The following is a 72,089-nucleotide window of genomic DNA, read 5'->3' on the forward strand; positions in this document are numbered from 1 at the left end:
TTCTTGTTGAGAAAAAGTGTAGGGTTTGAAGTGGATAGTAAACCTTAAAAGAAAATCTCTGTGAGAAATTCCTTGAAGCAAGCTGTTTGTTTGGGTTCTCATGACTAGATTACTAGAGAATTACAAATAGAAAGCTACAATGTGATAGGCCAATCTTATCTCGTGTGTATTCTCACAAGCACAAGAAGAGGGCTAGACTTGGCAAGCAGCAGTTAGGGAAAGAAATCACATCTGGACTGAGAAAGGAGGTTGCTGAATAAAGAATGATTTGGAGAATATTTACTACTGAATAAGAGAGATTTGGGGAAAGACTAGTCAATGGATTAATTTAGGGAACTATCTACCAAAAGTATCAGGGAGGGTGGTAGGTTGGGGATCGTTTTGTCACAAGGGAATTTTGGGGTGAGGGCTATTGCTCTCAGGTAGCTGTAGGAATGCCAACTGCTGTGTTATTCTGAGTTCTAGAGTTTATCAGTTAATAAAGTATACTTTCCCACTATCTCCATTATTACTGTCATGCTGTTTTGCTGAATCTGGAATCCTAACACAACTTGGTATCAAAGCAGTACGATTCTTGGATGATGCCAAAGAGTCGAATGGAGAATAGAATGGAGGAATTAAAGGTTAGCTTGAGAGAGATGCAAGAGAAGATGGGGGCGATTGCTTTGCAAGTGGAAAGGGGAGAAAGAGCTAATGAGGAGTTCAGGGAGGAATTGAGAACCTTGCTGCAAAAGGGGAAGTCCATGGAGGTAACTTCTCAGTCGCCAGGGTAACAAAGGTAGGTCAAACTCTAAATCAAGAAGGTGAGACAGAGAGGTGACGGGAACTTCTTCCACGCAACTTGAAATGCTAACATTTGTAAGAGAGGACCCAATTGGGTGGATTGCCAGAGCAGATCGTTTTTCTATACCTGTACGAACTAGAAGAAGAGAAGAAACTCAGAGCTACAACGATATGTTTTGAAGGGGCTGCTCTAGGATGGATGCAGTTTAGGGAGTTGCAACAGCCTCTGCGATCTTGGAAGGGGTTGAAAGAGGCTTTAAATGCAGCGCTTCTTTTAGGCACAGATGCAAACTCCCCAAGAGCCGCTGACTATACACCGTCAAATAGGAACCATCACAGAGTAAAGGGAAGGGTTCGAAGTCCTCACAGCAGCAGCCAGAATCATGGAAGAAGGCTGGCTTCAGGGGGTGTTTCTTGCTGGGCTAAACAATGAAATCAGGGCAGAAGTGAAGCTGTTTAGGCCCACATCATTAGCCAAATAATGGACCTGGCCCAAGCCGTTGAAGCACGTAATTGGGCTGCTAAATACCCCAGAAAGACAAATTGGGCCCAAACAACCCAATCAGTCGAAAGCCCATCTCAGCAGTATTTCAATTTAGGCCCAACTAATTCTGCTGGACCACATAGCAACCCAGGAAATAATTTGAACCAGGCTGTAGCGGTTTGACCGAACGAAAAGGGAAGTGAACCATCATCTTCCTCTTCACAAGTTCCGACTGCAACTACCGCTTTGACAGCAAACTCCAGCAGGTCATGATGGCTTTCTCAAGAAGAAATCAAAGACAAAATGGACAAAGGCTTGTGTTTCAGATGTGATGGACCAAATACCAGGGGTCATCAATGCCCCAACAAGCAACTCTGAATGCTTGTGCTTCAAGAGGAGGATGAGGCAAAACTAGCGGTGGCTATTGCAGAGATCAAAAGCGAAAATGGAGGAGCCGAGTTTGAGCCAATGTTAGAGGTGGAGCTTTCAAAAACATCTCTAGTAGGAATCAACTCACCAAAGACCATGAAATTGAGAGGGCTGATCAGCAGTCATGAAGTTCTGATTTTGGTGGATTGTGGTGCAACTCATAACTTTGTGTCGACACAGCTTGTGAAAACTTGGGGTTTGAATGTGCAAGAGAAGACCTTTCAGGTGACATTGGGCAATGGTATGCAAAATAAAGGGAGGGTATATGCTGGGAAGGAAGTTACGATAACCATTGGGGGAGAGGTTTTTGCACTAGATCTACTTCCATTTGATCTGGGCAGTATAGACATTATTTTAGGAGTAGAGTGGCTAGCAGCACTTGGCGAAATCAGAAGCAACTGGCGCCACCCCACCATGAGTTTCAAATGGCAAGGAAAGAGTATGACGCTTTATAAAGATCCCACCCTACTGCGAAAGGAGAAAACTATAAAAAAAAAAAATTTGGAAAGACGTAGAAGCAGGGGGAGAAGGTTATTGGCTGAAACCGCAGCACACAAGTATGGAAGTTGGGAAGCAACAGCCAAGACCCTAGCGTATTAGGATTATTGAGCGAGTTTGCACATTTGTTTACAGAACCTACGGGACTGCCACCTCGTAGACCTCATGACCATACCATTAGGCTGCTGGAGGGAAGTACACCCCCCTAATATCCGACCTTATCAGTACCCACATGCCCAGAAAGATGAGATTGAAAGATTAGTGCAAGAAATGCTGACGGCAGGACTAATATGACCAAGTGTGAGTCCCTACTTCAGCCCTGTCTTGCTAGTTCGGAAGGACAGCGGTTGGAGGTTTTGTGTGGATTATAGGGCCTTGAACAAACTTAGCATCCCCAATAAGTTCCCTATTATGGCAATAGATGAATTATTGGACGAGTTGAGAGGAGCTACAGTGTTCACCAAGCTTAATTTGACATTAGGTTACCACTAAACACGAATGGCAGAAGGAGACAAAGAAAAGACCGCATTTTGCACTCACAACGGACACTATGAGTTCTGTGATGCCCTTTGGGCTTTCCAACGCACCTGCCACATTCCAATCACTGATGAATGAGGTATTTCATGAGCACTTAAGGAAATTTATTCTGGTGATTTTTTACGACATTTTGGTGTCACATCCCTTTATTTGATATATTGGGACTGCTTCATAAAAGATTTGTGGGGCCCAAGATGAGATTTAGGACCTTAGTTTAGTTTCTAAACTTCTATAAAAAATTTATAGCCTTTAGTTTCCATTTTGGTATTTTCTAATTTTAATTAGTATTTATGTTTATAAGATTCCAATGTCACTAGTTACTAGGATATTAGTTTCTATTTTTAGCCTACAAAGTTTTTATTTCTTGTAAAGCTATAGCCAAAAACAGATGAGTTGTGGAAGAGGGGGGGGGGATGAAGGAAAGCCTAAGCATTGGGTGTTTGCAGCTTACTTTCTCTCCCCTCTTCTTCTTCCTTCTTCTTCTTCTTCTTCTTCTTCTTCTTCTTCTTCTTAGCCTACAAAGTTTTTATTTCTTATAAAGCTTTAGCCAAACTATAAATAGGCCCTTATATTGCAATAAAACAGATGAGTTGTGGAAGGGGGGGGGATGAAGGAAAGCCTAAGCATTGGGTGTTTGCAACTTCCTTTCTCTCCTCTCGTCTCTTCTTCTTCTTGTGAGTGTTCTTCTTCTTCTTCCACTTCTTCAAGATTGATTCATCTACGATTTCCCCTTCTTCCCCTATCTTCTTTATCCTTCTTTCTTCTCTATTTTGTCCCCCCCCCCATTAATCTGGTATCAGAGAACAAACCCAAGTAAATTTCTGTCTATTGGATTCTTCACTCTATCGAGCTTGCACGACTTTTCTTCCTTGCTAATTTCCTTCTTCTTATGATCTGGCTTCTCTATTTTTTCTTCTTTTTGTGGTCTTCCTCATTATTTTCTCTACTCATTCACTACCATTGTGATTGATATCTCTCCCAAATCTGGGTAAATTTCTTCTCTATCTTGCAATCTGTTCAACCTTCTTGGCTCTGTTCTCTAATTTTCTTCTCCTCCCTGAGATCGTTCTATTCCTTATATCTTTTCCTCCCTACTTTTTCTTTCCTCTAATTTCTTTTCTTAGTTATCGCGCCAAAACATGATGTGACCATCTGTCAAATCCTTTTTTGTGGTGCCAATCATGAGGCAAACTTTTTTATGGAACTCAAGGATGAGTTTTTTAAGAGAGGGAGAATTTATGCAGGACAACCAGCTAGGACCAATTCAAACTAGCATTGGTGCCGTACAAACCAGCCAACTAGTCAAAATAGAAGGTCCACTTGCTCCACTATTTTGACCAGTAAATCGGGACTACCCCAATAGGGGAAAAACATGAAGAAAGAAGGCAAAAAACACTGTTCACGTTACTGTTCATGTGAACAGGGTTACAGCCCTTTATTTGGTATATTCGGACTGCTTCATAGAAGATTTATGGGGCCCAAGATGAGATTTAGGACCTTAATCTAGTTTCTATTTTACTAATTTCTAATTTTAATTAGTTTCCACTTCCATAAGATTTTATTGCCTTTCATTTCTAATTTTAATTAGTTTATATATTTATAAGATTCTATTGTCACTAGTTACTAGGATATTAGTTACTCTTTTTAGTCTACAAAGTTTTTGTTTCTTGTAAAGTTTTAGCCAAGCTATAATAAGCCCTTACATTGCAATAAAACAGATAAGGTATGGACTTAAAAAAGGAAAAAGAAAAAAAAGATGAATTAAAGCTGGAGCTTTGGGCGTTTGTAGACCCCCTCTCTCTCCCCTCTTCTCTTTTCTTCTCATGAGTGTTCTTCTTCTTCTTCCCCTTCTTCAAGACCGATTCATTTGAGATTTCCCCTGTCTTCTTTATCCTTCTTTCTCCTCTTTTTTGTTCCCCATCAGGTTGCATCTAAAACAAGGACACAGTGCACTTCAGACGGCTTAAAAGAATGACCAGAAGACTTAACAACAAGCATACCAATACGTGATACAAGCATAGCACTGCCTTCCCAACAGCCACATTTTGTGACCCAGTGTAAGACTCTTGAATTGTAAGATGGGCTAGGTCTGCCACCACATGACAATGAGATCCTAAATCTAATATCCAACAAGAACTTCCCAAAGACTCATCAGAACAAACACAAGATTGTAGAAAACACAAGCTTACCGATATAAGCATGTTAAATCTCTGAGGACCCAGTGCACCGAGATGTCCCTCAGTCCTACAGAGTTTACAAACAACTCTTTGCTCATTCATAAGTGAAGAGGAAAAATTACTACCAGAATTTGAATTAGCATCATTCTGAACAGAGTTCCCAACTCTACATTGAGAGAAATTTCCAGAAAAATGATGACAGTTGTATCCATTCCTACCAAAATACCCGCAGTTCCAACATCTACTATCTCCAGTCCTACCTTGCTGAGTCAATTCTTGACCATCTCTTGAACCACTGGAAGCATTTGCAGGCAAAAGCACTTCGATTGGGGGCACTCTGAACTGCAACATTTGCAAACAAAATAGAATTTACAGCTTCAGATGAAGAAGCACGCATGTGGCCTTCTTGATTCAACAGTACGCCTTGAAGATCATCAAACGAGACAGGACCAGCACGAATCAAGTTGAAGTGCTGAAATCTTTATATTCTTCTCCAAGCCCTCTCAGAGTAGCTAGTACCAGATCTTCATTGGGTACAAGAGTATTAGCAGCAGCAAGCATGTCAGAGATCAAAAGAATTTCCAAAAGATACAGATACAGATATCGATCCCTTTTGAATTCTAAACAATTCATTCTTCAATTCAAGAATCTTCACTTGGGAACCAGAAGCAAAGACCTAATTAAAGCTTTTCCCAAGCTTCAAACAAGGATTCCGCAACAAAGATATGAGGAAAGACACACTCAGATACAGAGGCCACAAGCCAGCTCAAGATGAGCTGGTCTCGGTGATCCCAAAGAACCGCAAGAGAAGTTGAAGAAATAGAACCAGAAGTTCCTTCAGACAGACAAACCAGAACTCTCAGTCAGAGACAAAGTCGATGAAGGTCTGGGGAAAGAACCATCTAAGAACCTAATAGATCATATCCTTTGAGCAGAGGAATGAGTTGGGTTCCCAAAGAAGAAAATTCGGAGCATTCAGCTTGATCAGGAGAGCCACAGCTACGTTAAGGAGATGAGAGGAGACGCCGAGGTGGACGGTGCCACTGAAGGCTCCATAGAGGGCAATGTGGTAGCCATCGCCAGGAATCGAAGAGGCAAAGCCCCGAATCAGAAAGCAGATACGATGTAGAATACTAGGTTTAATGATATTCTTGTAATGAAGTGCAGTCAGTCTTTATAAAATTAATGAGAGCAGTAGCATAGAGAAATGCTAAGCTACTGCTGGTGTAGATGCTGGTGTAGGATCCTTATCAGGGACTCCTTGTAAAATGGGCTGTGAGTCTGTGACCGGCTGGCTTTTATGAGCACTGATGAACATGGTCAATTTAGAATGGCTTAGTAATTACAAATGGGATTGTTAGATTTCATTTCAAGGAAAAACTGTAAGCTTTCAAACTGTATCAAGGATACATGGCCCATGAGAGATACGGGCTAAATTCCTTGAGATGGAGAACTGAGGTCTATAAGTGTTAGAATGGGCTGAATGTTGGAGGGCATGTAGGGAATAGCATAGAGATATAATCCTCCATGATTGATCAGGTTTGGATGGCTAAATTGGAAGAGATGGAGTTTCTTGTTTTGGGGATCTTAGGGAACGCAAAAATTCGAGTAAAACATTTATGCGCTGAAATTGAATGGTCAGAATGGAGTCAAACTAGGATCAAAGGTCATTAGGATTAGAGGGATGATATGCCTAAAGTTTAGGACAGATCTGATGATTAGACTAGTGTGTCAATCTTACCATGAATTTCGGGTGTCTTAGGGCCTGTTTGGTTACATGAAGCTAGAGATTTCAAATCTCTGAATTCACAAATGGGAGATTTATACCCGTTTGGTTGTGTGAATCCCTGGAGTCATGAAATCTAGAGATTCACCTTTTTACACTAAAAACGTGAATCTCTAGATTCATGGGTATGAGGTGAAATCCAGAGATTTCAATTCTACTATAAAAGCGTTAAACATTTGAACAATGACTCCATAAATGTTTCTTCAAGATAAATCTACAAAATTAATTTCAAAGATACAGGCTAACCAAACAGTTAATTTTATGAACCATGACTCCATAGATTTGAAATCTCCAGATTTTTGAAATTTTCAGACTCAAGTAACCAAACAGGTCCTTAGGAAGTCTGAAAATTCAAAAAAAAAAAGGGTGTAGGAAAGAGGAATATAGTGTAGGCTGCCAGATACCTAGATGGGGAGTTCTATAGAGCTTGTAATTAATGAAATGGATCCTAGAAGGCTGTCTATTCAGGCATAGCATGGATTTGGTTTGACCTCACTAAGAATCTCAGCATTTCTTCAATCTTGGACCTAAGAATTTGAACAAAACATTGTTGCAGCAGCAACACTCGTAAAGGAGGACTCGAACTGAGAATACTTTATTGATAATCTGAATTGGTGCCATCTCCACCAAGTGGAGGGGCTTACTTGTACATAATAAGCTGGAGTTGTAATATGCATAGAACTCCAAACCGAACTCAAACTGAAAACAGAAATTAATTGACTTAGACTAGGAAGTGTTAATACTAACTCAAATAGGTCTCTATAACTCAACATTTACATAGACAGGGACCCCAAATCATAGCCCTTTAATGATTTAATAATTAATTAAAGAATTACTTCAATACCCTCTGATTGAGTAGATTTACAAAACTACCGTTGAAATTACTAACACTGAAAAATAAAATATGGATAAGCATTAATGATTTGAAGTGCTGCTGGGCAGCAAGCCTAGGGGCTCCGAAGCTCTAGTGCCATCGAGTAATACCAGGATCATGAAAACCAGGATGAGAGCTGAGCTGGGTAATAGAATTGAGTATATTTATCATCCAACCTCAAAACTTCACCTACAAACCGTTAAAACAGAGTTACAATCATGGTTGGAGACAAAAAAACCAACAGCTATGAACATAACTAGAATAAACAAGAACCTTTAGTAACTTTGTAGTCTAAAATTTAAATTATTTGATAAATAATTATAAAACTAGGGTATGGACATCCATGAACACCCAAGACCCCCCCCCCAACCCGACCAATACGTTCTAACAATTTCAAATTGCACTAACAGCAAGCATTTGCAGTTTTAGCTAGTGAAGTGAAGATAGCCTGTCATTACCTGACACCAACAACAGACCAACGACAATGTAGGAAACTAACACACAAAACCTTATTATCAATTAATGAAGCATCCTTATTATCAATTAATGAAGCATACTCAAAACTAACCTGAGAAATAAAGTTCCCAAACATCAATATTTTCTTAAAGGAAAGAAAAGGGAAAGAAGAAAAAAAAAAACCATTTGAAGTATAGCACTAGTTCTCACATTACAACAATGACTTAGAAGTCAAGAGTTACCTTGATGCCCCTTGCCCTCCCTTTTGGATTTTGACTTGAAACAGCCTTTCTACTCTGAAAAGCTTATTCAAAACTAACAGATGTGAATACGAGGAATGTGACATATCTTCACCCAATCCTCACCTCCTTCTTGACACCGTTTCTCCAGTTTTTCACATTCTCTGATCACTAAAGAACAGAGGCTGATTGGCAGCCCCTCCTCTGGCAAAGATATTATTTGATGACAACCTTCTAATATCAAAGATTCAAGGGCAGTTATGTCTTGTAAACCCACAGGTAAGGATTTCAGACTTGAACATTTGGATATCCTTAAATTTTTAAGCATTGTTGGTAACCTATCTGACTGGAAGGATGCCAGTTGTGGACACTTGTAAATGTCCAATTCCTGAAGAGATGACAGGTTTTGTAGCCCCTTCGGTAAGGACTTGAGATTGCTACATACATGGACAGAGAGATGTTGAAGCATTGTAGGTAGCGTTTCTGACAAATCCACTAGCTGAGGACAGCACGAAATTTCCAAGTGGCAAAGAGATTTAAGATCTTCCAAACCCACCTGCAATGCCAAAAGCTGATAACAATGATGGATTCTCAGTTCTTTTAGTGCACTTAGATTATGAAAAAATCCTTCAGGTAGTAATCTTAGCTTCCTAAAATTCGACATCTTCAAGCAGCACAAAGACGTTATGTGAGGCAATGAGCTCAATATGTTCTCATGGCACTCATCCAAAACTAAGTCCTGGAGAGATGTAAATATTGGAAGATTAGTCAGCCTGGGACATTTCATAATAATAAGCTCATGAAGGTAAGGAAACTCTCCATTCTCTGCTCCTCTCCATTCCTTCAAATCTTTCATGTCTTCAAGTTTTAGTGTCTCTAATGAGGGAAAACCTCGTACATTCCCATCACCACAAAATTCATAACCCACATTTTCCAATCCATACATTGCATCAATAATGAGATGTTTAAGGAATGGTAGCTGCCCAAGAGGTGGAAGGATTTTGCAGTGGCCACAACGAAAGAACTCAATCTTCACCAGATGCGAGAGAGACGAATCTCCAATCCAACTTGGAAATTTAGATCCATGGTAATTGTCTATCTTTATTTCTTCGATGTTGGGATGAGGTCGTAAGCCATCAAGTACATCCTCATCAATTCCATCAGGTAGATACCTTCTGCAGCTCCATTCTAAAACCAACTTATGGAGGTAATGCTTATTCTTCAAATTTGCCTCCATGGCATCAGTAACACTAGATACATCCTCAAGCCTATCAATACATAATGATCCTCGAAGTTGCATTAACTTCTTCAACTCTTTTATCCCACAGCCAGATTCTTTACTTGCCACAAACCTATCCAATGTTTGCAGACATGTCAGTCTCCCAATTTCAGGAGGCATGGATGCAAGATCCCAGCATCCAGCTAAACTGATATGTCTTAGGTTAATTAGGTTTGACATGGCTTTAGGCAATTGATAGAGCCCACTGCAATGTCCCAGTATCAAGGTCTGTAAATTGTACAGACTGCACATTGACTCAGGTAAAGCCTTAATTTTAGTGGCAGAGAGATTTAGATACCTAAGATGTTTCAAGTCTCCAATTGAATCTGGTAGCTCCTTGATAGGAACATTACTCAAATACAACGAACGTAAGCATCTCAAGCTTAAAATCAGATCATGATTGAGTTTCACATCAGGAATTTCATGCATATATTGCCTACTTAATATCAAAAATGTTCGCAGACATTTTGACGCATTAAGTACCTCCAATGAAATTGATTTGGATGTGTTAACAGTCAAGGAAACATAGCGAGCTTTTCCTGAGATGTTGGGTGAGTCATCACACTCCACTGCAAAGCATATCTCCTTTGATATAAATTGAGCCAAATCATGGATGAGATCATGCATGACAAACTGCACCTTATGGGTTTTAGAACGCTGAAAGAAAGACCTCAATACCAAATCATCAAAACATTCAAAACCTACATCTTCTACTCGTTTCTTTCCCTTGGAATGAACTAAACCTTCAGCTATCCACAATAAAACCAGCTCCTCCTTGTTAAATTCATAATCCTTGGGAAATATGGAGCAATAAGAAAAACACTGCTTCAAATGTGAAGGAAGATAATTATAACTGAGTCTAAGGGCTGGCAAAATCTCATTCTCATCTTCTCTTAGGTCCCATATATCACTTTTCAAGATCATATCCCACTCATACTCGTCTTCTTTACCATGTAAAAGGCTTCCAAGTGTCTTTGCTGCCAAAGGCAAACCTTGGCATTTCTTCAAAATCTCCTTCCCAATTGCTACCAAGTTTGGGAAGGCATCTAAATTCCCATCCAGAAATGCTCTTTGTTTAAACAATGACCAACAATCAACATCTGATAAGGCCTCCAACCTATGTGCTGCCATTGTCCCCATGATTGATGATACTTTTTCGCTATGTGTAGTAACAATAATCTTACTTCCACAATCTCCAGATTGAAAGGGAAGGCAGAGGACATCCCAGTCACTCTTTCTTTCACTCCACACATCGTCCAACACAAGCAGAAACCTCTTTCCTTTCAGCCTGTCTCTGAGATAATTTTGGAGCACATCCAAGTCAAACAGAGCAGAAGCCTTCCTGGTTGCAGATTCTAGGATTGATTTTGTGAGCTTTCTAAGATCAAAATCATCAGAAACACAGACCCAAATTCTTAAGTCAAAGTGTTTTTGCACTTTCTCATCATTATAAACAAGCTGAGCAAGGGTTGTCTTCCCCATTCCGCCCATGCCGACTATAGAAATAATAGAAACATCATTTCCACCAGATTCAAGTGACGTCAACAACTCTACCATCTTCTCTTTATCAGCTTCCCTACCGAAAACACAAGATTCGTCTACAAGTGAACTCGTTTGTGGCCTAATAATCCCCATTTGAGTTGACCTTGTTCCAACTCCCTCTTTCAAACCAAGTTCATTCCTTTCTTGTGCAATTTCAGCTAATCTTTCATTGATTTCTCTAACTTTAGATACTAACCCTTGCTTAAACAGGAAATCTTTGGACAAGGAGAGAAAGCTTTGTACCTGATTCTTCTGGTTACTAAGTTTCAGAGCTTCGGTTGCAACCTCATCTAGGACGTCTTCTGCATCATAAGAAAGGTCTTTAAGATCACTTAACCACATCCTCACCCCCAGATCACTGATTTGTTTCTCCTCTGCATCGCTGAGCACAGATTGAATTTTTGAAAGGGTTCTTGCCAGTTTTTTCAGATCTTTATCAACACCCAACCGTAAACCAAATTCAAGTATGACTGGGGAGGCTAAGATTTGTAGTGCGACTTGAAAAGCAGCTGATAGAAAAGCATCTCCCATCGCCATAGCTCTTGTTTCTTCAGTGAAATTTGCAGAACGGAATTCAGAGATGATTTTGGTTGACAGTGCTTGATACTGAAACAATTACACCTCTTTTTACACCCAACTATTCAAAGTTCAAACTTCCTTTTACCCCCAAAAAAATAAAAAGAATTCAAAATAACTACACTCAATTATTCAAACATCAAAACTGTAGTACTACCTAACCTGCTAGTGACTGGTCTGCTGCCCAATCAATGCGACGACTTGCAATTCCATAAATTCATAGGAGATTTCAAGGAATGATTGAATGAATGAAACCTAAATATGTATTTGTCAATCTACAGGGAAAAAATCCCAATTCCACAAAATTCCATAAATCCATAGGAGATTTCAACAAATGAATAAAACCTAAAAATGTATTTGTCCTCCCAATTCCATGAAATTCCATAAATCCATAGAAGATCTAAAGAAATGAATAAAGCTTAAAAATGTATTTGCCTTTTTTTGATAATAAGTAAATGATCTTATTGAAAGGATAAACCGCTATTACAACCTATTACTAACTAGTCAACAGTAAAAGCCAGTAAATAAAAAGTAGGATAGAATTAACAAAAAAAAAATTATTTGTCAATGTACAGGGAAAAGATCCCAATTCGCAAGTGCATTTCTCTCTCCATTTATCAAAGAAGAAATTGTTAGTGATTGAGTCAATCTTTCTAGTGTGGCTTTTGTTTTCATGGTTAGACTATAACGACGGTCAACTCGATTAATCAATGGCAATGCTATTTGAGTGGGATTCAACCCCACGGCACTTACATTGCTTAATATATATGTATCAGTTCATGTTCTATTACACTTGGTAAGCCTATTTCCCGACAAGGACAGGGTGCTTCTCGACAGCTATTGACCACAAATTATAGGGAGCTAAGGGTGAGGGTGATGGAGTTTATTTTTTAAAATGTTTTATTATTTTTTACTTGTATGCTCCACCTAATTTGTGGTTGTAAGGCCGTCAAGAGAGCACAAATAGCGCTCCCCGTCATAAGAGATGATCCACACTCAATAACAACTGACCATCAAAACGTAGTTCAATTGATAATACTAGCACCTCTTATGAAAGAGGACAGGCTCAAGTTCTCTGTAGCATATGCAATAGCCTCCATCTCCTATAAAACTTCAGAAAAGAAAAATTTTATCACCTTGGCATAGCACTCAATTTTTTTGGGGATCCCTATCATTAGATGGGTATCATTTCATTGTTATACATGCACCAATAGGCGTGCAAAGTGTTTAATAAAGTGACTGAAAGCAAACTTAGCCTTGATTTGTCAATGCAAGGTTGGTTGAGTGGTAAAGATCCATACTTCTAGTGGGGAGGTCTTGGATTCGGCTCTTGCAGATGGTATTACATTTCCAGTATTAAAAAAGCACAAAAACAAAAACAAAAAACTTAGCCTTGATTTTTGGTCCGAAGGTGGGATAGGGTTTCCAAATGTTCTAACCTTGGTTTGGGGATCATTCCTTTGATCGATCCTAGCCTAGCCTTGCACAACACGACTCTCTTTCATTCCATAAAATAGATCCTTCTTCTTCTTCTTCTTCTTCTTCTTCTTCTTTTTTTATTTATTTTTATTTTTATTTTTATTTTTATTTTTTTTTTTTATCTGAGGTTCATCCGAGCCAGCTTTTTGCGCACTTCGATTACATCCTCAAAGGGTGTTTTGTCATCCGCAAGGATCATACCCATGACCTCTCCACTGAGAAGTATGGATCTTACCACTCTACCAACCCTGCATTGACCTAGATCCCTTAATGAACACTTTTCTAAACTCTAGGTTGTACTACTCGGATCTAAATTTGATGTTAAAGGTCAATCAAGATAGACCATGCCCGGTCCAACCCGGCCCATTGTCGATTGTGCTGGTTGTTCAAAGTTAGCAAATTCCTGAAACCGAGTCCGCCCGACCGTTAGGACCGGCCACGATAACCAGGGCCCGGCCAATATATGACCATTTTACACATGACCGTTGAGAATCAGTTTTAGGAAGATTTCAAACTTTAAAGAGCTGGCTCTCCCCTGATGTCTCTCTACTCTTCTACTGTCTCATTGGAAAATTGATTGATCAATCGGGAAGTTGAAATTCGCTGCGGAAGATTGGTTTAGGATTTGATCTTCGGAAATCTGAAAGCATACTTGTGAGACCCCTTTCAGTTTTGTTTCGAGTTTCGATTATAGGCATTAGTGTTTTAACCGAGATTTCCATCCTTTCTTTTTGTGTCTTAGTCTCCGTATTGAGTTTATGTGGATTTCTTGGTTGAGTGTTCACAATTGGGATTCTGTTCTCTCCTGGAACGTTGGTGGATCTAATTCTAATCGATTTTTTTGTTAATTTTTACTCTAATCTATGTAAAAGTTGACTCGTGTTTCTCCCCTTCGAATTTGTATTAAGATTTTCATGTTGTTTGGCGGTTGCTCTGCAATCTTGGTATGTTTAAGATGTCGTGAACCCTCTTGGGGTCGTGGACTACCATTTTTACTTGCGTATGCATTTCTTTTTTCTCCTATAGTAACCCTATCTCTTAATATGATTATTATAAAAGGATGGATTCATGGAAAAGATGCAGAACGAACTTTTTGTATTTCTACATGTCTGAATTGCTATTTTTGCAAATCTTTTCTTCTGTTGGTGTTATCAATTGAGTGTATGATGTTCTGTATTTACACTCCGGTTCAAAGGTCAATGTGTCCTAGCCTTAGGTTTTAGATTTTCAGAAGTTTAATTTATAAAGAACCCCTTTTTCACTCTTCTTGGTTCGAAGCACAGAGGTATGGCATACTCAGATTGGAAGGACTCAAAGAATCATTTTCTCGTTTTGTTAATTTGAATAATATCCAGTGAACACATTGCCAAGAAAATAAATATGAGATACCCTTTTTCTCAGGACTCTTTGAGCATGCCGATATTGGTTTGGAACTTATACAATTTTCTTGAATTTTGAGATATGTTCTCAGAGTTCTTAATTTGCCTCTAAAAGTTGAGTACTTCCCATATGGTTGTTTTCCATCACTGACATCAAACATTTATGAGCATTTGATCCCTGCTTGCATTTAAAACCAGCCAAAAGCATAAGGGGTAGCTCTCATGGTTTCTATATCTCCTTCTAGAAAGAAAAAAATATTTCCTAGAACACATCTGGTACTTGATGTCTTCTTATTGATAATTCTTCACCCAAATGATGGACTAACACCAATGAGAAAAACATAAGCTGAACTGTGAATTCCACAAGATTAAATTTGGATATTATGATATTCATAAGAAAGTATTCTAGTTTAATCCAAAATATCAAGGCTTTGTCCTGGGGAGATGGAGGACAATTCTGTTATTAAGAGGACGTGTAATGTAAGTGAGTGATAAATTTGATGCAATGATGGTTTTTGACAACTAAATCCATAAGGTGCTTCTGGCTATTGAAGGTTTATACTCTTTTTTTTGTTAAGAAGTATTGAAGGTTTATACTCAAGTCCATGGTAATATTGAACTTTAACATCAAAATGATGGTCATTAGTGGAAACCATTTCTCTCTAAGCCGCAACTCTGTTGTATATCATAACTTCTATCATTTTGTTTGTTAAAATCTTAGTCTCTGCCTTGGTTTGATTATAATGGATTTGTTGTGATTATGCTCTGCCTTCATAGCTTTCCAATTTATTTATGCCCATTTACTTTCTCTATGCCACACTGTTGTGTACTATAACTACTAGTAGTTTTCTTGTCAAAATCCTAGTATCTGCCTTGATTTGATTATAAAGGATTTCTTCTGACTATGTTATGTCTTCATAGCTTCCTAATTTATTTCTATCCGTATCCAGTTTCATTTTATTTTGTAATTTTTTTTCTAGGATCTCCTATTAATATCTATTAATATTCTAGTTGAAATGAAATATTTCTTTAAGTCCCATTTTGTTTGCTATACAATTCTTGTAGATTCCAGCAAGGTTTGCCTTAGATTTCTGTACTGTGATCTTAGCATGTCTTTGTCTACCTTAGATTCCTTGTGTTTAAGCTATTTAAACTTTAACAATTATAGATGAATTAGGTGTAACAGCATATACAACACCATAGTCTTGAAAACTATACTGGAGCACCTAACTGATGAACGCCTTGTTCCAGGACTAGGTTTAGAGAGACAATGGTAGGCTGAACTTAGACAGGATGTGAGAATCCAAAGCATTTCTAACAGATGCTCTGGTTGACACTGTTTTTCTGTCAAGGCAATTGTTGCAGACTGAAGTGGAGTTGGGTTTAGCAAAAATCAATCTTGTAATGCTAGTTCTGGTCATTTTGTTTACTTCCACAAGTGGTTGTGTTATTTTTTTTTATTAATTTTTTTTTTGGTTATTACTTTTTTTTTAATTGCCTAACACAGAAATCAATCTTGAACTTCTCTAGTAGAGGGAAACTACAATCTTTTGCCTAATTTGCATCCTTGTGTTGATTTTTTCTCTTCTTTTTGGTTAGTATACCGGTAGTGATGATGCTTTGCATTTCCACAGGACAGTAGAAATTTCTTGTTCCACAATAAAAGAAACAAGCAATGGCAAACAAGTTAGCTCGAGGACAGCTGATTCTTCAAGATGAGAATTTGGGTATTCTAAATAAAGGTGATGAAATGTCTCTTTTTTATAAACAGGAGACTAGGAGAGAGAACCATAAGAATTGTTAATTTATGTTGCCAGCTAAAAATTTTCATTTTATTAGGGGCTTCTACAAATGGGAAAATGAAGATATTGAAAGAACCCAACAAGAAAGGAGCAAGGGAACCCGGTCGTCGAAAAGCCCTAAATAATATTACAAACTCATCTCATCTTTGGCAAGAAGCCTCGTCAAAGAAGAAAGTTAATTTGAAGGAGTTCAATATTGCTGAAGAAATGTGTTTGCATGATCATAGGAAGTGCATAGATGCACAAATAACAGCAAGGGATCGGTATATGGACAGTGCTTTTTTAGACAATGGTACAAGTTGATTTCACATCTCTACACATTAATTTCATTTTCACATGTTTTTTGACCATCAAAGATTGTTTCTATGTGCAGCAGCATCAACACTATCTCCAGTGGCATCTGTGAAGTTCAAAACGTCGAAGGTTCGTCCATTTTCGGTGTTTTGATGTTCTTTAAACATGTGGATTGTTATCCCAATAAACTACTTTCATTTGTATGTTGCAGGCTGGTCTTGGTAGCCCTCCCATGTCTCTGGAGTTGATGCCAACACCTCAACTAACAAAGCCTACAGCATGTTTGAACAGAGGCAAGCCTTCAATTTTGTGGGACTGTCCTTCCCCATTCCAATTTGAGATACACAGTGTTGAGTTTGATCTCAAGCCAAATCCTTATGATTAACTCCCAATTCTGGAGTTGGGTTCAGCAAGGTTGATGGGGATTATTCTCATTCCCCAATGTAATTTGACAGAGTCAGCTTTTCATTTTTTGGATAAAGAGTACCAGATTGTTGCATTTGGTAACTTTCAAATAGTTTTGTTGTCTGAAATACTATAAAATCCTGTCTTTCTGAGATTCTTTTGTGTTGTAGATGAAGCTTTTTCTTTAGCTTTTTCTAAGGATGCCAATTCCTTAGAAAAAACTGAATGTTTCTTCTGGTCATATTTACCACAGAGAAGATATAAAACTGAATGTTTCTCCCACGCAATGAATATAGTAAATAGGACAAAGTGACTTAGTAATTTAGGAGTTAATGCAACTACTAGCTGTCATGTGAGTTCATCTTTGAAAATAAATATGCATAGGAAACATACTTGGTTCCACAAGCGATACTTACCAGTATCAGAAAACACAACGGTAAGTGACATTATCTCCAGTAATTTCACCACTGTATGAGATTTTCACCACCTGCCCCTTCTCCAGTCCATAATATTTTGCTATAGGATCATCTACCAACATCCAAGGCATCTGAAGGAAAACAACAATTTTAGAAACTCTGTAAATGACACCACAAATGTATAGATACAAAGGACAGAACACACTTTTATTGGTATATCTATCTCACAATTGATCACACACAGATGGGTTTCTGAGCAGAACCTAGGAACAGATTTGGTCTGCAGTTGATGATTCCTCATATATATAATGTTGTATTCAATTAATATGGATATATCAGCCAGATCTAAATGATCGAGGAGGCTGTATCAAATTCTGGACGGGGGCTCAGCAAGCAAGAAAGATACATGTTAAGAACCGAGATGCATTAGCTATGGGGGTATCCAACCAAGAAAATATTATGGAGCCAGAGAACACCACCACGGCGTGTGCCATGACATTGAGAATTCTGAAGATGTAGCAGAAGTCCATAATAATAAAGAATAAGTTCACATGACTTGGTCAGGCATGAGAAGCATTCAGGATTTTGTTGTGCCACATTGTCTGACCAGTTCATAACTTATGCTGGATATGTGCCTAAATAACAATTACATATCCAATTAATGAAACATAGAATCAAATATATCCAAAATTGGCCCTAATGATTGATCACCCCCCCCCCCCAAAAAAAAAAAAAGACATACCACCCCTAGAGCTAGCCCGAAAGTCGCGTAATCACACTTTACCTAGCCTATTTCTACTAGCTACCAAATAATCCACTCCATTAGTTTATCCTCATTAGGTGATGATATCAATTGGCTAGAATTTAAGAGATGGCCATACTAGCCTTAAAGAAAGGCAAACTTACTATTTTTTCCTTCTTTGAATCCCCCAACCAAACGTTTCCAATGCTCTCACCATTAATAGGAAATCTGGAGATCACCGCCTCAAGTGTCAAGCACCAACTTATATTCTTACCACCCCATTTCACCTGAAAATTTTCATTCCTTACAAGAGAAAAAAGAGAATCTCGTTACTTGATTAAATTCTTGCCATTGGTGAACCAGTGAGACAAACTGAAAAGCCTAAATTGTTCATTGGATCTGAAACCCTGCCATGCCTGGGAGAGAATGGAAAGGTTTTTCCACCAGCAGAAGCTGCCATAGATAAGATGTATGGCTAGTAATCAGTTTTTTAGGATTTCAGAACCTGTAATCAGCCTATAGACTGAGAGGAAATTTAGAAAGAGGAAGAAGAATAGACAAAGACTAAGGAAAAAGAAAAGAAGAAGAGAAGGGCATGTTGGCTCTCCCCTAGTATTTTATTTATAATTTAAGATGATATCTCAGTCAGGAAAACTTTCCTAAATTGAGTTACAGCAAAAATGAATATTATGTATTACATAGAATCTCCCAGAATCTACTAAAAATGAAACTATCCTAGGGAATTAGCTGTCAACCAAACAATAAAAAATTTAATAAGTAACCAAGATAGAAAGTAACAAAAATATAAACCTAATCTAAAATAGAAAGTGATATTTTAACACTCTCCCTCAAGCTGGAGTACACATATCAAAGGCTCCAGCTTGGAATAAAAAGAACATGTCAAGAAACTTTACACTTGAGCATATGTAGCAATAACAAACGCCGGTAGACACCAGAAGTACTTCATCCAGGAGATAATCAACAGCAACTTAAGTAGACAATCCTTCATGTCAACGAACCATCCAACAACGAGAATAATAGACAACGGTGAAGATGAACCGCATCCATAAGTATAACAACAACAACAATTATACCAAGGGCACATCCAAATAATGCTAGTCATAGGGAGGAATCTCCACACGAGAAGATAATATGTGTGGCCCAAAGTTGCATATAAGCTCTTCACAAGAAGGCAAGTAGTAGGTAAAAGGCAATATGAGTTACTAGGAACCATGTAGGTAGACACAAGGCAATATGGGTTACTGCAAACCAAGTAGGTAGATAAAAGGGTTATTGCAGACCAAGTAGGTACGTAAAAGGCAGTATGGGTTGCTACTAACCAACTAAGTAAAATGTAGTATGGATTACTACAAACCAAGTAGGTAGAAAAAAGATAGTATCGATTACTGTAAATCAAGTAGGTAAATAAGAGGTAATATGTGTTACTACTCACCCAGTTGGTGGATAAAACACAACCAAGTAGTTAGGTGCTGTTATAAAATGCCATCTTGAGAAAAAATCGTGAACTCTTGAGCAGATAAAGAATAAAACTTAAATCTCCCCCTCACATGTAACATTACATGTGGACAACTAATAACAACCAACTGCTAGAATCTCAAATTCAGTACTACTTAATTGTTTGGATACTTAAAGGAACCATGTTACTTGATGAAAGCAGGCACAAGAGCTTCCAGTCATTATTGATGCCAAACAGTTACCCAAAAAGTGCAAAAAAATAGTGGCAAGTCAATAGAAGTGCAACATTCAATCAGTAATTGGAACACATCTATCAGATGAATGAAAAACAGAATTGTAATTGATTCTGATAAATAAGACAACAGTAGCATCGGTAGCCATTAGGGTATACTGCAGAACCCAATAATGTAAGTTACCAGTAATAGGATAGAATCGATAAGGCACACGCCGCACACCAGCAGAACAACTTATCATTTAACCAAAATCTTGAACTAGGCAACAGTATCTCCTGAAACAATGTCTTTGTAACTAGTAAAACTTATACAAGCAGCAACAATGGACACAGGGCAGCACTGATGCATCAGAAAACAAACCAGGGAGGAGGAAAACAAAGAACAGTGTGGTAGTCTATTTACCAGAAGAAAGGAAAGCTGAGGTCGATTCTGGTAAATAATATGGCAACAAACTATCGAAGAGATATCCTAGTTATCAGAAGTGAAAGAAATAGATGTTGTTGTCAATTCTGATAATTGGGACAGAAGTACCATTCACAAAGAATTTCCAAACACTTGTCGTACTATAAACCAGTAATAGACGCAATGGGAAGGCAATATGGCATCCACAATTTCAGTGCAAAAAAATTCAACAAAACAGGAGCAGCAGTAGTATAACTTACAGCAGTATCCATTGCAACATCTATGAGTTTTTCTAGAGCAGGAAAATTCCATAAAACAGGGATAGCAGTAGCATATCTTGCAGCAGAAGTCACTATGGCATCAACAGAATTTTCCAGAGCAGGAAAATTGCATAAAACAGGGACAGCTGTAGTATATCTCAGCCGAAGGCTGTAACAATTTCAGAATATTGCATAGACATTTACCAGGAAAAAAAATGCAAGGTCTTCGATCCATCAATAAATATCCTAGAGGCTATTGATAGAGCAGATGTAGCATCAGAATAGCTTGTGAATCTATTTAGCCAGAAAAAAAACTAGCGCTCATCCTAGAATCCTCTTAGATCACTAACTCAGACAAAATACAAATCCATTCCTCTGGGTCCTTGCAGTAATGTTAGGAATGCAAAGGGATCACCTGATTAATTATTAAAGCGGGATCTTAATATATGGGTAAAGGCAGTGAAGAGTGGATGCACAACAGGAAAGAAAATGAGGAAAAAATGAGCAGTCAAGAAACTGAAGCAACAATCCTTTGGCTGATTAAACCTGCTCTAATACTAGGTTAGGATTTCAGAACCTATAATCAGTCTAGGGACTGAAAGGAAATTCAGAAAGAGGAAGAAGAATAGAAGAAGACTGAAGAAAAAGAAAAAGAAAAAGAAGAAAAGAGAGGGGGGGGGGGGGAGCTTGCATGTATATGTTGGCTCTCCCCTAGTACTTTATTTAAAATGTAAGATCAAATCTCAGTAATGAAATCCCCAAAAATCTACTAAAAAGGGAACTATCCTAGGGAATTACTTGTCAACCAAGCAATAAGAAAACTAAGTAACTAAAATAGAAAGTAACAAAAATAGAAACCAAATCTAAAATAGAAAGTGATATTTTAACATAGTTTAATGCATACATCTACAACATATACTATTTTATTAGAACACTCAAAGAGAGAATTATTTTTTCCATTTTCCTCTTTTCTTAGTGGTTGTTAAATTTGACCCCAAGTTGGCGAGCAATTCAGGTCCAAGCACAAACCCCCTCCCACTCAAAAATAAAAAATAAAAAAAATAAAAAAACAGTTTCTGATAGAGCCCTGGGATCACAGTATTATGCTATATTGGGAGAGGAATGATTTGCTGAATATCGGGCGAACAACAGTTAGGGAAAGAAATCAGATCTGGTCCTAAAAAGGAGGTTGCTGAATAAAGAATGAAAAATGATTTGCAGAATATTTACTATTGAATAAGAGAGATTTGGGGACAGGCAGAATATTGCAAAATATGTACTACTGAATAAGAGAGATTTGGGGACAGGCAGAATATCGCAGAATATTTACTATTGAATGAGAGAGATCTGGGGAGATTAAGGTTGATTAGGGGTTATAAATAGGGGTAAGATGTGAGTAGTAGTTAAGGATTATTAATGTGAGTGTTTGGGCAGCCGTAGGATGAGGGCAGCAATGTGTTGTGGGGGGTGACTGGCACCATTGTAACCAGTTTATCACTATTCTTCGTTATTCTATAAATTAAATAATATCAATTTTGCATTTGATTCGTGGGTTCTTATCAGTTTCCTACACTCTGTACTTCCCCTACAAAGGAAGTAAAGCTACACGACCAGGTTGTGGCTGTTCACGCTGCCATGGGTTGTCGGCAAATGGATCTGGGCATCTTTTCCATTGCTTGCATTTTGCAGGCGTGCAGAGTATGCTGTTTTGCTTGAAAACTGCATACAAAGGAGCAACTTCAGTGTATCGATTTGATACAGATCAAGAACTCACCATGATCTCGGTAATATCTTCCCCCCCCCCCCCAAGAATCTGAAACTAGAGTTAATATCTCTGATGCCTCAGTATCACGATGAGATATGAACGAATTTTATTGTAATAACACGCAGCCCACCCAAGCATGGCTTCAAGTCAACCAAAAGCAAGCACCCAAGCCAGTGAGATCTTAGTAAGATCTCTGTCCAACCATGTTTTTTGGCTGACTGGGTTGAGATCCCAAACCAAATTTTCGAACTATAGTGTGTTGGTCCAAATTACTGTTACCACCTTATATCATTCCTAAACAAAATGTTTCAGTTTGTATCCTCATGCAATCATAGGTTTTGAGTCTGGAAACTGTCACTTCGAGAAGAAAGGGTAAGGCTGCATACATTACAACCCTCCCAAACCTCGTAGTGATGAGAGCCTCATGCACTAAGTGAAGCATTGATAAAAACCAAAAGTAATGTTTGATCAGCACTCTGAAGACAACTCTAAACAAAATGTCCATGAATAATTAAATCCCATGGGCCAAAACTACTGAACATAGCAACATAACTTCTTCTTATTATTATTTTTTCATTTAAAAGACTAATTTTATTACTCACTCACCATGTAATGGAAGGTCTCTAATTCCTCTATTTATTTCAATAAGTTATCAAATGGGTCCTAAGTTATACAATGGAGGTTCAACAATTAATTATCAAACTACTATATACAAACTAAATTTTTGGTATACTTTTCATTGGGCTAAAATGGGTTTTGCTTTGGTCCTGTGGCCATTGGATGGTTGCTACATGGTCAGGTTTAAATATCTTTGTTTGCTTACAATAAAAAAGACTTTTTTTTGGTAGAATTAAATTTTTTTTTTTTAAATTGATAAATGTTACCATATTGCACCCATTTCGTTCCATTATAATCTTTTATATGTTCTTATTAAAAAGTCATCAATCTTTTCTTTTTTGAGTGGATGTTTTATTTAAAATAAAAGATTTCTATCAGATGATAGGTCACTAATAAGTTATAGATGGAAAGATAAAGGTACACACCTTAACCTTACACCTTTAGGAAACCTAAATCGTTTATATCTCTAATATTTAATGTTAAATCTTCTCAACTTCTAATGCATAATTTATGTACATCAAATGATATTGTATTATTTAAAGTCATTTTTCTTTATCATACCTTAATGCATTTGGAACGCATGATGGATGCGGGTTTAGATCTTTTCTATGAAAGGACTCTCCCAATGAATGGACAAAGAATTACAGGATTTAGTCACGTAACGTATTCTAAGCTAAGATGATAAATCTAAATTACGGGATTTAGTCACGTGACGTATTCTAATCAAAGATGATAAATCCAAGGAATGTCCTTAGATTAAAATATTCCATGTGATTTGGGGTGTAAACGGATCGGATAGTGGTAATACCATATCCACATCCTATTTTATTCGGATGGATTTGGATAATATCCTATCGGTTTTCGGATGGATTCAGTCAGATTCGGATGATAATCAGATAGTTATTGTCTTAAGTAGATTCTTATAAACGAACATGAATACAGATATATTACGAGTTTTTGACTATCTGTTGACAACTTTACCACTTTATTTGTAAGGATTAGGTTTGGAATTTAAGAATTTAACAACTTTGGTAGTTATCTTAGTAGAAAATCTAGAAGAATAGTCACCTATCTCAAGTAAAAAATTATAAAAATAAGAAAAATAAATCCAAATAAGTAACTTAATCGGATAATTTAATTGGACAAATAATAGTCGGTAGAAAAGGGGCATACCATATCCGCATTCTATTAGTAATCGAACAGATTCAGATACTGCTAAATGGATGAGAATTCGAAAGCGGATTTCAGTTATCTATTTACACCCCTACATGTAACTAAATCTTATAATTCGTTGGAAAACTTTTTTTTACATCAAACAGTTTTTGTATATTGAGGACGAAAGTACTATATTATATACCACAAAATTAAACTATGACCACTTCACTATTTGGGTAAATTTGATGATACCTTTTAAAACAGGTCCATCATATATTTATATATAAAGTGTAGTTCAGACTATGATAGCTCCATGGCTATTTACAGAAACAAATTCTATTCCTTAATACCCTCCCTCAAAGTCAAGGGCCCTTCAAGGACCTTGAGTTTGGAATGAAGTAAAGAGAACCGAGGAGATGAAAGACTCTTTGTCAAGATATCGGCTAGCTGGTCAGTTGTAGAAATATATCGAACCAATAACTCCTTCTTGGCCACACGATCACGTACAAAATGAAAATCAATCTCAATATGCTTCGTTCTGGCAAGAAAAACCGGATTTGCAGAGAGGTAGGTCGCCCCAATATTATCACACTAGAGAACAGGGGAAGAAGGTAACAAGATGCCCAACTCAGATAGAAGGGATTGAACCCAAGTTAACTCAGTGGTGGCACTGGCAAGAGCACGGTATTCACTCTTAGTACTAGAACGAGCAACAGTAGTCTGCTTGCGAGATTGCCAAGATACCAAACAAGAGCCCAAAAAGATAAGATAACCACCATGAGACTTACGATCATCAGGACAACCTGCTCAATCTGCATCAGAGTAAGCCTCTAGAGACAAGGTGGAAGAGGGTGTAATATGCAAGCCAAACAGAATAGTACCCTTGAGATACCGAAGTAACCTCTTTAAAGCAACCCAATGATCCTTAGTGGGAGAGGAGAGGAGCTGACATAATTTGTTAACAGAAAAACTAATATCAGGCCTTGTAAGGGTAACATACTGGAGCCCACCAACAAGACTTCGATAAAGTGTGGCATCCATTAAGGGTTTGCCACTCAAACTTGACAAATGGTGAGCAAGTGTCATTGGCGTGGAGATCAGTTTTACATCAGTCAATCCGGCTTTAGTCAAAAGACTACAGATATACTTCTGCTGAGATAAAAGAATACCAGTGGGCATAGGAATCATCTCATCAACACCCAAGAAAAATCGTGCAGGGCCCAAATCTTTGAAAGCAAACTCCGAAGAGAGTGAGCTTAATAAGGACTCAATGGCTGATGAAGAGGGTCCAGTGACCAAAATATCATCAACATATATCAACACATAAAGAGGCTTAGATGAGTGATGACGAATGAAAAGAGACGAGTCAGTCTTAGATCCCGTAAACCCAAGAGTAACAAGATATGAGCCCATAGAGAGATCTTTGTAGTTTGCATACATAGGAGGGATACCGAGTATCCACATAACCGGGTGGTTGATGCATTTAAACATTCTCTTCGAGAGCACCATAAAGAAAGGCATTATTTACATCAAATTGTCTAACAAGCCAGTGTTTGGAGACAGCTAAGGTGAGGATGATACGGATAGTTGTGGGTTTGATAACGGGACTAAAAGTCTCTTCATAATCTAGCCCATATTCCTGTGTGTAGCCTTTGGCAACTAAACGAGTTTTGTGACGTTCAATGGTCCCATCTGATTTCCTCTTGATGCGAAATAACCACTTGCAACCAATAACCCTTCTATCCAAGGGTGAGGGTGTGAGAATCCAAGTCTTGTTTGCAAGGAGAGCATTAAACTCATTGTCCATTGCAAGTCGCCATACGGAAAATTTGGAAGCTTGACTATAGCAAGTATGCTCCAAATCGGAAGATCCAACAACTAATAAAGCCAAAGGAAGTGGGTATCTAGTGGCATAGAAGCTCTTAGGAATTTTAGGGATACGAGTCCCAACTTAAGATCGAGTCACCATTGGATGAGATCTGGGCAAAAATGTATGTTTTCCAACATGTTATTTGTCAAACCATTTATGTCTGCAAGGCCGTTTGCTCAATTCAATCAATGAAGAAGATGGGTGAAGGGGGAATCTCTTCATCCATCTGGTTAAAATTATACTTAAATAAAAATAAAAAGGGCAAATTAGTCATTAAAGTATTAATTTGTCCTTATATTGACTTTTTCTATAGTATAGGGGAGGCAGATGCAAAGTCTCGATTTTTTTGGACTAAAAATGACATAGATCAAACCTCAGGGGGTCCATATGAAAATTACCCATAATTTAAATATATATAAAATACACACTATCTTACAAAGCTCCACAACATGCTCCAAAAATTGTATACATGCTTCCACTAATGCTCTCCTATTTTTAAATTTAAAATAGAAATTAATTAGTTTTTTTAATATTTAGATATTTTTTAATTATTTAAATATATATTAAATACAGTAAAACTACATAATTTACAGAAAAAAATTGATTCAACACCATCTCAGCAATATGGTGTCTCAAACTCTCACATACATTAATTTGAAGCTCATACATCTATTATACATATACATTTTTAGCAACTAGTAAATACGCACGTGCAGTTGCACGTGAGCTTTTTGCTTATATTTTGATTAGGTTGAAGATTATCGAATATTAATTTTTAATGGTAATGCATGGTTCCGGTCAAATAATCTTTAATTCTACTATATTTTCTTTTCTGATAGAAATTCTGGGTTGCAAGAAATTCTACTCTATTTTCTCATTGCTTGTTGGGTATCATAATAAACAAGTAAAATATAATGTTCCAAACCCCCCTAAAAAAAAATGTGTTCCAAATTTAAATAAATATAAGAAAATATGTTCCAAAGATGTGTTATTATATATCTTATTGTATTTGTTGTCTAAGGTTTAATATCGTACTGTTTCACATTTCTTGTCTGCACATACAAGATTACTATTTGCTACCCAAAAAAAAATAAACCAATCAACAATCAGCCATTTTCTAATATCATATGATAGGATTGAGGAAGATTAAACAAAACGCAAAACATAACATTCCCAGTGTAGTGGTAACCACATTAGTAACCAATATAAGTCTATGGTTATAACATAAGTAGTTGGTAAAGGAGTAGAAGTGCGAACCATAATACGATGAATACACAACGAACCCATACGAGTCAAAGAACAAGCCTCTAATAGGCCACAAACAAGAACCGAAGCAAATACCTTACCAATAATAATAATAATAATAAATATAAATATATATATATATATATATAAAATAAATAATAAGATGCCAATACCAAATGAGGCTGCACCCTACATTGCTTGAGATGTCAATTCGTTGCCTGAACTCTGAAGGGGGTACGAGAGAGATCAACTTCAATCAGGTTCTCTTCATCGACTTGAAAAAGAAAAGTAGAGTTTCTTTTGCTGTCTAATGGTATCCTGATCAATCCCTCCCTATCCTCTTCTTCCCATTGGAAACACATTTTCTGCCACAAATCCCACCTCTTAAAGGCTGAGAAATCAACATCCAGCAAAAGCTACTTGAATCAGATTGGGGTAGCAAAGTGGAAGAAGGCATTCTGTTCATACCCATTTGACTGCTTTCCTCTTAGTTGTCAATATTCGCTTCTTGATCTTCTCCTTCATACTTTTCAGAGAATAACAGAATAGCAATTATCAAGCGTGGTGAGAGAACAAGGTGAACAAAAGAATGAACAAAGAACGTTGATAGTAAATTCGGGAAAACCCACAATTAACGGATCAAAACAGGGACATACGTAAATAAAACCATTAATATGGATGGAAATGAAGTTGAATTTTTAGAGGAGACTGTGTAGCAGAATTGAGGATATTGTAAAAAGAGAAGCCAATAAAGCGATTTGATATAGACCTGTATTGGCCTATAATGGATTTGATGCATAACCCTACAAGGAAGAGTAGTCTTGTGGCAGTAAAACTTCGTTGCTTGTGATTATGATTGTGAAGGAAGTTGCATCGTCGCAGCGCCATGTCGTCAGAAATACGAAATTATTGTAGTCATCCATTATGCGCGAGAACTCAATCCATTCATTCTGAGTAACACATCGAGGCATGTATCGATAACTAAAACTTAATAAGAATTACCATATAAAGCATATGGCAAAGATTTCCAAAAATGAGAACACTACCATCACTATGTCGTCGTCTCGCTATGATTCTGATTTCCACGAAGTATCAAAACTTGCATCGGTATATAACTGATGGCAAAATTTAGCTTCAGTTGAAGTACATGATAAGACAACCGATGAAGAAAGAACAGACCTGGAACACCAGAGAGCAGTGTGAGTGTCAACTTAACCGAGTTTAATTTAAATTATTGACCTGATGAACAAAATCTGGCATTTGTTTGAGGACTTGATCAGACTGCCCCCACGAAGTAAGAACAAACCTGAAACAACAGAGAAGCGTGAGAGTCAATTGGCAACTGAGAAACTAACACATAAAGTTGAAAAGTTTAGTTTAATTTAATGGATTGACCTAAGCAGCACTGACTGTGATTTGGTGTAAAGTCGTCATACCCACTCTCTATGGAACATCCAGCGGAGAAAATAAATCTTGAAACTCTTAACAGTCCCGAGAAAATTTAATAGATCATTGTACACTGAGGTGAGAAGAAGCACAAGACGAACACCAGATTGGTGGTCAGACAACAGAGAAGTGTGAGTATCATAGATCGTTGCATACTTGCATGGTCGTTTTTAAATTTTTAAGGGAGATGGCGTTTCGGCTGTTGCATAGGGTCTGGTGGCTGTTGGGTTTTGAGGAGGGGTAAATGCCAATTCAATGGGGTTATTTTGGTCAAGTAAAGAACATACCACAACTGTTGCGGGAGTGTGGATGGTTGTGTATGCTGGGGCAGCTGTCCATTGACCAGGTGTGTTGGTTTGTAGTGTTGGGGTGTGTAGCTTGTCACTTTTGTCCAGTTTTTAAGGGGTGCGGTGGGTAGTGTTAGGTTCTTTGTGAAGGTACATGTCTATTAAGAATGGGTATTTTGGTCAATTAATTTACGTGCCACAAGTGTTGGAGGTTTGCCTTTTATATAGTAGTATGATATACTTTACAAAATAATTTTTAATAACAGAAAATAAAAAATTAATTTTGACATTACAAATTCATGGTTCAACACTCTAAAGTAGACATACTTAAATTTGGAAGCAATCCAAGAAGATTTAAGTCTCAAACAAAACAAAAATCAAAAAATTAGGAAGTTGGTTACTCACCTTGCAAGATTTGAGAGAATCCACAAATGGAGGAGCAAATCTAGTGTTTGAATGAAATGGAGTTGTAGAAATTAAGTGAAAAGAGGGTGAAAGCAAGAGAAATATATAAAAAAAAAAAATCAAAATAGGGTCGAAACTGTAAGGGCAATATCGCTCGAAATGGCCGAAAATGACGCTAAGTCGAAAAACAGCTCGAAAATGGACATTTTAAAACTTAACATTGTGTCATTTCAGCTCGATACAGTATCGGTCAAAATATCATATCGTATTGACACGATATGGGACACTTTATGTTCCTATCCTGTATTTCGTTTCAATTTGGAAAAGTGCAGACATTTCGACTGAAATTTTGTTCCATGTGTATAATGGTGTGGTAACTAAGGTAAGAACTGTGGAGGGTCAGAGTAGTGAAATCCAAACCTCTCAATACTCCAATGTCTTCAATAGAAAGTGAAGGATCTCAATATTCATCAACTTCCCACTGATCCAGAAGGTTTGAAGTATTGGTAGTGAGTATTGTACTGGTTGGGTGATAAGAGGCATATTGTATCATACCATTTTTGTATCGTATCAGATATTCATATTGAACTGTGCAAACACACATGAGAATGGTCAAAATCAAAATAAAATGAAAATGCACTTTTTGACCAATGAACAATAAAAATAAGTAATTGTAAGTTTTTAACACGTAAAATGCATAGACACTAAAATGGAGACCAACGTACAACAAGAAAAGAGGCTTTTAGTGATTTGCATTCGAATCCTATCCAGTTTATTTTACATCCTGAGGGAGAGGGATGTTGTTTCGCCTAGGGTCTTCTCCTTGTCTACCTCCAAATCTCTGCCTCCTCTGTTTGAGGCTTAGCCTTTTCGCGTCCCCACCCCCCCATTCCCCACAAAAAAAAAAAGGGAGGCATCTGTCGTCCTCTTTCTCTTTGGAAATGAATTCTTTTATCACCCCCCGAAAAAAGGTATAAGGGCATTTTATCCTAGAATATTCTAGTTTGTCTTCTTCCATTACAAATAAAGCAGGCTTTGGTCATAAGGAACACAATCTGTAGTTCTTCCCAGCAATTTCTATCAAATAAAGGAACTAAACTGATTACTAGGGCAAACTGTGAACAGCACAACCAATTGAATCTGCAATTTATATTGAGTCTGTTTCACGAGTCTCTACCTAAAATCTGGCATCCAACGAACTTGGCCAAATTGTCAGTTACTGAAATTCGACAATTGAAATAAAATTCCATGGCAAGAGATTCTAACAGGAACTTTGAAACAACCCCATTATACTTCATAATTTCGATGGAAGCTTTGTAAAACTTCATAACTGCAATTCTACGTTAGTATATTGGATTTGGAAGAGCCTAAATCAAGAAAGGGTAGGAATGAAGGTTACCGTCCATCTCTCTATTGTTCCCTCTTGGGCATTTATTCTTATGTCCCAGAAATGCTGGTTGCTGACTCTGATTGTATCCCCAAGAAGTTCACTTTGCAGTGAAGTATCAACCAACTTCATAACCTGGAAAGCACGTTCATTTGAAAATTCAATGAAAAATCCCTGACTATTCAAAGAAACTGTCAGGGTTAAACTGCTGAAGCAAGAGGAAAACATACATGAGTAAGAGATGTTCTTTTGGAGGGCAACTGGATTTGTGTGGAAGCAAGGACATGGCCAGCTTCGACCCAGCGAGTGGATTTTAAAAGTTTAGTAGTAATTGTCAAAAATAATTCAGCTGCAGATGATGAGGCCCATATAGAAGACCATGGAGCTGAATCCCATTCAATATGATAACTGCTCTGAGGTTCCATTGTTGAAAGAGAGAGTATTCCTGTTCCGATGACTGATCCATCACCATGGACAACCCAACTAAACTCCAAATCTCGTGCTGTTTCAAAAAAGTAAGTGTTTGTTATCTGCAGCGTTTCACTCCAACATTCAGTACATAAGCAATCATGAAATCAGAAAAGCATTAATTAGGAGATCTCTTATACAACTGAGTCATAATTAGAGTACCTGAAGTATTTTTTCTCCGAATGAAATCTTTATTGGCTGATAGACATACTTCACTTCTGAATACCAGGATGAAAGTCAATGACTAATTAATTTAGAAAGTGTAAGCTTTGACATCAGACAGCCTTTGCAAACATATGTAGATCACATGGGTTGCAACTTGATTTAGTTCCCCAACAGTGTCTGAACCAACCAGCATTTTAGCTCAGATTTGGCTGGTTTTCTGAATATTTAAATTGAGTACTGGTTCTATGGAATGTCACAAGTAGATAAAATGGGCCTCAGCTTTATTTGGGCTTCACTGAGGCCTTGCGAAAACACACATAAAATGGACACAAACACAAGGAAAGGGCTTTTCAGGTTGATAAATTAGATTATTTCTCCAAGTGAGCTCTCTGATTTCATAATGTTAACCATGAGAAGGATGCTGAACTATCCAATCCAAAAGCTTAGACTATCAGGTGGAGAGGCTCAACTGGTGTACGAGGCATGGTCCAAGAGTTCTTTGATGTGGGATTGTTTCTGACGCTTCCCCTCACCATAGTCATCACTGCATCTAGGTGAACCATGGCATTTAAGGGGGGTAAAAAGCAAGGCATCACCTAGGCCAAACCAGTGAACACAGTGGGAGAGTAGAGACTTGACACCTTGACAGCAATGCCCTTCACCTGCCATATGTGGCCCTGTTCAGACGCCATTATTTGAGGGGGGGGGTCTGGGCACTTAGGGGACAGGATCAACTAAAAAAAATGCAGCAAGAGACAAAGGGTAAAGAGGCACTGGGGAGCAGCCATACACTCCAGCAGACCTGAGACTACACAAAAGGTGGTCCATGTAGGAGAGTGAGTGAGGGTTATGATTGCTAATATAGGGAGGGGAGCAAAGAAGAGAACGTAGGAAAGTAGTGAGAAAAGGGAGGGGCAAGCTGAGCTTGCAGTGGAAGAGCTGTGCTCTGGGGTAGAAGATAAGTAAGGGCACAAAGTGAGGAGATGAATACCGTGACTATGTACTCTGCTGCTGGAGAATGCAATACATCCATTTCCACTGTTTTAATCTCTATTTCTTACTGTATCTTCTATGGTGCTGTGATTGTGTGGTTGTTTTGCTGTTCACGTTTGTGTGAGGAGGTTAGGTTAAGCAGGGTCTTAACAAGGTGACATCAGACCGTTTACAATCCCAGGGAGGTGATATGCTACTGGTCTGTCTCTGTTTTCCAGTAAAGGGAGAGTGCATGATGACTTACAGAGGTCATGCTCTTCTGTTGGGAACACTAGATCGTGTATGCACATCGGTTGGGAGTGGCTCTCCAACATTTGGAAGGGAATGCCTTGGAGTGGTTCTACTGGAGAAGCTGGTCAGAGCTTGACTGGAAGAGCTTCAAGGAAAACCTGGAACTCAACTTTGGTGGTGGGAAAGGCGCAAAATAGATTTAGGATTTCAACATCCACTAGGTTGATGTTGGGAATAATAATCGCGAAGTTGGGACATACAGTGGGTGGAAAGATGGATCGAAAAAAAGCATGGAATAGAGGGCGTGCGAGAGCAACTGTCTGCGAGGGTTGTACCTCACCGGATTCAGAGAAGAAAACAGAGGAGTGGTTCGATTACTCAAACCAGCCCTCTTAAGTCAGTTCATAAGGTTGGTTCAAACCCTAGAGGCTGGCGGCTTAGTTACACGGGCCTAGTTTGTCTTAGACCCAATGCCCAGGTGCAGGCAAGACCTAATGGTTCATGCAATGTAACCATCAAGAGAAACCTCCCTCTACTCCTTCCAACCAAAAGAAAATAAAATAAAAAAAAAAATCATCCATTCATGCTTCAAGCTTATAAGATACAGAAAAATCAAATGTTGACAAAGTAAAACTCAAATGAATTTGATAAGAAGCTTACATTCCTCAGGGAGCTGAGGTTGTCCTCTCTGACGTCATGAACCATTTGCAACAATTCAATGGATGATTTTCTAGTAATTCAAATAGAAAATTCCAAATGCAAAAATGTAACCTAGGAAGGAGAGGCATCCAATGGAATTCCAAACCCCTGCTTGCACATTAATCCTAATAATCTCTCTAACTTAAGTCTATGGTCATACTTTGAGTAGGCCTTGTACATGATGAGGAAAGTTTTCTTTGTAGGTTTCATGTTTAAGTTTTCCATCTCATCAAGCACATCTTCCATATCCTCTAGCCGATTCTGTGATGAATACATGACCATCTTACAATGATACGAGGGAACGACAAATCCTCCAGCAAGCGGACTCTGCTGTTTCACAAACTCTGCCAACTGATCCACTGCATTCCTTCGGAAATAACTTGTTATGATACAACGCATCAGTTTCACCGTCATAACTGGAGTGTTATTCTGTAATGCTTTATTTATGGAATTCTCCATCCGTTCCAGCAAATCCTCTTCTGCATAAACCCTAATCAAAAGCACATTCAACCAATGGCTATACTCGTTCTCTGGAACTAACTTCAGTAGCGCCTCAATCTTTCTAATTCTATTAGTATCTGAGCTCTTACAATATGCAGATACCATGGCTCTAATCAAACGAATTTCCTTTGCATTCACATGATCCTTCACCAACTCATAAATCTTCTCCATCTTCTCCAGGTTGCCTGAATTTGCATATCCACGAAGCATTAGCAAGTGGGTGTTAATATTGGGTTTGACAACACCTGCCTCCATAGTCTTGAAAGTCTTCTCCATTTCATCCCACATCCAAGCTGTAACATATCCAGCAATCAGGTTATTGTATGTACTCAAATTAGGGGAGAGATTCAATTGTTGCATCTCCCGGAAAATTGCATCCATGTGATCTACCATCGTCAGCCGACCAAAAATTGAGATGAGAATGTTAAATGTTACAACTGTAGGTTTACAATTTGATTCTCTTTTTAATTCCCGATAAAGTGTTTGTGATTTCTCAACCAAACCATTATACATATACACAGCCAGGAGTGCATTATAAACAGAAGCTGTCTTGATTCCCTTATTGGCAGCCTCAGTAAACAATTCAACAGCAAGATCAACATGCTTAGCTCTGCCTGCAATTCTGATTCCTCTAGCGAACTCTTCAGATACCATTGCCATAGAAGCATCATTAGCTTTTTTCCTTCTCCACTTAATTACCTGATAATTGAACCTGACTATTAAAGTTGATGATAAACTAAACAAATGAACAAAGTAAAATTATCCCATTTATCACTCTGTTTCATCTCCTCCCATTTCTTGAAATGAAAACCTCTATGACAAAAGCTATATTATTATTATTAATATTTTGTAATTGAAGTTATGGGTGTTATAGAGACACCTGTTTCGAATATATAATTGAAAATATTCAAAAGCTCAAATAAACCCTAGAATGAGGAGAATGGTACCTCTAGGGATAACTGAGGCCAGGAACCCAACAGCTTCAACAGCTCAATCAACGCATATCCGTTGCTGGAGTGCTGAATTAAGGAAGAAGCTCCGGATTCCAAGATTGAGGAGATCTTGTTGGAATCTCCAATATGAGCAACCAATTGATCCGCCAATTCTGAAACTTTTTGGGTCACATTCTCTTCAGCGATGTGTTGCGAAGAGAGCTTCTTTTTTGTGAGTAAAGTGAACGACTTCGGTATGCCATCGTAGCAGTAACCAGGCGTCTGAACAATAATCCCTCTGATGAAATTGCGACTTGAGCTCCCCCAAATGTTAGATAATGGAGGAAATAAAGATGGAGATTTGGCTTCAACAGAGCATTCCCGCAAAAGTAGTTCCCTTGCGGCCCAGGAAACTCTACAGGCTCGTTTCATCGTCCCCTAAATAAATTGAACATCTTGAGGGGATTTCCGGATAAAGAGTTAGGTTTTAGAGATCTAGAACAAGTCTGAGTTTCCACAACTGATTTGGGGGACGAAGTTGAGTCTTCTTCTAATCTGCAGTAGCTTTGACTTGCGATCGATGGTGAACGGTGAATATATGTTGTCCTTGCTCGTTTGATTTGAGGGTTTTCGTTGACAGAGAGAGCAGAGAAGAAGACCGATCGAGGGTGCGATTTTTATTAGCGGCAGCCCTGCTGCCAGCACCCAAGGGTCACGATTTTGCCTCCTACACAATATGAGATCCAACGGTTGTAAATAACTTAAGTGTAAAATAATTTTTGTCCAACCGTTGTAAATAACTTAAGGCTGCGGTCTTGGATAAAGGGGGGGGAAGGGAAGCCCAAGAGGGGCGGGGTGGGAGCGACGGCCTTCCCCCCCTGGGGGGGCACCCCACCCCCCAGGGGCCCATGTTTTCCCCCCCCCCGACAACGCAGCTAAGTGTAGAAAAAAAAATTGTTTTACTTCTTTAAACCTGATGTTTATCAAATTTACAAGATTAAGTCCCTAACTTGGGCTGAACCGAAGTTGAGATCTGAAGAAAGCAACCAAGCCTCTCTGGAATTTATCTACACCGGAACACTAGCTTCTACAAGTCACACTTTCTCCGGTTCCACATGTTCCGCTACCAACTAACAGTCCCACCATCTGAATTTTTGGTTTCTGCATGACGGACTTCGACCTGGAGATTTTACCCATGGTAGCCACATTGGTGATTCGAGAGACTAGATATGAAAACAGAGATTCAAGCAATGAAAGACAGAAATCCAAAAAACCCAAATGGGGAGAGACAAGAAGCGATGAGATTGGGGCTTCTTTCGCTTTGTTGAATCACCTCTTCCTTTTTTCTTTGCTTTGGGCAGATGGGTGTGGGGCTATGAAGATGGGGTTTTGCTTAAAGTGAATGTTTTCGTGGGATGAGAGCAGTGGAGCTGCAATCTGCAAAAGAAGGTAGAAGTTGCAGGTTTTGAGATTATCGACGGTGAAGGTCCGGCAGATGGAGAGAAAGGGATGAGGATCTGGTTTTGTAAATTTCTAAATAGAAAACTTTTGAGGATTAAAAAGAAGAAAATTATTTACACTTATACCCCCATAGTTTTAATCCAAACCGTTCGTTTCTTTCCTGTAATCGGGGTAAAATCCAGATTGTTGGCGGCTGCCGCAAATAAAAATCCTATTCGAGCATGAACGAGAGAGAGGAAAGACTTGGTTTAAGGGCATTTGTGTTTAAAGGTATGTTTGCATCGATACCCCATTTAGCGTTTTGGCAACCCTTTTGGGTTTTGGCCCATGTGTGCGTCGCATTTTTGCCCCAAAGGGAATAATAATCGTGAAGTTGGGACATACAGTGGGTGGAAAGATGGATCGAAAAAAAGCATGGAATAGAGGGTGTGCGAGAGCAACTGTCTGCGAGGGTTGTACCTCACCGGATTCGGAGAAGAAAACAGAGGAGAGGTTCAATTATTCAAACCAGCCCTCTTAAGTCGGTTCATAAGGTTGGTTCAAACCCTAGAGGCTGGCGGCTTAGTTACACGGGCCCAGTTTGTCTTAGACCCAATGCCCAGGTGCAGGCATGACCTAATGGTTCACATCATGACCTAATGGTTCACATCAGATGGGTCAATCAAATGAGGAGACTGGTCCATCTAATAAAGTCCTATAGTAGGGCTATAAATAGGAATGCTAGGCCCAACCCGGTGGGTGGGCTAAGAAATACACGGGCCCAAAAAACCTATGGCCTATTCATGAAACACTATACCTAAGGGTATTATCAGAGAGACACTATCCCTACATCTTCTACCTTCAACTTGATAATTAGGGCCACATGTCAGAACCACAAGGAATAGATGGCGGTGGCAAGGGAGGATGCCTCGCTTCTGATGGTGGTGGCATTACATCTCATCGTCAAAGATGATCCCAGAGGGTTGGCAGTGGGAATTTGGTTGCGGGAGGTTGACGAAGCGCGTGGCAAATCAGAATAGGGGCATGATTTTAGGAAGGAGTACAGGCAGTTGGGCAAATTATGTGATGTTCTTTTGGGTGTTCTTATTTCTCCTTTGACTCTTGACTGCAGCCGAGAAGAAAGGGATTGAAACCTCCTACATCATGAGTCTTTTAGGATTGGAACTCGATTCACACCTTATCTCAATTCGCCAGAAAAGCTTCTTATAAGCAAAAGTCATAGGCGAGAGGACTATTCTGCAATTTCCTTCCGCCTCCAGAACCTTCTAATAGGTTGTAGTATGCTATGCCAAATTTGGGACTCTTCCATCCCTAGTGGGGGGGGGGGGGGTGGTTGTTGTTTTGCCTAAATTATTTTTTTTTTTTTTTGGGTTGCGTATAGAACTTCTTCGAGAGTCGGATATTGAGATGACCACCTTAAGTGCTCTCCAACCAAGTTGGAATAACTGAGATGCCTGCACACACAAAGAAAGCAAGAACGGTCCGGCCTAGTTTTGGCCGGGGAACCGCCTCCGACGCTCAAATCAGCCTAGGTAACAATAATGGTTCTTGAGAGAGTTCTCAAGAACGTAATGAGTAAGTACTCAGATGAAAGTTCTCGTTACCTTTCTCCATGTTGGAGGTAGGTTTATATAGAAGTTACCTGGAGGCGGCGATTCCTTAGATTCCGGATCGATAGTTGAGGAGTGAGTGTAGTGGAATAACGGCTCCTTCTTTGTCGCACCTGATATCGCCGTTATGCTGACTCACCTCCCCAATTCTCGGAATAGATATGCTGAGTGTTTATGCGTAACTAACCTCTCTTGACTTAGTCAAGAGAGTCTTCTGGGAAATGCTAGAGTTGGATATTTTTCCCAAGTGTGGCACTTCTTCAACGAATAAATGAACCTGCCCAAGAAGGAGGTGTCTCTCCCGAATGAGGCCCTCGGGACCTTCTTTAGGGAAGAGGTGAGCCATCCCACATGGGAGGTGTCTCTCCCGAATGAGGCCCTCGGGACCTTCTTCAAGGAATAAACCAGATTACAAAAGAGGGAGGCTTATGTCCCGAGTGAGGCACTCGGGACCCTTCAAGAGGGAAGAGAAGCACCAGCCCGAGGGAGGTGCATCTCTCCCGAGGGGGGGGGCCTCTCTCCCGAGTGGGGTCCATCGGGACCTTTTCCCCACAACAGAGCCCCCCATTCCGTGCGATTGACTTCTCGAACGTATGGAATGTTACTCCCAAGCTTCTTAGAAAATTTTCTTTCTTCTTGGAGAAACTTTAAGACGTCGTCTTGAATGAGAGCCATTATTTCTCCAAGGCCTTCGCAATTCCCAACCGTCGTACTAATTCACATTTATTGCTGCTCCTGATATGCGAATGGTCGTGTTATCTCGGCCGTTGATCTATTCGATCAAGGGCCGTTTGATTGAGATCTTGAGTCCCTTAATCTTGACCGTTGTGTCTGTTCATTGTTGGTCGTTGGATCGCGACCTTTCATGTGCCAGATCTCAACCGTCGCTTTGCTTGATTCATAGCCGTTGGATGTGTCTCTTCATCTTCCTACTCCTCACTATAAATAGAGGTTCAATCCTCATTTTCAATTTTTTGCTTGCAAACTCCCTCTGAAGTCCCCTGACTGCGTTGCTTGCTTTCTCCAACTCGCTATTCCAATCTTCAAACCAGTAAGTTTCTCTAACTTTTCTTCATTTCTTTCCTTTGTCATTTCCGTATTATGGATAACTTAAGAAAAGGCAAGGAAATAGCCCGAGCCCCTTCCCGACTGGAGGTCCCGACTGCCACGATCTCCAGTCCCGAGACGTCTTCCCGAACCCAATCCATGCATTATTCTAGTGAAGATGCTTTCTCTGGCTCTTCTGACTCTCGTATTGTGAGAGCGACTGCCGACTTAGCTAGGGACGACCCTCTTGACCAAGAACCTCTTTGCTCCGACTTAGGAACGGACTTAGTCAACCTTGGTCTTTCTATGGATTCTTCGGATGAGCGGGAAGTTGATAGTATTAATCAATCTCCTAGTAAATTCCGAGTGAGTCAGAGACATTATTCGCCTCGCCCACCCCTTTCTCGTCCCCAGGATTGCCACAATCGTTGGCCTACTTTTATTTTCTCCGAATCGCTTTCCGAAGAAGCAATTCTCGAAGAAAGGAACAAACCCAAGACGCCCTCTCACATTGATTATAACCTCAAGTCTTCGGGTCCCGAGTTCTATCCCGGAGATCTCGACTCCAAACATCTCCAGCGTCTAAGGGATTTCTGTGAAATTCCAAAAGACTATCTCTTCCAGCTCCCGTCTCCTTCTAGTCGGGTTGGAGAGCCCCCGAACGGGGCCTTCTCCATTTATTACGATGCTTTCTTAGGAGGTCTTCGCTTTCCTTTTCAAAAAATCTTTGAAGACCTTCTCGTCCATTATGGAATTTCTCCCTCCAACCTTATTCCAAATAGTTGGAGAAGTGTTTCTTGCTTCGTTGGTTTTTGTCACAATGTTGGAGTCGAACCAACATTCCCCCTTCTTCTGCGTTTCTTCGAAGTTAAGAGTCAATCAAAAAGGGGGTTGGCTCTCTCTTCTTCGTCGGGCAACCGACGCTGTGGAATGGTCAGGCAACATCATTTTGCCGAAGTCTATGCCTACCTCCACCAAAGGGTGGAGACATCACTTTTTCTTTTGTCAGCCCCCAGTTTCGCCGCCATTCCCAACTTCTTTTGTGAAGAAATCCAAATCTGATCTTAAAGGACTCAATAATCCCATTGAGTTATCCGCCGCCGAAGAAGCGGCTTTAGAAAAGATCATCCAAGTCGGCGGAGATTCAGCCGCAGTTCACGGATATTTACCTGAGTATCCGGCTGCTCTTCAGTTGTGGGGCTTTTCTCCGGGTGAGCCCCTTCTTCATTGACATTCTTCAATTTTGTATATTTTTCTTATCTTCGCACTTTCTGACTTTCTTCGTTTGTTGTCGCAGTGTCTAGCAAATTGGATATCGATGCTCTTCGTGCATTGACAACTGGGAATGTCAAAGAGGCTTTCGCCCGAAAGCCAGCGAAGAAAGGTGGTGCCACGGACACGGGTCCCGTTGTCCAAGCTCTCGGCGCTCCGGGGTCGTCCAAGCCTTCGGGCAAGAAGACCGCAAGGAAGAGCATCTCCTTGGGAGGGGGCCTCCTGAGATAGGTATTCCCCAGGCCTCTCCCTCAAGCCGCTCGGGAAGGCCCTTGAAGAGGGCTCGGGAGAGCGAGAAGGCTGTTGAGGAGGACTCCCCAAAGTCCCCTGTCTTCGTTCCCGGCTGGGATCTGACTTCTTCGGACACCGTCTTTGGGGGACTCCAACACCGCCGGATCTTGGCTTCTTGAGGGGATGATCCCTTCGGACCGAAAGTATCTGAAGGATCTTTCGGACGACAAATTCTATGCCAACGCCTACAGGTAATTCTCCATCCTTAGTCCCTCATAGTTCTCCAAGTGATTTCTTTAACGTGGTATTCCGTATTTTCTCTAGGTTCTTCTCTGGAGTGGCGCATTACATGGGCGAGTGCCTAATTCGTTCCGAGCACTTGAGAGATCAGCTTCGAGAGCTGAAGGAAGATCAGGAACGCACCGCCGCAGACCTTTCTGAGTCTATTAAGACTGTCAGGTCATTGAAGAAACGTGACGAAGAAAGGGGCTTGAAGCTGAAGGAGATATCCCAAAGCAAGGCGGCTCTCCAGGGGGAACTCTCCGAGGCCAAGGAAAATTTGGAAGAGGCCCTTCAAGAAATGGAGAAGTTAAGGCGTGAGAAAGCTGAGATGGAGTCCATTGCCGGGCAACTTCGCGAAGAAGTCCGAGCCGGTAAACTTCCCGTCAGTGCCGATGAGGTGCCCGAGGTGGTCCAGAAAGAGATCATCACTTCTTACCTCGGCACTTCTCAGTTCAAGAATCTCCAGGTGGCTCTCTCTGCTTCTACCTACCGCCTCGGGCTTAATGATGCTTTCACTGCTGTTCTCCGACGGGTCGATATTCCTAACCCGAAGGAATTAGGCGGAATGCTAGACGGTAGAGTTTATGAGACTCTTCAAAGAGCCGTACCCGAAGGGGTTAACTGCCAAGAACCCTTCAGCCCTCCCGACCCTTTTCTCTATGTTGATGAAGATCAAGCGGGGGGCTCTGGAGAGAGTCTTGAGAAGGAAGCTCCTGGTGGCGACGGGCTTGGTGAAGGCAATCCTCCCGAACTTGAGAATTCTCTTAAGAATTGAAAGACTTCAACCTTTTCTTCCTTCCGTTTCTGAGAAAGGAATTTAGAATTTTCTTCAACCTTTTTTTTTTATAACCAATGTTGAATTTTGCGCAACTTTGCGCTTTCTCTGTAATATTGGTCCCTGTGGCCAAATGTTTTGAATAGTAGCTTAACTTGTTGTTTTATTCAAACTGAGGCATTAAGCTTCTCTGTTGACTGGTCCCGTGTGTCTTCTCCCTTAACGTAATGCCTTAGGGTTGATGATATTTTGATTTCTCCCAAGCCTTTATTACAAATGGTCCCGAATATGGTCCCGAATGAAGGACTTGGGGAGAAATGTATCTCATGGATAAAATTCCATCTCATGAGAGTCTCACTTAGACTTTCATGAGAGGTGGGGAAAACTCCCGAGTGGCTACCCGAGCGAGGTCCCGAGTGTTACGCCATTGAATAATTCCATCTCATGAGAGTCTCACTTGGACTTTCATGAGAGGTGGGGAAAACTCCCGAGTGGCTACCCGAGCGAGGTCCCGAGTGTAACGCCATTGAATAATTCCATCTCATGAGTCTCATTTGGACTTTCATGAGAGGTGGGGAAAACTCCCGTGTGGCTACCCGAGCGAGGTCCCGAGTGTAACGCCATCGAATAATTCCATCTCATGAGAGTCTCACTTGGACTTTCATGAGAGGTGGGGAAAACTCCCGAGTGGCTACCCGAGCGAGGTCCCGAGTGTAACGCCATTGAATAATTCCATCTCATGAGTCTCACTTGGACTTTCATGAGAGGTGGGGAAAACTCCCGTGTGGCTACCCGAGCGAGGTCCCGAGTGTAACGCCATTGAATAATTCCATCTCATGAGAGTCTCACTTGGACTTTCATGAGAGGTGGGGAAAACTCCCGTGTGGCTACCCGAGCGAGGTCCCGAGTGTAACGCCATTGAATAATTCCATCTCATGAGAGTCTCACTTGGACTTTCATGAGAGGTGGGGAAAACTCCCGAGTGGCTACCCGAGCGAGGTCCCGAGTGTAACGCCATTGAATAATTCCATCTCATGAGTCTCACTTGGACTTTCATGAGAGGTGGGGAAAACTCCCGTGTGGCTACCCGAGCGAGGTCCCGAGTGTAACGCCATCGAATAATTCCATCTCATGAGAGTCTCACTTGGACTTTCATGAGAGGTGGGGAAAACTCCCGTGTGGCTACCCGAGCGAGGTCCCGAGTGTAACGCCATCGAATAATTCCATCTCATGAGAGTCTCACTTGGACTTTCATGAGAGGTGGGGAAAACTCCCGAGTGGCTACCCGAGCGAGGTCCCGAGTGTAACGCCATTGAATAATTCCATCTCATGAGTCTCACTTGGACTTTCATGAGAGGTGGGGAAAACTCCCGTGTGGCTACCCGAGCGAGGTCCCGAGTGTAACGCCATTGAATAATTCCATCTCATGAGAGTCTCAGTTGGAATTTCATGAGAGGTGGGGAAAACTCCCGAGTGGCTACCCGAGCGAGGTCCCGAGTGTAACGCCATTGAATAACTCGAAGAGATAGATGTCGACAATGAAGACGTGGATTTATTGAAAATCAAATGGTCTTTCGACTTTACCTGCAAATGTTACATATTTGGATTAATTCTATTGATAGAATTTCCGAAGGTTCATGGAATTCCAAGTTCGATCAATTGTCTCGCCCGTGGCCAAGCTTTTTAGCTTGTAGGTTCCTGGTTTCGTCTCTTGTTCGACGAGATAAGGTCCTTCCCATGTGGGTGAGAGCTTGCCTTGCCTTCTTGGGTCTGAAGCCGCAACTTTGCGGAGCACTAAGTCACCCGTACGATGTCTTCTATTTTTTACCCGAGTATTGAAGTATCCAGCTACTCGGTTTTGATATCTTTGATTCCGGTATTCTGACATGCTCCGTATTTCGTCTATTAGATCAAGATTACTCTTCAAGCCTTCTTCGTTTGCTTCTTCATTGAAGTCGGTATATCTCTTTGATTCGCCAATACCTCCACAGGGACAAGTGCTTCTGTGCCGTAGGCTAGCCGAAAAGGTGTTTCTCCCGTAGGAGTTCTAGCCGTGGTGCGATATGACCAAAGGACGCTTGGTAATTCTTCCACCCATTTGGTTCGACTTGTCTCCAAGCGCTTTTTTATTCCATCCAACAGCGTCCGATTGGTTATTTCAACTTGCCCATTGCTCTGCGGATACGCCACGGATGATGTTCTATGCTCAATGTGATATCTTTCACAAAAATTCTTGAAGCCGGCTCCGATAAATTGCCTTCCATTGTCGGTCACAAGGATCTTTGGGATTCCAAATCTGTATATGATTCTTTCTTGAAAGAACTTCTCCATTTGTTTCTCAGTAATGGATGAGAGAGGTTCGGCTTCCACCCACTTAGTGAAATAGTCGATTGCCACGACCAAATATTCTCTATTGTTGGCGGCCTTAGGGAGCTTTCCCACCAGATCCATTCCCCACATGGCGAAGGGAATCGGACGGGAGACAGATGTAAGAGGGACAGCCGGAGTCTTGGGGACGGATGCATGAAGTTGACATTGCTTGCATTTTTCGACATATTCTACGGCATCTTTTCGAATAGTCGGCCAATAAAGGCCTTGGCGTATTATTTTATGGGCCAAAGCTCGGCCTCCCATATGCGCTCCACATATTCCTTCGTGTACTTTGGCTAAGGCATATTGAGCTTGAGAAGGGCCAACACACTTTAGAAGAGGCTGTGTGACCGATCTTTTATAAAGTTGTTCTTCAATAATGGTGAACTTCGCTGCTTGATTTTTAACTGCCTTAGCCTCCTTGACGTCTTCCGGAAGGATATCATTCTTCAAATATGCTATAATTGGGCTCATCCAACTAAGCTCTTCTTCAATATCCATCGCCTCGGCCTCCCGAATGCTAGGAATTTCTAACTGTTCAATATAAACGGCTGAGCCCAAGGTCGAATATTTGGATAAAGCCAACTTGGATAACTCGTCTGCTACTTCATTTTCCTTTCTCGGAATTTGCTTTATCTCAAGATGATCGAAATAATGGCGACAATCATCAATTTTGGCTAAGTAATTTGCCATTCTTGTTTCCTTTGCCTCGTACATGCCACGAACTTGATTCACGATCAACTGCGAGTCGCTTCGGACTTCCAATTCTCGGACTCTTAGGGCTCGGGCAAGTCTTAGTCCTGCTAGTAGGGCTTCATACTCGGCCTCATTATTAGAGGCTTTAAAGTTGAATCTTAAAGCGTAATGAATAGTGAACCCATCCGGGCTGATAAGCATTAGTCCTGCTCCACTCCCCGAAGAGTTGCTCGAGCCGTCAACATGTAAAGTCCATAACTCTGGACCGGGTGAATTTTTTACTCTCGAACTAGGCATGCTATTCTCAAGAATGAAGTCGGCCAGAACTTGTCCCTTTATGGTTGGACGAGTTCTATACTCAATTTGATACTCGCTCAACTCAATAGCCCATGTGACCATTCTTCCGGCTAAGTCTGGTTTTTGTAGTATCTTCTTCAACGGGAAGTTGGTCAAGACTACAATTGGATGAGCTTGGAAGTACGGTCTGAGTTTCCGAGATGCGATTACAAGTGCTAAGGCTTGTTTATCCACATCCGGATATCGTGTCTCGGCATCTATTAAAACATGACTTATGAAATAGATAGGGTTTTGTGAAGTACCTTCTTCTTTTACTAAGACCGCGCTTACTGCCGCTGGAGAAATGGCTAAGTATGTGAATAATTGTTCTCCCATTGAAGGTCGGGCTAAGAGAGGTGGAGTCCCGAGCTTCTCCTTCAACTTCTCGAACGCTTTCTGACATTCATCGGTCCATAAGGTATCCTTTGCCTTCCCGAGCCCTTTAAGAGCTTTGAAGAAAGGCAAGCATTTCTCACCCGATCGTGAGATAAATCTGTTTAAGGCTGCTACTCTTCCGGTTAGACATTGGATGTCTCTAACCGTCCTTGGCGACTCCATCTCGAGCAAGGCTTTGATTTTCTCCGGGTTTGCCTCAATTCCTCTTCGGGATACCATAAACCCAAGGAATTTTCCGGAAGAAACTCCGAAAGCACATTTCTCCGGATTTAGCCTCATCTGGTATGTTCTCAAAGTATCAAAAACTTCTTCAAGATCTTCCAGATGACTTCTTCGGACGATACTCTTTATGAGCATATCATCCACATATACTTCCATATTTCTTCCTATTTGGTCTTTGAAGACTTTGTTTACCATTCTCTGATAAGTGGCCCCAGCGTTCTTCAACCCGAATGGCATTACTTTATAAAAGTAACTTTCTCGATCCGTCATGAAGGCCGTATCCTTCTCGTCCTTGGGATTCATCATAATTTGATTATATCCCGAATAAGCGTCCATGAAGCTCAATACTTCATGTCCTGCTGTAGCGTCGATCAAAAGGTCGATCCGAGGAAGTGGATAGCAATCCTTTGGGCATGCTTTATTCAAGTCCGTGTAATCTGTACACATTCTCCATTTGCCGTTGGCTTTCTTCACCATGACTACATTCGCCAACCAAGTTGGGCATTCTATGGGTTTTATAAAACCCGATTGCTCTAGTTTCTCCACTTCGGTCCTGATGGCAGCATGTTTCTCGAGCGAAAAATTCCTTCTTTTTTGGATCATTGGAATTGCATCGTCCCTTATCCATAAGCTATGTTCTGCAATTCTTCGATCTATTCCGGGCATGTCTTCGGCCGACCATGCGAATACATCTAGGTTGTTTTGGAGAAACTCGATGAGCTCTTCCTTGAATTCCGTAGGTTGTTCGGACCCGATCATAGTCCCTCTATCGGGAAGATCCGGATGAAGTTGAATTCGCTCAAGCTTTTCAACTGGTTCGGCTCTCTGCATAGCTTCTTCATCCCGGTCATCCCGAATTTCAATACTCATTGTATTGCCCGATCTCTCGGCTTTTTGACTTTCTTAAGATAATTCACATAACATTGTCTGGAGAGTCGCTGATCCGAAGAGCACTCCCCGACTCCCGCTGTGGTTGGAAACTTCAACTTCATATGTGTTGGAGAAACCACCGCCCCTAAGGCGTTAAGAGTTGGCCTCCCGAGTAGAACGTTGTAAGCTGAAAGGTCCCGAACCACCATGAATGTTGCTTGGACGACTGCATCCCGAGGGGAGGTCCTGATCCTTAGATCCAATTGGATAGTCCCTTCGGATATGGCGGACGACCCGACGAACCCATATAAGTGAGTCCCACATTGAGTCATCATCTCGTCCTCAAACTTCAATTTCTTAAATGCTTCATAAGATAGTAAGTCGGCGGAAGATCCCGTGTCCACAAGAACTCGGTGAACTTCTCGGTTTGCCAATTTCACTTTGATAACTATAGCATCGTCGTGAGGAGAAGTGACGCCCTTGAGATCTTCGTCGGTGAAGGTTATTGGATCTGGGCATAAGTCATTTCTTCATTTTCTTGGCAATTGCATCGATCCTACGAACCGTGCCTTTTGCTTCGCCTTCTTAATGGATTCTTCCGTCGGATTTCCCAAAACGATGTAAATGGGGGAAAACTCCCGAGTGTCGGGTTTCTTCTCGGGATTCTTATCTGCCCTCTCGGGACTTTTGGATCTGAGTCTTTTAGTTGATCTAGGTGGGGACTTCTCTCGATCTTGTCGCTTCTTCTGAAGATATTTTTCAAGTTGCCCTGCCTGGATGAGCTTTTCGATCTCGATCTTTAGATTTCTGCACTCATCCGTATGGTGACCGTAGTCTTTGTGGAAACGGCAATATTTTGTCATATTCCTATCTTCGGGTCGGGCTCTTATCTTGCCCGGCCACTTCAAGTTGTCGTTGTTTCTGATCTGTAATAGAATTTCTGACCTCTTAGTATTAAGAGGTGTAAAGTCTCCATTAGCGAGTCTTTCTTTCCAAACTCCCTTTTGTCATCTCTTGCCCGAGCATTTGAATTCTGACCTCTTTCTCCATAATTCTTCTTGTCCTTTACGCCTCTTGTGGACTCTTCTCGGGCTTCGATAACTTCTGCAACCGTTGCTTGTTTTTGGCATTTCTTGAGAAGTGCTCCATAAGTCCTCGGCTTGTCTTGGAGTAATACCTCGAGCAAACGTCTTTGGGTTATTCCGCTCCATAGTGCATTGTACGCCACCGTGTCATCCAACTCTTCTACCTCGATAGCCACTTTATCGAATCTGAGAAGAAAGTCCCGAACGGACTCATTTGGTTTTTGCCTCGATGGCAAAAAGGCTATCTGCTTGTCTTCTTACTCCCGATGCAACTTCGGAATTGGGCAATAAATTTTCTCCCGAGTTCTCGAAAGTTTTGGATGGATCTTGGCGGTAGGCTAGAAAACCATTTTATCGTCGGGCCTTTGAGAGATGCCGGGAAAGTTCGGCATAATAGCTCATCTTCTCGGCCAATAACAGCCATGACCGATTTAAAATAACTAATATGTTCTCGAGGATTGGACTTACCTTCAAAGGGAGTGAATGTCGGCATGATAAAGTTCGGTGGAAGAGGTGCTCTCATGACTTCTTCTGAGAAGGGTTCTCTATCAACCACATCATAGTCGTCATCGAGGTCCCGATCATCAAGCCGTCTCTCCATGGCATCTAATCTTCTCCCGAGACCATGCGCCTCTTGACGCTCTTGCGGAGACCGAACACTTCCGAGATCCGAATATTGGGAAGTTGGTCCATGAGAAGATCCATATTGACTAACCGACCCTCTCGGGTTATTAGATCTAGAATGGCCTCTTCCGTGGCTTTCTCCTTCTTGCTCCCGAACTCCTTCATTTCTGCGCCCTTTTCTAGGTAAATCTTGAGTTTGCCTAAGCCCAGCCAAACGGTGGAACACACTTCCCCTAGACCGATCCTCTCGGGGACGTGGCTCTTCAATATGCACTCCTTGAAATCTTTCTCCAACTCGTTCGGCTGGCCTTCTTGGTATTCTGGGATTTCTCCTTTCTTCATTCGCCGGACGTTGCCTATCCCGAGTCTGACGGACGGCTTCACGCCTTCGTCCCTCTTGGGAGTTTCTGGGGGGTCCGGATGGTATCCCGATCTGATGGACTAAGCCTCGAACGACTCCTTGGAGTTCCAACATTTGTTGTTGGACTTCTCTTTGCATATTCTCGCAAATCGGCCACTTGTCAGCTGGAATAGGAGGTTGACTCGAACCGCCTTCTCCAAATGGAGTTGGAATAGTTAACGGGGGATTCTCCGGAACTCCTTCTTGACCTTCCTCCGGAATAGGAATTTGTCGATCTAGAGAAGGGAGAGTTTGTTCTTCAACACGTCCGTTTTCTGTCTCCCTTTCTCTCGCTCGAGTGAGAATTTGAGAACTTGCCACCTGAGGTGTGGTACGTCTCGTCATGACTTTTTGTGACGGTTCCCACAGACGGCGCCAAATTGTTGCGTATAGAACTTCTTCGAGAGTCGGATATTGAGATGACCACCTTAAGTGCTCTCCAACCAAGTTGGAATAACTGAGATGCCTGCACACACAAAGAAAGCAAGAACGGTCCGGCCTAGTTTTGGCCGGGGAACCGCCTCCGACGCTCAAATCAGCCTAGGTAACAATAATGGTTCTTGAGAGAGTTCTCAAGAACGTAATGAGTAAGTACTCAGATGAAAGTTCTCGTTACCTTTCTCCATGTTGGAGGTAGGTTTATATAGAAGTTACCTGGAGGCGGCGATTCCTTAGATTCCGGATCGATAGTTGAGGAGTGAGTGTAGTGGAATAACGGCTCCTTCTTTGTCGCACCTGATATCGCCGTTATGCTGACTCACCTCCCCAATTCTCGGAATAGATATGCTGAGTGTTTATGCGTAACTAACCTCTCTTGACTTAGTCAAGAGAGTCTTCTGGGAAATGCTAGAGTTGGATATTTTTCCCAAGTGTGGCACTTCTTCAACGAATAAATGAACCTGCCCAAGAAGGAGGTGTCTCTCCCGAATGAGGCCCTCGGGACCTTCTTTAGGGAAGAGGTGAGCCATCCCACATGGGAGGTGTCTCTCCCGAATGAGGCCCTCGGGACCTTCTTCAAGGAATAAACCAGATTACAAAAGAGGGAGGCTTATGTCCCGAGTGAGGCACTCGGGACCCTTCAAGAGGGAAGAGAAGCACCAGCCCAAGGGAGGTGCATCTCTCCCGAGGGGGGGGGGCCTCTCTCCCGAGTGGGGTCCATCGGGACCTTTTCCCCACAACATAAGGGTAGGATATTAGTATCGGATTGCACACATTTAGTATTTGATTTCCATCAAGAGATAAATGCGCTTAGAAAACAGGAACTTGGTTATTCATTTAATGGGACGACCAAGAGAGGGATTGGACCTTGATACTCAAGCAAGATGATTCAGAATGGTGCATTTGATCAGCAAAACCATTTCTAAGGGACTAAGTGTTGTGGTCATGGTTTTTTGCTCGTGTACGAGCTAGTGGGTCAAATCCTTGAACATGTTGCTTCATCTGACTCAACTATCATATATTATACACCTGTCAAATATGTTGTTGAAGTATAAACACTTTGGGCTATTTTACTGTTCACGTGAACAGTAAAATCTGTTTTGGTACTGTTCATGTGAACAATATTGTGCTATTGATGTTATTCTACTTTCTATTTCTAATGTAGGAGTCTTGCTACATAAGTTTTTGGGAGTTTTTATAAAGCATAGTTTATTTTGGTGGTAGTTCCTATTTTCAAAACTTTATATGTTAGGAGCTAGGAAATTACTAAAGCTGTAATTTTTTATTTGCTGGAATATCAGTACCACCATCAGAAACGGCATGATTGGCAAGGTGCTTGGCCCACTCTGGCTTTCCATGTTTGACCCAACAAGAATCCACTAAGTGCCATGTTTTATTGCAATGAGTACAAAGTCGAGATGTCTTATCAGACAGTTGAACACCACGACCTCCAGAAAATAGTAATAAAAAGAAATATTATCCATTAATGCTTCAAGCTTATAAGAAACAAAAAAATCAAATATTGAAAAAGTAAAACTAAATGAATTTGATAAGAAGCTTACATTCCTCGGGGAGTTGAGGTAGTCCTTTCTGATGTCATGACCCATTTGCAACAATTCGATGAATGATTTTCTGGATATTTGGATAGTGCCCTCCTATTTTGAAAATGTGACCTACGAAGAAGAGGCATCCAATGGAATTCCAAACCCCTGCTTGCACATTGGCCCTAATAATCTCTCTAACTTAAGTCTCTGGCCATACTTTGAGTAGGACTAGTACATGATGATGAATGTTTTTTTCGTGGGTTTCATGTTTCAATTTTCCATCTCATCAAGCACGTTTTCCATATCCTCTAGCCGATTAAATGATGAATGCATGACCATTTTACAATGATACGGTGAACGACAAATCATCCAGCAAGCAAACTCCGCCTATTTCACAAACGTTGCCAGCTGATCCACTGCATTTCTTCAGAAATAACTTGTTATGATACAATGCATCAGTTTCACAGTCATAACTAGAGTTTTATGTTCTAATGCTTTATTTATGAAATTCTCCATCCATTCTAGCGAGTCCTTTGCATAAACCCTAATTAAAAGCACATTCAACCAATGGCTATACTTGTTCTCAAGAATTAACTTCAGTAGTGCCTCAATCTTTCTAATTCTATCAGTATCTGAGCTCTTACAATATGTAGATTATACCATGGCTCTAATCAAACGAATTTCCTTTTCATTACCATATTGAGTATTTTTTTGTAAATACTTTTGTTTTGAATGTTGACAAAAATATAATTCTCATACTAATACCATACCAAGTCTATCTAATTAAGTATGATAGATGGGTCACAGACAACAACTAAAAATTATTCTGTGGGCTTAAAAAATGTGATCAAAGGAAAAAGGGCATGTTTCATTTTGATGAGCTGTATCCATGTTAGCACTAGGGTATTGGATTTATTGTTATTATATTTTTTTTCTTCTTCTTTGGGATCATAATTTAATATAAAAAAAACTATATTAGAGAATCATAGTCAAGAGGGAGGACCATGTTATTTCTAATCATGCAAACCCCCAATTTCTCTAAAACCTAATCTCTTTCAGTTCATAAGATAACTGAAATGATGTTTTGATACTTCCGCATCTTTCATTGGGAAGCCTCAGCACATTGGTTTCTCAGTTTATTTTCTCCAAAGTTACCTCCTTTAATTGGCTATGTTTCAAATGAAGGTGTCCAACCCGTCATTCAACTTTTTGGTTTTCTTGGATATTAACTCAGTTAGGGAATTGATGATGAAATACTTCATTGTTAAGAGCACTTAATCTCCTTATCTTCTCAGTTTATTTTCTTGCCTTTGGAATGCTGAAACAGTAGATAGTCTCTCCTTATTTCCCATTCTCTTGCCCTTGGAATGGTAAAACAGTAGACAATCTTCTGAGGTTCTCCCAGTAGTTTCAAACGGTGAACATCACAATTAAAACTGCTTGTCTGACTGCATCATCCCAGGAGAAATTTTGCAGCTGGTTAGGTTGCAATATATTTAGGCTTGAGTTCCTGAAACTTGAAAATTTCAAAGGTTCTGCCCACAAAAAGGACATCACATATTTAGATTAACAAATTCAGGATTTCTCAGTATATCATAGCATTTCCTAGAATTCTATATTTAGGCTTGAGTTCCAGAAACTTGAAAACTTGAAGGCTCTGCCCACAAAAAGGACATCATATATTTAGGTTAACAAAATTCAGGATTTCTTAGTATATGGCATTTCCTAGAATTCAATTAACATAACTCTCAACTTGGGGCCCTTCAGAGCACAGCACAACCTATTTTGTTTTTAATTGTACTCTATTAGTGATGCTTACTTGCTGAATAACAGTCAAGTGCTCATTTGCTGGATGCTTGGGGATAGATTCAAGTCCTGGAAATCGCCTTTCTTGAAATAAGGGTAACATTGTGTATATATGATCTCCTTAGGAGTCTAGTGCCCTGGGTACAGGCCTTTTTTATGTTAGTGATCATTTTCCTCCATCCAGGGAGCTCTATTCATGTTAAAAAGTTGTTAACTTGTTATAGGGCTAAATTGTTGCATGTCCCCAAAAACATCCATCTATGTCAATGTGGTGAGAAATAAGGCAAACAATTTCATAAAAACAAGCAACATCTCAAAATGTTGTGATCTGTCAAGTCTACCCCTAAATAAAAATTACATGATTTACGGGTTGCAAGAACAGATTCTGATACTGCAAAAGGAACGACCATGTTTCAATCAGTAGAAAAGAAGACCATGCTCTGAACGTGGAATGATGAACAACAATATGAACTATAGAAGAATGAAAACACACCAAACCTAAAAAACTTATCCAAGTAATCATATGATCCTCACAAGGGGAGAGGGGGCTATTAAGTTTCATAATCATGCAATGTAACCATCAAGAGAAACCTCCCTCTACTCCTTCCAACCAAAAGAAAATAAAATAATAAAAAAAAATCATCCATTCATGCTTCAAGCTTATAAGATACAGAAAAATCAAATGTTGACAAAGTAAAACTCAAATGAATTTGATAAGAAGCTTACATTCCTCAGGGAGCTGAGGTTGTCCTCTCTGACGTCATGAGCCATTTTGCAACAATTCAATGGATGATTTTCTAGTAATTCAAATAGAAAATTCCAAATGCAAAAATGTAACCTAGGAAGGAGAGGCATCCAATGGAATTCCAAACCCCTGCTTGCACATTAATCCTAATAATCTCTCTAACTTAAGTCTATGGTCATACTTTGAGTAGGCCTTGTACATGATGAGGAAAGTTTTCTTTGTAGGTTTCATGTTTAAGTTTTCCATCTCATCAAGCACATCTTCCATATCCTCTAGCCGATTCTGTGATGAATACATGACCATCTTACAATGATACAGGGAACGACAAATCCTCCAGCAAGCAGACTCTGCCTGTTTCACAAACTCTGCCAACTGATCCACTGCATTCCTTCGGAAATAACTTGTTATGAAACAACGCATCAGTTTCACCGTCATAACTGGAGTTTTATTCTGTAATGCTTTATTTATGGAATTCTCCATCCGTTCCAGCAAATCCTCTTCTGCATAAACCCTAATCAAAAGCACATTCAACCAATGGCTATACTCATTCTTTGAAACTAACTTCAGTAGTGCCTCAATCTTTCTAATTCTATCAGTATCTGAGCTCTTACAATATGCAGATACCATGGCTCTAATCAAACGAATTTCCTTTGCATTCACATGATCCTTCACCAACTCATAAATCTTCTCCATCTTCTCCAGGTTGCCTGAATTTGCATATCCACGAAGCATTAGCAAGTGGGTGTTAATATTGGGTTTGACAACACCTGCCTCCATAGTCTTGAAAGTCTTCTCCATTTCATCCCACATCCAAGCTGTAACATATCCAGCAATCTAGGTTATTGTATGTACTCAAATTAGGGGAGAGATTCAATTGTTGCATCTCCCGGAAACTTGCATCCATGTGATCTACCATCGTCAGCCGACCAAAAATTGAGATGAGAATGTTAAATGTTACAACTGTAGGTCTACAATTTGATTCTCTTTTTAATTCCCGATAAAGTGTCTGAGATTTTTCAACCAAACCATTATACATATACACAGCCAGGAGTGCATTATAAACAGAAGCTGTCTTGATTCCCTTATTGGCAGCCTCAGTAAACAATTCAACAACAAGATCAACATGCTTAGCTCTGCCTGCAATTTTGATTCCTCTAGCGAACTCTTCAGATACCATTGCCATAGAAGCATCATTAGCTTTTTTCCTTCTCCATTTAATTACCTGATAATTGAACCTGACTATTAAAGTTGATGATAAACTAAACAAATGAACAAAGTAAAATTATCCCATTTATCACTCTGTTTCATCTCCTCCCATTTCTTGAAATGAAAACCTCTATGACAAAAGCTATATTATTATTATTATTAATATTTTGTAATTGAAGTTATGGATGTTATAGAGACACCTGTTTCGAATATATAATTGAAAATATTCAAAAGCTCAAATAAACCCTAGAATGAGGAGAATGGTACCTCTAGGGATAACTGAGGCCAGGAACCCAACAGCTTCAACAGCTCAATCAACGCATATCCGTTGCTGGAGTGCTGAATTAAGGAAGAAGCTCCGGATTCCAAGATTGAGGAGATCTTGTTGGAATCTCCAATATGAGCAACTAATTGATCTGCCAATTCTGAAACTTTTTGGGTCACATTCTCTTCAGCGATGTGATGCGAAGAGCGCTTCTTTTTTGTGAGTAAAGTGAACGACTTTGGTATGTCATCATAGCAGTAACCAGGCGTCTGAACAATAATCCCTTTGATGAAATTGCGACTTGAGCTCCCCCAAATGTTAGATAGTGGAGGAAATAAAGATGGAGATTTGGCTTCTACAGAGCATTCCCGCAAAAGTAGTTCCCTTGCGGCCCAGGAAACTCTACAGGCTCGTTTCATCGTCCCCTAAATAAATTGAACATCTTGAGGGGATTTCCGGATAAAGAGTTAGGTTTTAGAGACCTAGAACAAGTCTGAGTTTCCACAACTGATTTGGGAGACGAAGTTGAGTCTTCTTCTAATCTGCAGTAGCTTTGACTTGCGATCGATGGTGAACGGTGAATATATGTTGTCCTTGCTCGTTTGATTTGAGGGTTTTCGTTGACGGGGGAGCCAGAGAAGAAGACCGATCGAGGGTGAGCATGAATGAGAGAGAGGAAAGACTTGGTTTAAGGGCATTTGTGTTTAAAAGGTTTGTTTGCATCGATACCCCATTTAGCGTTTTGGCAAGCCTTTTGGGCCTTTGGCTCGTGTGTGCGTCGCATTTTTGCCCCAAAGGGTGCTCTTTGTTGGCACTTAGCACTTACTTGTACAGCCTAAAACCCAGCTAGAGAGAGTAGAAGAAAACTTAGAGCTCAAATAGTTTTTTAGGATGAATCCACAGATTTTATTCCACAATCAAACATTTAATTTTATAAATTATGACTCTATAGATTTGAAATCTCTAGATATTTGAAATCTCCAGACTCATGTAACCAAACAGGCCCTTAAATGATTTTGTAACGGTCCACCTTCCATGTATAAATGCAGTTATCGTCGCCAAAACACTCCAACCGAAAGTAAACAACTGCAATACTCCTTGTTGGTCTAATGGCCTCTCTAGAGAATGCTTCATCCAGTGCTAACGATTCTGTGATAGATATGCCAATAACACGCTTACTTGAAGAGCATTACCCGAAGGAGGCTGATCAGCTGCCAAAAATCAATACCCATCAAGGTTCAGAAGGAGATCATCAGTTTAATTCTCATTCTGACCCACGCCAGGAGCTGCATGATATCTTCAAGAAGAAGGCTCTACCAGGTATTGCATGTATTGTCATCTTTCATTCCGACCTAAAAGGTCAAATTTTTATATTCTTGGCACTGATAATCTTCAGAATTCCTCGAAGAATCATAGGTTTTAACAAGTGATCAGTCTACAACAAGCTTTCTTCCTCTGTCTCTTTTGTTTCCTCTTTATTTAGCAATAGAGAAGATATAAAATGATGAGTTGAAGGTTTATTTTTTTCTTACCAAAAAAGGAAGATTTTTAATTTTTAATTTTCTCTTTCCTCTTTTTTTTTTTGTTTTTGTCTTTTTTGTCTTTATAGAAAGTACTTTTGATGTTTCCACATCCGACTTGTACTACAAATATTGCAGTGATTGATTTTGTGGTTAAATTTCATTCTAGTGAAAAATTATTTTTGAAGTACTCTAAGGCTCTTTTTGGTATCAATTCTCATTATCTATTATGCCTATTTAAAATAAATAAGTACAAGAATTCATTATTGGTCAAGAATGAAAAATGGTTTGGTGAATTTTATTGAAAATAAATTATGAAATGGAAAATAAGTTTGGTGTCAAGATAAAAAATTATTAAAAATGATAGTAAACAAGTGAGAAAAGAAGGAAAAAGTATGGTTGTTATAAAAGAATGTGTATTGACTATTTTACCCTCATCTTACTTATAGAACTTTAAGTAAACTTACACAAATGAAGATAATGAAATTCTCATCATAATCCATAATGGACAAAAAGTTCATTATGGATTTTGGAGGTTTTTCTATTATTTTAAATAAAAATAAAATTCAGGATAGATGCCAAACAATTTAAAATAATGAAAATTTCTCATAATTGACAATGATAAAATTGAATAATAAATAACAATACAATATTATAACAAAATTTCATAAGAACCCGCTCCATTACCCATGAGAACAAGATGCATCATTGCTCCTAGAAAAGTGATTTCCTTCATGACTATTAAATTGATTAAGCTCCTATCACGGGGACGATTGCAAAATTAATAACAGAAGAATCATAAAATTTAGGAATAGAATAAGCTTTAGAGATTGATAAAATTTTAGTAACATTACCTATTCCCGGTTGAAAATCTTCTCTCGATAACTGGATTTGATTGCTTAACAATCGAGAAAATCTTGGTGACTTGAGCTTCTAACATATTAACTTATTTTTCGGAAAGCAACTGTCGGGATCATCTCTCTTCTGCTTTCTTTAGAGGCAAGCCTAGCTCCCAATCCTAGCCCTTGAATACGTCTACGTTTATCTTTCTTTAACACCGAGAAAAGATGTTGGTGTCCCAATTATTACTCTCACCATTACCTTGAGAGGCATCAATTTCTGCTTTCTTTTCCTTAATTTTTCCTGCAATTAACATATAAAATATACATATCATACATATTTATTATGCTTAATTTTATTTGGAAACAAAAAGTAGTTGACTGGTATTTTGATTAAAAAATAAATAAAAATAAAGGAAAACATACAATTGTTTTTTGTGCAACTCATCAATTGGACGCCATCCGCATGTTCATGAGTGATTACAAACCAGCACGGTCTAGTTGTACTCCAGTTTCTTTCAACTGTTTAACATTATAAATATCATAGTTAAATATTTGATACTATAACATTTATAAATATATAAAATGTAAGAGTTCTATAGTTAGCGTTTTCAAATATTACCTTTTCATGGCGAATTCGTGCAAAACTCTTCTAACGCAGGTATGTGGTGCAATCGGACACATACAAAACAAGCACGGTACTACTTACCATGACAAATGAAATAAATGAAAATGAAAAGTGGGTGCAATTAGACACATATACCAATGATTAGAAACAGAAAACATTAAGGATATGTATGGTTGAAACTCCATGAAATGAAACACAAACAAAAAGCAAAACAAAAAGTGACCATTTTACCTTAAATATCACCGTATTTAAGAAAGTGTGTAAATGCAAATAAATGGTCTTGGAAAGTGAGCAATGTAGTGAATTTTGTCGAGATTCAATGGGATTAAGAACATATTATACATACATCTCCATGTTCTCTCGGAAAAGAATATAATAAAGGCAAAGTAAAGACGGAAAACAATATTATATTTATACATATAAAAAAACCTATCCTGTGGGTTTACCCAAACCTCAGATTAAACCCCCTGAACAAGCATGAAGATAGGATTTAAGTAGAGACACAGACAGAGACAAAGAGAGAGAGAGAGAGGGACCGGAGAGGGCGAGTGTGCAAATTGGAGACGAGGAGGGGGAAGGAGAGGTTGTCTCCTCCTGCCTCACTCTCCACCTGGAAGTCACAATCAGACCTCCCCATTCCAACCTCTTGTAGCAAGAATAATCAGAAAAAAATCTAAACACATTGTTCGTTAATACATGTAGAGAGGGATCAATACCAAAAATAATGCAAAAAGGGATCAAAAGAAAGCACCTCAGACCGATCTGCGCCGTCCACATCAAACCATGTTCCGAACTATGTACTTGCACGCCATACACAAAGAGGAGAAGAGATGGCGGGAAAAGGAGGGAATGGGTTGCAGAAACGGGGGTTTTTTTAGGAGGGAAACGTGGGTTTGGGTGTGAAAATGTTGATCTTCAAAGAAAACGATTTCTCCCCAAAAAATCGGTTAGAAACCGAATCAAAATATAACTTCTTCATTTATGGGTAGAAGAATCCAAATATACCACTTTAAATCCAAAATATTACATAAAATCCAAGTTCTTCTTTCCTTAATGTTTCAATAATTTTCCTATAAATACATTTGTTCTTATTATAATCTTCGTACTAGCAAGATTTAAGTTTAAATATTTGGGGGTTTTTGTTAAATAATTTAAATCATCAAATATCATAGGGGAAACATTGTTTCTAGAAAATATGCCTTTTGTTTAATTCGTTGATGTTTCATGGTTTCCTCTTTCATTTGTCATTATAAAAATTTTAATTAATACAATCCTAATTCAAAAAAATAAAAGTTGATGTAGAAAGAAGGAGACTGAATACTTATACACTCTAATTTTCGAATTTGATTATCATCCATTACAGAGAAAAAAATGTTGTATACTACTCTATCCGGATATTATCCAACCGATAAGCAATTATGAATCCGAATCCGGTTGCTAGCAGACGGACACCGAATTGGATACAAATACCCTTAAACAAATATGAATGCGATCGGAGGTGGATTTAGCTATCCAACAGGTCAGAAAAGGAGAAATCTATATCTCCCATGGGTGAAGCTACATGGGGCAAAAGGACCATCCCCCCCCCCCCCCAAAAAAAAAAAAAAAAAACCCCAATGGAATATCTCCGTCCCTATAAAAATAAAACCGACCCTCCCATGTATGAAAAAGGTGTCAATAAAGCCCGACCACCTAACCCCGACCAAGCAACCGAACAGTTAGGTTAGAAAATAGATCCGAAATGGATTGATACATAAGTATCCGAATCGAGCAAAATCGCTATCCAATCCGAATAATCCGGAAATTTAGAGAAGGCATCAACAAACCGAACATCGAACATCGATAATAATCATCCGATAAACTATCCGATATTGATTGGTGATTGAATTACAATTTCTGTTATCGATACCGCAAATCGATATCAACCCCTAAGAAAATTCTAAATACTTACTCGATAGGATAAGAACGATTATCGATTACTAAATTGGTCAAACCAATATCATCACAGAAAAAATGTTAATACTATCTATCATCCGATATATCCATCCGATAAGCAATTATTAATCCAAATCTAGTTGCAACGGACGGATATGATATCCGGTAAGAAAACAAATACGGACACCTAAACGAATATGAATGTGAATGATGCAAAATAGCTATCCATACGTCAACAAAATACTGACCTGTAGGCGTGGCTGGCACCTCAGCCCAGCTATTTAGTATAAAGTTAAAAAACTCAATGTTCTACAAATTACCACAAAATGTTTCATATTACTAGAATTCCTAATTAGTGTTGTTCTATAGTTATTATTATTTTTTATTTAATTCTTGTGGTTTAAATACTATAATCTAAAATATCTTAAATTACAACAATACATAACTTTAATAATATCTAAAGTTAGAGGGAATATGTTACTACGATAACCAAGATTGCCCAACTAAAAAGAAATTGTTACTACATAAATAATACACTAATATAAATTGTATTACTACAACCAAATTGCGCTAAGTAGCCAAAAAAGTTGACATTGTTACACTAATTGAGTAATAAGTTCCATAACTACACTAGTTGTAGTTTGTTTGTAGTTATGTCTTTATCTATGGTTTTGAATATTGTAGTTAAAAATATAAATACTACAATACATAATTGTAGTTGTATTTAGTAGCCAAAAAAGTTGAATGTTACACTTTTAATTCTATAGTAATAAGTTCATATATACTACATTCTATAGTACGATGTCTATTACTATGGTTGAATATCGTAGTTAAAAATATTTAAATACTATAGTAGATAACCGTAGTTATATTTTTGCAATTAAATGTAAATATTAATGGGTTTGAATACCGTAGTAAAAGGTTGTTCAACTACACTTAGTTATAATTACAAGCAATCTATAAATAATGTTAGTGCAGGTGACATGTCACCGGGCGGACCCGGGATTGAATAGGCCAAGAACAAAGTCAGATGAAGAACAAATCCACATATGGCCTTATAAGACCATGGGCCACCTATGAATAAATATAAAGAATACCACAAGCCCACATATATTGACAAAAATACGTAAATATTGATAATGATTTTATTCAACAAGATATAGGAAAATTAAAGATAAGACCAACAAAAAAGACTTTCAACCATAAAAAGTCAAATGCAAACTATTTTAAGGTAAGAGATATAATATATAATCAAATACAAAAATAACAAAAGAAATAAAAAACAAAAATACAAAATCAAAAAGAAAAACAAAAAAAAAAAAATGAAAAAAATATAAACAATATATAAATTGAGAAAGAGAAAGAATACCTAATTGTAAAGAAGACCCCAAACCTTAACCACCACCATAAAAGTTAAGAAGAATAAATAGGACAAAATAAACAAGAGAATAAAAGAGAAGAGATGAGAGAAATGAGAGAAAAATAGGGATTGAGGAGGAGTTAGTTTCAATTAGGAATGGCATTAATTTAGTAAGATCAAAAAAAACCCACGAATAGAAAGAGAAGAGAAAAATAGGAAAAAAGATAGAGAGAAGAGAGGGGAGAATAAATAGGATTGAGGAGTTAGTTTAACAGGGATGACAATTATACCCAAACCAAAAACTCAAAAGAGGGCCAAATAGTGATATCACATGAGAAGAAAAACACTAAAAAATGAAGAAAATAATAACAAAAGTGAAATAAAAAGAAATTATTAAAAAAAAAAAGCACCCCAGAGTCGTAAATAATTATTAATATACACACATGAAAAAAGAAGATACAGACCAAAAAACGAGAATACACAAAGGGTTTTTAGTGGATGAGTCTCAAGTCTTGTTTTGTTTTAACAATAAGAAGATATAAAATGATGAGTTAAGGTTTATTACCAAAAAAGAAATTTTAATTTAACTCTTTTTTTTTTTTTTCTTTTTGTTTTATAGAAAGTACTTTTATTTTACAGACTTGAAAAAATCTCATGATTGATTTTGGGCAAAAGTTCATTCTTATTATTTTTGAAGTACTCTAAGATATTAGAAAAGAAAAAAAAATGTCCTTATTCATCTATTGTTCTCTTAGATAAAAAATATCTTTACCCACCTATTTCTCTCTGAGATTCCTTAGCCAACTTGCATTCCATTTAAAAAAATACTTAAAGCCATAGGAAAACAAATCGTCAAAATTCAACAAATTTCTGTCGTTTCTACATTTGGTGATTTTTTTTAAACGAAACTGAAAAATTGCAAGTATCCCCGAGATATCATCGATATCTCAGGATAAATCACCAAACTGACGAAATGTCGGTGAAAATTGAAGATCTCTCTCTCTCTCTCTCTCTTTCTCTGTGTGTGTGTGTGTGTGAGGAATTGTGAAAAAAAATGACTTGACATGTAAGAAAAGTCCAATTTCTATTTAAGGCTCAAATCCAAGTGAAAATGACACTGAACTTTAGCTCCTTTGTTTTGTACTCTTATTATAATATATATTATTATCATTTTATGAGTTTTAAACAATATTGCCTAGAATATGTCGGTGAAATCTCGCAAAGATTTTGTACCTTACTTACAGCTATTCAATAACCGAACATTTTTTTCATCCCATAATTTATTCGAGACAATATTTAACAAATGAGATTTCATTTTGGGAATTCAAGAATATCCCAAAAATATATAGCACAAATCATACACACACAAAATATATCAAATTGGAAGAGCATCCCAAAATATCTTCTATAATGGCACAATGGTACATTCTGTTTGCAGATTTCGTTAGGTCATGGTTAGATAATTCATAATTCCTAAATTGCCTTTAATATTTTGTAACTTTATAGTATTACCCTATACCACTTGCTTCTAATTTTTTTATTTATAATTTTACAATATTACCTTTATTGGAATTTTAATCCTACTTTAGTAAATCCCAATTGATAACATCTTCCTCCTTTTACCCAAAAAAAAATCATCTATCTTCCATCTTTCCGTCAAAAGACGCAAATGAGGAGGACGAGGATCCCAATTAATAGCATCTTCTATTCTTCTTCATTTTACAAAAGATAAAAAGTAAAAAATTTGAGATAATTACTCTTGCCCCCTTATACTTTGGTTTTTATTGCCCCCTCACTTCTTCTAACGATGTTAAGATCAAATATAAAATGTCTATTTTGCCCTTCATTAAAATTAAGAAGTAAAAAATATGGCATTACCCTCATTTATAGAAACTATATTGAATGTCAATTATATCCTTAAAATCTTATATTTTAAAATTATTTTTGAATTTGGTGGGACCACATACTTATAGTTGTTGAAATTCTCATATTCTACTTAAATTTTTCATAATCACAATGATGGAAGTTTTACAAACAAATTAGCATATAAGATGCTAATTGATTGGAAATTTGGTAACATACATAATGGGTCAGTATATATTAGGTGATTTTAAAAAAGCGATTGATAGGGCCAGGTAGTAGGTTTATTCGTTGTTATGTCATGAAAACATCTCCTAGTTTCTTTTAGCCCCTCCTTTCCTTTTCAAAAACAGAAAATTTGAAGGTGGATGGAAGGGAAGAATGTCTGCTTTTCGTTACTACATTTCTTGTCCAGAAATATATATATATATATTGATCAACCATTTTACTCTACTCTTTAAATGGCAATTTAGGAACAGGTGCAAAAGATAGACCTCTGATACAGTACAGAGAATATGGAAGAGCGAAAAAACTTCATTTTTTTTAACTGAAATTCGTCGGGTTTTTATCTTTTCTCTGTTCTCACACACACCGTTAAAATCATTGTACCCAATTTATTTTTTAAATCGCAACTTCAAGTCGCCGCTCTGCAACTCTCGTCGCCGCTCTGCAACTCCTCCCGATCGAGCAGCTTGAGGCGGAGAGACTCGCCTGAGTAGTCTCTCCGCCTCCCCTGTCCTCCTTCCGTTTCCCGCTTCTCTCTCTTTCCCTTCTGTTTCTCCTTCCCGTTTCTCTCTCCCTTTCTCTCCCCTGTTCTCTCTGTTTCTCTCTCCCGTTTTCTCTCTCCCACCCTCTTTGTTTCTCCTTCCCGTTTTCTCTCTCCCGTTTTCTGTATCCCGCCCTCTCTGTTTCTCTCTCTCGTTTTCCCTCGCTGTTTCTCTAGATGTGGTAAGGAAATCGTCGCCCTCTCTATTCCTCTCTGTATCCCGTTTCCCTCGCTGTTTTTGTATCCCGCCCGTTTTCTCTCTCCCACCCTCTCTGTTTCTCCTTCCCGTTTTCTCTCTCCCGTTTTCCGTATCCCGCCCTCTCTGTTTCTCTCTCTCGTTTTCCCTCGCTGTTTCTCTCTCCCGTTTTCCCTCTCTGTTTATCTCTCTCCCGTTTTCTGTTTCTCTCTGTTCTCTCTCCCGCCCTCTCTATTGCTCTCTCTCGTTTTCTCTGTTTCTATCTGTTTCTCTCTCCCGGCATCTCCTGCTCCTCTTTCCCGTCTCCGCCTCCCTCTTTCCCGCTTTCTCCCCGTTAATAACCAGATATAGGGTTTCCCCTTAGATCTGTGGTTGCAGTGCTTTGTTTTGTTTCTTGTTTTCTTTTTATTTTTCTTTTTTTTCATAACAGCTCCTTTGGTTACAGGCTTACAGCGTTTCCTTGCGCACGTAGCCGAGGAGCGTTTTCTTTGGTGCACACGCGGAACAACTCCAACTTTGGGTACAAGTTATTCTACGTCGAGCTTGACTAGTACGCCTATACGGCAGAGTCGGATGGCAGGTCTACACCTTCTCCGCACTTTCGTTGCTACCATCGCCATACCTGTAGGAGTTTTGTGTCCGCCCTTGCGGCGGTTTGTAGGTTCCCCTATGTGGGTATTATATGTATCTCCCCCTATGTGGGTGTTTGTATCTCCCCCTTTGTGGGTGTTTGTTCTAAGGGTATTGTGGACGCGATCCATTTTGGGCTTGACCCAACCCTTACCCTGGCTGGCCCTATCAATTGCATGTACGATAGTTTGGTCATATGCCGCTCCTTGGTTCGTTTCGAACTTTGTGTACTCATGCAGCTTGTACTTTTTTTAATTATTTAAAAAAGGGGGGGTATAAAAAAAAAAAAAAAAAGAGGGGGGGAGGGGGGGGGGGGGGGGGGGAGGGGGGGGGGGGGGGGGGGGGGGGGGGGGGAAAAAGGGAGGGTGGTTGGGATGGGCAAACCCAAGCAGGGGAAAGGGGAGGGGGGGGGGGGGAAGGAGGAAGGGAGGAGAAGAGAAAAAAAAAAAAAGAGGGGGGGGGGGGGGGGGATAAATGCGCACTACGGTGGAGCGAGCCGTCCGATCTAATCGGACGGCTGGGATCATCCTCCCCATTAAAAAAATCCAAAAAAGCCATTACCCACCTCATTAAGTGTGTGAACAGAGTTCGGTTCGGTATGATGCAAACCAATCGGTCCATCTGGGCGGTTCGACTGGGTTTAGTATATCTTATTAATGGTGTATTACAAAACTAGCCTATACGTATATACGGTTGTACAGTAACCGTATATACAACCAGTTCAAATTGTTTTGAAAATAAAACAAACCCCTGTTCTAAACCACCCCGCCCATTTCATTTTCATTTGTGTTTTCGTTTTTGGCTAATCTGAAGCAACCTTACCAAGCTGGAGAAGAAATCGAAGGAGAGAAGAAGAAGAAGAAGACCCCTTTGTGTTTTCGTTTTTGGCTAATCTGAAGCAACCGTACCAAGCTGGAGAAGAAATCGAAGGATCTGTTAGCAAAGCTGTAAGGGCGTCGTTAGTTGAGAACGAAGAAGAAGAAGAAGCAAAGGAGAAGAAGAAGCAGAGGAGAAGAAGTGGCAGTTGAGAACGAAGAAGAAGAGGAGAAGCTCTAGCTTCGATTTTGAGAAATCTAGGGCTAAGATTGTCTCGTCTCGTCTCTGCGATTCTTCGTTTCTAAGCTTCGATTTGGTGAAGGTTACCTCATTTAGGATTATGTAGTTTTCTCAAACAATTACCTGGAATTCACTTCTCTTGGAATCGTCTTACACAAATCGAAGGATGATTGCTTGAAGCTTGAAGCTTAACAATCGTCTTACACAACTCCGTTCCTTTCGTCTTACAATCGAAGCTTGAAGCTTTCAATTGCAGAGTTGCAGCTTTACGGACCTAAAGCTTGAAGCAGCAGAAGAGTTGCAGCTTACACCAGGCGTTTGATCGGACCTATGACGAAGTAGCTTGAAGTAGCAACTCGTAGCTTGAGTCGCAGGTTCTAGCGAACCATTCTTTTGCTATCTTGAATCGTATCTTTCTATCTTTCATTCTTAACCAAATCAAAGAATACGAAACATTCTGTAGGTCTTGAGTCGCAGTGGCCTTCGTCTTCTTCCATTTGATTTAAACAGCGCTCTACGATCAAAAGGTAATAACCAACTCTTAAAACCCTTACCAAGGAATTTCCTGATGATGTGGTCGAAACCCTGATTTTGTCGTTGATTAAAGCTGAAAAATGCTCTGTAATAACTTGGTCGGTTTCTTTTAGTATTTGTTGTTTTACCTTTTTGTGGGGTTGTGGAGGGGTTTAATTTTGTTGTTCTGTGTACTGCATAAAATTGATGCATTTGGGTATGTGTGTCTTAATGGTTCTCCTTTCAATTGGTAAATCCTGTAGAGAGAATGGTTAGTTTAAATTTTTCGAGCTGCTATTTTGAACGGTGACCTTGTATAATGAAGGGTGACTGTGTGTATCTGGGTTGTCATTTGTCTCCTTGTTCAAGTGGGTTTAATGGGTGCAATTTGTTTATCTATTTATTGTAAGTCTTGAACAAGTTTACCCCTGGGTCAGTTGTTGATAGGTGTGGTTAGTGGCACATTTCCTTTCTAAAAGTATGTGAAGAACACTTGTGCATGAGTAGCATAACAGTCTGTTCCTTCGAGACCTAGTCTATTGCAGCTTGTTACAACTTTATTGTAAATGTCCCAGAAGTTTTATCGAGGTTCGTTGTTCTATTCTTGAGTATCGTGTTAATTGTAATTTCATCGAAATCTTGTATCACAAAGAATGTAGCCAATGAATGGAATCCTATTGATTACTGGATGTTGAGGAGAGTACCAGCTTGCAATTTCTGAAGTCAAAGTAGAATTGAAGTGTCTTTGCCATGGTTTCAACCCCTACGGGCCTGTTTGGTTACATGAATCCAGAGATTTGAAATCTCTGGATTCATGAATCTGAGAATTATACCCGTTTGGTTGTAAAAATCTCTAGATTCATGAAATCTAGAGATTCACCTTTTTACACTAAAACGTGAATTTGTAGATTTATGGGTAAATGATGAAATCCAGAGATTTCAAAAAAGCTATACATTTGCTCATTCACAAAAATCACGTCGATCAAATAGTTTTTTAAGATAAATCCACAGATTTCATTCCACAACCAAACATCTAATTTTATAAATTATAACTCCATAGATTTAAAATCTATAGATTTGAAATCTCAAGATATTTGAAATCCCCAGACTCATGTAACCAAACAGGCCCTACATGCATGTAATGCCAAAGGTTAACCTCATATCCCTCGGAGAGCTGTATCTACATCCATTTTATGAACTTTGAACTTGAAGTGAAGAGTAATCGGTTTTTATATAACTTTGAACCTCATAATCTTTTTGAAGGCTATAAATAACCTACTCATGCAATGTAAATTTCAGATATGTTGACTGAAATTTTGATTTGAAAAGATACTTGAGAGGAGTCATGGGATCCCAAGGTAGGTGACCTGTGGCTGGATTTGTGACTGTGGTTCTTCCTTCTGCATTTTATTTCCCTTTATGTGGACCTAGGTTTTCCCTATTTGGTTTTGAAAGGATCCATGTAGCTGGCCCCATTTAGTTGGGATAAGGCTTAGTTTGTTGTTATTTTTTGTTGTATAAAACTTGTAAGAATTAAAAACAATAATCAGATGATGGTCTTCTACACAGTCAAAATTTGGTTGGACCCTTTTGTTTATTATTTTACGGTTTAAGGTTGCAGTAAGTGATGAAAATTTTGGATTCTGTAGTTTTCTTTCTTTTTCTTTCTTTTTCATAATACTGAGTTCACGCAATAAGTTATTAAATGTACAATGTGAGAACATTGTCTCCTTGACATCATTAAAACTCCTAAAAGCTGCAGTTAGGTTACCTCATATTGGGTTTTATAATGATTATTTGGTCCAGTCTTTGTGAAATAGAAATACTACCCCTCATCTCATGGCGTGAATACACAGACAAATTTGTTTTTCCTTCTAGAATGCTTAGCTTCTAAGATAGCCTATCTTTTTCTCTATATGAGTTTGTCACTTGTACAGCTCTCACATTAGTTATATGATTATGGTGGAAAAAGAAGAGGCAAATTATCCTCTGCTTCTCTTTTGTCTTAAATTTGTTTCAAGCTAATTTAAGATAAGATGTGAAGATTTTATTGCAGTCAGTACATACTCTGAGGTACTTCATGATCCTCAGAGTCGGTTTGTGAGGAGTACTCATAAGCCCAAAATAGCTGTATTAAATTTGTCGAGTTACTTAACAAATCTAAGTTTATACTTTGTGTAATCAATACATACTTACCTACCATAATCGTCAGGATCTTTATGTATATACTTTGCTACCAAACTCATATCCCTTCAATCGGTGTTCCACCTGCAACATATAAGGTCAATTGAGAATGCTAGTCTTCTCACTTTAATATTGTTTGTCGTAGTGGGTTGTTCTTTTTTTTTGACCTTAGGAAGATGGCAATTGTTTCATGCTTAGAATGCTCGTCTTCTCTCTTTAATGTTGTTTCATCTTTAGAATAATAATTTGATTTGTTATAGTTTACTTTAATTTGTGTAATATGTTGATTATCCAATATGTTTTTTGATATGTGCAGCAATTACAGTTGTACTAGTATATGGGCCGTAAGATGGCAGCAAGTGGAAAGCATGTGCCAACGAAGCGGAAGGCATTGGCAAAGGATAAGGGAAAGGGAAAATCAGTTGTAGAAGCTGATGACGAAAGGGGTTGGTTCAATGATGATTATCCCCAATGCGATCCCAAAAGATTAAAGAAGCAAGCTATAGCTGAAGGAAGGGAGGTGGACATTCATTCTTTCGAGGCTGTAGGTCTAGCAGCCAAATTTAGAGAGATTGGTTGGGAAAAAATACTTGAGGTAAATACCAAGTGTTATGACGACTTGATGAAAGAGTTTTATAAAAATTTAATTGTCCAAGGAGTTGGGGTAAAGTTTGGAGCAGTAAGCAAAGTTAAAGGGGTGCAAATAAAGTTTGATATTTGTACGTTAGCTGAGATTCTACAAATCTCAAATGAAGGTGATAAACTATTCTGGGAGCCTAAGAACAAGTTCAATGACCTGATTAATGTGGATGTGACATATAGGGATATAATGTTGAATTATACGGGTGACACCAGGCATGTGAAGCTGAGGCAGCTGAAACCACTTCCGCACGCCATTGCATTGCATACATTGTGCAACACAATGTTGTACCTCGCAGTGGTCACCATGAAAGTTTAAATTTAAATTCATTTGAAGCTTATGTCACCTATTGTGTGCATACAGGTAAGAAGTTGAACCTACCGTACATCATTCTGAAAATGATGCAGTACGCGAGATTGGCACCTAATCGGGCTCTCCCCTATGGCAAACTGTCGACACACATTTTTAACCATTATCATATTGATCCGCTCGGCAAGGAGGATTCTGAAGCGGGGGGAAGAAGAAGAAGAAGAAGAAGAAGAAGAATGATGCAAAAATATCTGCCAGTAATTTTCATTTTGGAAAACCATTGGGAGATGTAGGAGCAGAGGGTGCAAATGTAGGAGCACCGGTTGGTGAGGGTGTTGATCAGCAGGATGGAGCTAGATTGTCAAAATTTGAGAGAGAATTTGCTATCCTCAGGGGTGATGTAGGGTATATTCGTCGGCGCTTAGATCAAATTGCAGAAGAGTTGCAGCTCTCGGATCTTTCGGAGCACTCAGATGGTTCATCTGATTCTTTAAATAGCTTGTTGAATGATTGAGTTGCTCAAATCATAAAAGATAAGGTAATGTTATTTGCAAGGAACTTGTTTGGAACATTTCAGGCGTATTTTCTAAAGATGGAATGTTATTTGAAGTTGGATGTGTTAAATAGATTTACAATAGTCATTGGTTTTTTTTTGGTGAACAATTTGTATGTCACATATTTCTTATCTTTTGTTATTTCAGTGTGTGTGAATGACTATGAATATGATCGAGTGGTGAAAAATGATTTATTCTATTCATACTGCCATTGTGACTTGTTATATTGGTTTGTAAAATATTGTTATTGCATTGGGAGTTCAGACATGATATGAAGGTTGACCATTATTACTGAGTATCCAGTAATATTAATCTCAGAAGGTAATTGCTATTTCCAACCTTCTGTTTAGGGAAACCATCAACGATCCTTTTGCCATGGAAGCGTGTGTTTCTACGTGATGCTTTATATTTTCTCTCCCTTCATCCACTGTGTTATTTCTTTCTTTATCAGTTACCAAGTTGATTGATGTGATCACAGAAGAAGAAGAAAGAACAAAACAGACCCAATCAGAGAGGGTCAACAGCTCTCGATCCCCAACATCTTTTCGTTTCTTGTCATATGTTAACGTGACCATTCAAAGCTCATGCACTTTCTTTCTCTTCTTCTTCTTCTTCTTCTTCTTCTTCTGTATCTTTCTCGTCACCTGTCATTTCAACGGTATCCAACAGCTGCATTGAAGCCTCTTACACATCAAAATCAAAACCATCTCCACGGATTATTCTCCATTCCATGTATTGATACTGTACTTTAAACGTTTCTCTCTGTTATACTTTACTTTGTGTGTTTTTCTCCTTCTAATAATAGATACTTACGGTGATGAGTACACTGAAAGAAAGAAAGTTTTCTCATGAGTTTGTGAATATGTTGTGTTCCATGAATCCCTCATGAATGACTTTGATTGTGATGGTCAGTCCCAACCAATTCCAATAGAGAAATGTTATCAAGTGGTAATCACGGTTTTGATTCAGTTACAGTCAGTGGCTTTGTTGACCAGGAATCAATGGTCATATTTCGCTTAATTGTTGAAGTTGAAGGAATATGTTAAATCACTTAACAAGGCCAATTAATGATCTTATGGTACAATTTAACAATATATATATACATTTTTTTTGGGGGCCTGGGGGGTGGGGGGTAGCTAAGTCTTTTATACTAAACTAGTTGCATGCTGCTTTTGATCTCGTAATTTTATTGCTACTAAAAAGCCTTTGTTTTACCACCCAATTTTTATTTTCAGGTTGAGGTTGCTGTCGGGGACAATGCACAGATACTCTATGAAGGTGAATTCAGTTGGCAGAGGCGATTCACTGAACCTTAATGTGATGACTAAAGTTCGTGTTCGTTTAATTTTATTGGCTGCTGCTGTAGCGAAATATAATTAATTCATTCATTCTATATACATTCACTAATAAGAAGAAATCAAGCATTCCAAGAAACCACATACTATGTTATATTTGGCAAAACCTTAGTTTGACTACTCTGTTATTCGATTAGTTTCTTTTCTCGGCTAAAATAGTATGTACAACAGTAATGTTTTGGTGTACATTTTTGTAGTAAGGATCTATTAGCTTGTGTATTTGTGTGTGCATCATTACTTTACTGTTATAATTAGTGGTTCTTGGCCTGACTATTAACAAGTTCTTCGTTCTTGTTGTATGTTGTATATCATGTTCAGAATTTTCTATATGAGATATGTAATCGAGCACAATGTTTTAACATGGCGCTGATTAAAAGAATTTATTTATATTTTTAATTTCTTTATGTTATTTTTCCCGTGGTGGTTGTTTCACTTAACATTCTGAGTTCCAGAATCCCAAATGGAAACTGGGTATGGCTTATACTTGATACTACCTTATCCCAGTGAGATATATGCTCTTTACTAAACTCTCTGATTCGGCTTCTGTGTGCTCAGGATAAATGGAGAAACATGAGTGTCAGTGCCAACGGGCAGGGTTCTAGAGAAAAAACAGAGGGCACGAAAGGTAAAGGCTCTTCCTGCCCCTCCAGCTCCCACTAGTCAGAGTCCAGTTGTGTCTGCTCCAGTTGCAGAGGATGCTCGTGCTGATGCTGTGAAGGATTCTGGGCCCCGCTCACAAGATGGCAAGCCTGCTCCTCCTAAGTGCGTCTCCTTTCACCTTAAGTCTTATACATGTCATTTATATGGACTTTGGTTATTAGGCACTTCCTTATGCTTGTCGTTAGTGGTTTTTTTTTTTTTTTGGGTGTGTGTGTGTGTGTGGCCTAGATGAAGCCATTATGGCAGAGGCTATAGAAGTGGCTGGGCTATAACACTTAGCAGACTAGGCTATTTGTAGTTATGAAGTTACCTAGGGTACAAGGTGAATCACAAGCAAAATTATTAGCAGCCTTCTGCTTATTAAGTTGAATTCAATTACAGTGTCCATATGTATGATGTGATTAAGTAGATATGCTTTAGAGCTGAATATGTTTAGTTACTCTTAATTATTGAAAAGAAAAGCGCAAATGGCCATCTGGCTAACTGAGACTAGTTTGCAAACCCCAAAGAGAAAGTTAGATTTTACCATGAAGATACATCAAGTAGTTGTAGTGTCTGAGTCCTAGTCAAGGGTAGTTTAGGTATTATGTTTATTTGTTTCTTTCTTATTTCTATGTTGTGTTACTTTAGTTAGTGTATCCTGAATAAAGTGGGAGTTTTAAAACTAGCTGATAACTCTCAACCATTA

General features: G+C 39.2%; 1 protein-coding gene and 2 pseudogenes across 17 annotated transcripts; all 3 read right to left on the minus strand.

Annotated features, from left to right (window-relative positions):
- Window positions 1-7,763: 7,763 nt before the first annotated feature.
- On the minus strand, window positions 7,764-33,334 carry LOC148999326 (putative disease resistance protein RGA3). 15 transcript variants are annotated; one of them, XM_089141259.1, is made up of 6 exons: window positions 30,957-33,115; window positions 28,597-30,861; window positions 27,971-28,507; window positions 27,670-27,727; window positions 27,395-27,566; window positions 7,764-17,566 (listed from the first exon to the last, which is right to left on the minus strand). In XM_089141259.1, exon 6 carries the CDS (start codon window positions 11,619-11,621, stop codon window positions 8,340-8,342), a length of 3,282 nt encoding a protein of 1,093 aa, XP_088997385.1. In that variant the 5' UTR covers window positions 11,622-17,566; window positions 27,395-27,566; window positions 27,670-27,727; window positions 27,971-28,507; window positions 28,597-30,861; window positions 30,957-33,115; the 3' UTR covers window positions 7,764-8,339. The 15 variants fall into 15 exon arrangements, with proteins under 15 accessions (XP_088997385.1, XP_088997379.1, XP_088997378.1 ...); XM_089141253.1 differs by adding an exon at window positions 33,244-33,334 and having other exon boundaries at window positions 27,395-28,507; window positions 30,957-31,228; XM_089141252.1 differs by having other exon boundaries at window positions 27,395-28,507; window positions 30,957-31,228; window positions 31,357-33,115.
- LOC148999327 (pentatricopeptide repeat-containing protein At2g30780-like) lies at window positions 33,203-35,376 on the minus strand (annotated as a pseudogene). The gene is made up of 2 exons (XR_016170967.1): window positions 34,731-35,376; window positions 33,203-34,482 (listed from the first exon to the last, which is right to left on the minus strand). The product of XR_016170967.1 is annotated as a pentatricopeptide repeat-containing protein At2g30780-like (transcript).
- A 17,401-nt stretch (window positions 35,377-52,777) lies between these two features.
- Window positions 52,778-55,013, minus strand: LOC148999328 (pentatricopeptide repeat-containing protein At2g30780-like; annotated as a pseudogene). The gene is made up of 2 exons (XR_016170971.1): window positions 54,399-55,013; window positions 52,778-54,147 (listed from the first exon to the last, which is right to left on the minus strand). The product of XR_016170971.1 is annotated as a pentatricopeptide repeat-containing protein At2g30780-like (transcript).
- Between the last annotated feature and the right edge of the window lie 17,076 nt (window positions 55,014-72,089).

The sequence above is a fragment of the Hakea prostrata genome, unplaced genomic scaffold (genome assembly GCF_041222555.1).
Source record: "Hakea prostrata isolate BN-2017 unplaced genomic scaffold, UWA_Hpros_2 contig_15, whole genome shotgun sequence".
NCBI classification, from domain to species: Eukaryota; Viridiplantae; Streptophyta; class Magnoliopsida; order Proteales; family Proteaceae; genus Hakea; species Hakea prostrata.

Bases quoted from the DNA above. Each gene is read 5' to 3' on its own strand.
- LOC148999326 (XM_089141253.1), bottom strand. From the start codon at position 11,621: ATGGCGATGGGAGATGCTTTTCTATCAGCTGCTTTTCAAGTCGCACTA.